Source organism: Stegodyphus dumicola, chromosome X2 (genome assembly GCF_044657685.1).
Source record: "Stegodyphus dumicola isolate Sdum_Otavi_A_Nest chromosome X2, ASM4465768v1".
Lineage (NCBI taxonomy): Eukaryota > Metazoa > Arthropoda > Arachnida > Araneae > Eresidae > Stegodyphus > Stegodyphus dumicola.
The window spans coordinates 131,684,808-131,741,257 of NC_140781.1; the positions used below are offsets into that span (position 1 = coordinate 131,684,808).

Below are 56,450 nucleotides of genomic sequence, written 5' to 3' on the forward strand. Positions count from 1 at the left end.
CATCTTGAAACCTGGAAAAGACCTTAAATATGCCAAAAATTATAGACCCATCAGCCTGGTACCGGCTCTCTGCAAAGTTTTTAAACGTGTCATCAGTACAAGACTTACCAAATTGGCATTGAAAGGAACCAATTTGGTTTCCTAAAGGGACACTGTACTACTCATCAGATACTCCACCCGGTAGAATTTATCGCCCAAGAATTTAGAAAAGAGAATGGTGTAGCAGCATGCTTTCTCGATTTTGAGAAGGCATTTGACCGAGTCTGGCATGCTTGGCTTACTCCACAAATCGTCAAATTTCCTTCTGCCTAATAGCTTCATTAAACTTACCTACTCTTATCTCTACTGTCGCACGTTTTAAGTAAAGATGTGGAGAAATTCTCTCATCAAGAAAGAGATTTTCCGAGGCGTCCCTCAAGGGTCTGTTTTAGGACCGAAATATTTTAATATTTTTATAAATGACATGCCTGTACCACTACACTCAAGTATTTATAAATATGCGGACAATACAGTTATCTTAACCGGCTCTAGAAATCCACAAAATGGTCTTGACAAACTCCAAATGCAAGCTAATCTAATCAACAAATACTGTGAAATTTGGAAAATTAAACTTAACGCAGATAAATGTTGGGTTGTTTTATATCGCAGATACAGAAAAAATTTTCCAGTTAATTCCAATATTAAAATAGATAATTCACCTGTTCCAGTAGCAAGCTCATATAAATACCTAAGAGCGTACGTCGACAAAGCTTTAAATTTCAAGGACCATATCCAGTATACCATCAATAAAGCTAATGCAGCATTTATGTCTCTTTATTCCCTGCTTGGAAGGAAATCTAAATTAAATCTGAATACTAAGAGAAATCTTTATATCACTCTCATCAGACCAATTCTACTCTATGCAGTTCCTGCAGGGGCAACTGCCGGATAAACTGAACGCTAAAAAAAAACGTCTTACCTAATAAGATTCTTCGTAGCATAACAAATGCCCCTTGGTTTGTGCGGAACGCGCAAATCCATAAGAATTTAAATATTCTCTCGATTATGATCAAATACTAACTACAGCACCCAACTTCTTTGAAAAACTGAAAAACTCACAATACCTAGCCATTAAAGAACCCACAGATAAAAGACCGCGAATTATACATCATAATGCATTATGGTGGTAGTGTACAGTGTATATCTTTTATTTCTACTTATTTTACGTATCTTATTGCTCTTTATTAATTAAGATCAGTTTACGTTATGCACAAATCTTATGGACTTTGATTGCAACTTATATTTCTTACTTATTATTTTCATTTAACCAAGAATTTATTTAGTACTGTGTAGTGTTTTAAAGCAAAGACTTTGCTTTCAGAGAAAATTTTAGTTTTCGGTCTTATGACTCCTTCACTCGCTATTGACCACCTCGCATCACGTGGTGTTTACTGTGCAACTTTAAAGAAATTAATTTTCTAACATGATTATTTAATTTTACTGTACCCAAATTGTGTTTCTGAAGAATAAGGACATTATTAAATCTTCAAATTCACCTTTTTTTTTGGAACTCTACAGGCTTATTTGGGTTACAATGAACCTCTGGTTGAGGCGATACCCCCATTTTAATGGATAATAAAGAGCGAAATAATGATATATTTCATTGGGGACTCGCATGCCATGGCTGCGGTATTATAAAGATAACAAACTTGCTAATACTTCACGGACATAATTGATGTTTTCTAAAATCAAAGTTTTTTAGGGTACTTAAAAAGAATCTTTATTTAACACGTGGGTGTGTAATCTTTATTTACCACAGTGCCACAGCAAAATCTGGTAAAATAGTCTGTCGGATCATTTTTTTTAATTCTAGTGGTTTCGTGTCTCCTTTATCCTAAAAATCAGTTCAGTACTTAATCTGAATATATTTTTATGAATATTTAATAAAAAGATAAACAGATAACAGGTTTTAAACCATAAATTTATTACATTTCAGTTCATTATAAATTAACACTAGAGTTCTATGTCTCAATAGGAAAAATTGGTAAAATTAGACAAATACTGTATTACAATACAAATAATAAAACATAATACATAACCAAAAATAAATGACTTAGTGAAAGTGTAAACATCTTAAAAAATATCGCTAGTCTTGTATTCTTTCAATAAACAACACAATCCCATTTAATTATAACTTCGTTGTTTTACTTCATAAATAATGATTACTTATTGCAGCAAAATCTATATTAAAATCAGATAATAATCTATGAAAAAAAGCTTCCAGAAGCCGAAACCAAGAATACGAACAACTTTCTGAATGTAGAAATAATTTTAACCATATAAATTGATCCATTTGTGAAGCACCGATGACTCACACAGCTTTAAACAATACAAAATTTGAGTCACACTCGATGAGCATGGCTCCGAAAAGTAAGGCCGCTTTGAATCATCGATGATGTACATGGCAGTCAATGTGTTAAAGTGCATGTAAAAACTCAATTACTAAAATAAAATAATTTTTTAGCTAATCGTGCATAGTTTAATATCTGTACAGCTTAAAAAGAACTGTGTAAACTGGTTCATTTGACTTATGAATAATTTAGTGGGCAGTTTTTTTATTACGCACATCGGTGCTACATAAACTGCCATAAAAAATCAGCTAGAATAAGCTAATGTTTGGTCTTCATGACAGCTGGACGTGCTAGTCATGAGAACAGGCAAAGGCCAAATGCGATAATTCTTTATATCATGACCTGCATTCTCAAATATAATTTTTTAAAACTGTTTTCGATAATTCGAATAATGTTATATATCAAGTTCGCAATGCCAAAAATGAAAAAAGTGGCAAGCATATTAAAAAAATGTGTTTAAATTATAGCGATTTAAAAATCTAGTTAACTGATAAATGTACGAATTATTTAAAATTTATAAAAAGTATTGTCAGTCTGTTATTGAACAGTTACATTATTTTTTATATTTGTAAGACGAAAATGCATAGTTTCTAGAGATTCTTAGATTCAATAACGGTAACTGTTAAAAGTTAGCTTTAAAAAAAAATGTGGATATTGTCTTTAAATATGATTAAAAAAATGGCATAACATTTGCATCATATTCAAATATCCCACGAAATAATTTTAAAAAAGTTTCCCTTTATTTAATTAACAGGGCATAACATGAAATCATTCACAAATATTCAAACGTGATGAAATCGTTCATCACCTTATTTGTGACGGAATAAAACAAAATGCACTAAACTCTCTAGTTGCGTCCATCTCTGAAAAGAACAAAATATGTCTAAGACTAATATCGGTACTGAAAATCACTTTCGCACGAGATCGAAATCATATGGAACCTTGAGAAGTAGAGAGGATCACCTCAAAAACAGGTAAGGTCCTGAATACTGTTAATTTTTAAAAAAGTTGAAATAACTTAATTTTTTAGAACTATCCTGAAACTGAAAGCGAAACTAACGATATATTATTTCAGTTAGGTGTTGCGTTGTTTAGAATAAAGACATAAATATAGGAGAACTTCATTAATGTTTCTTAAACTTTTTATTTACACAGGAGTTCATCTGTCAAATTTATCGTAAATCACTTAAAATTGCTGAATATGAATTATTTTAAAATTACGCTTTGAATATACATTTATAACAGAGAAAGGAATGTGACATTCCACGTCATTTTATGTCTCATGATTATCAATAAAGCTCTAAATAAACATCGGTAAAATAAATTAACATCTCTTTAAGATCTAATATGAGGTACGGTCTTTTCTACAGCCAGACAGGTCGTGTAACGTGACGGCATACTAGACAGGACGCAGATGAAGAGCCCCTATGGCAGTCGGTCTCATTCCTGCAACAAGACAGTTTTCAACTCCAGGATAGTTCTTGGAGGGGGGAAAATTGCCCTCTTAAGAGCGTCCCAGACATGCTTTATAGGGATATATTATTTCAGTTAGGTGTTGCGTTGTTTAGCCAGGTGGCAAATATCCTCACTTTCCAGGTTACTGTTGACCAGCTGAGCCCTATGTGGACGAGCTTTGTCATCCATTAACAGGAACACCGGACCAACTACGCTCCTGAAACATACGATCTAAGATTGCCTCTCTATACCTCATAGAAATCAGAAAGCCTTTGTCAAACACATGAAGGGGGTGTGGGGCCGTTCAGCATAATACCTACCCAACTATTACACCTCCACCACCGTAATGATCCTTTCCCATGATGAGGGGAGGGATGGTATCGTGTTCCAGGCTCTTTCCAGATGCAGACACAATAAGAATCAATGGCCAGGCATATCTCGGCTCGTATAAAAAGCACGCACTGAAGTCTGTGTATTGAAGTGAGCGGAACGCAAATAGCAGGTCTTTTGGCATACAGCCCTATCTCATGAAGCCTTCAGACAACTGTAAACCGTGAAACTTGGATTTCAGCGGCAGCATATAGCTCAGGTGAGAGTTGTGAATCTGTAGCAGTTCTGTGTCGCAGCGCTGAAAGAGGCAAATAGTGAGCTTCAATCGTCGTTGTGGATTTTGGTCGGCTTTGGACCTTGGTTGTGGATCTTGGTCGAACTTTTCAAAGTCCTGAAACTGTTTCCATAAATTGCTGACGACACTGGGTGTCACATTGAGCTCTTTAACTACCTCCGCTTCTGATTGATCTGGCGACAATCTACCGTTAATCGCCGAGCGTGGCTTTGAAACAGACATGCAACTAACTGGCTTTTACCCGAATCTGGGAGAACTCTTCTAGGCCATTGGCTTTATACATACACACCTTAATCGGCAGAACTCTATAGCAAACTACTGTGGCTACCACTGCATTTAACTCTTTGATTCCATCGCAGAAGTGGGCGCTAGTACGAACTGGTGATAAAAAATTTTCCAACATGTAGATAGGTGATTTACTGTAAAGTGGTGCCAACTAGTGGTTATAGAACACATGAAATGGAGGGATGAAAAAAATCCTCGAAGTCTCTGATATACACAGCAAAGGGGCAATGAAATAAGAATACAAATGAAGTGTAACATAATTTAGATATTAAAAAAGGAGATTTCAAATATACACAAATATATACAGGTGCTATCACAATGCAGAATAATATCCAGTATTGTAATGAATTGTTGAAAACCCCTCGTGCGCTGACATTCTTTTCATGATCATAGCTCCGCAGATACGCACATGTACGATTACGTATTCGACTCTGAATATTTGCATAATTCTTTGGCGGCATAATTAGTACCTTAGATTCAAAACCTTTCTTAAAAGTAAACATAATTTGCAAATTCTCTTAATTTTGCCCACGAGTGACTTAATGAAAAGTTCATTGAATTAAATTCAGTAATTTTTTTTAATTCCCTGTGCTATAGTCATTAAGTTTGTCAATTAAGGATGCAAAAATATCATTTCAAACAATTAATAGTAATCAAAGTGTGACATAATTCATGAAATTTTTCATTAAATCAGGATATTGTCAAGTCGAGCTTATTTTTACTTAATCATATTTTAGGAAAATGCTGAAACTTTAGTGTATGTTTCCAAACTGCCCAGGTCTTTTATGCATGCAAATAAAAATATTGTTTTTCTTTTTTTATTTTAATATAAGATAAATTTTCCCGATTTCATACACTTCAGATCAAATTAATAAAATAAATTGTTAATTCAAAGTCTGGAGCTTAATGAAATGACAATTCTCTTTCAGTATTGTCAGTGTATGGTGTCTAAAACACAGGACTAGTCACCTGGTGAAGTACAGGTGACATAATTTTTAGAATTCAGAAAGTTACTTGATGGCAAAATCTTGAAGATATATAGATTATATTGGGAAGCCAGCCAGAACGTTCTCTTCCTTTTTTAAACCTCTTGCTACTGAACAAGGACCAAAATTCTTATGCATATATGACATGTTCTTGTATTGCCTTCTTTATAGAACTTAATAAATTTTAAAACAAATTGCAGTTATATTCCTTTGAAGAATTCTATCTCTTAATTATTATAAAAATCAAAATTAAATAAAGATCTAAAAAAGGATGCTCATTATTTTTGAAGTTTTAATGTGAAAGATAAAATAAATATTACACTACACTGAATTATAACTTCTGAAAACTGGCAATTACAGTCAAAAGTAGTTAATTCGGACACCCATAATCCGGACCTCAAAACTAAAAACTTTCTGCGCATGCGTCGCGTTTACGCATGCGCATAGGCGTTTACGCGTGCGCTTAAGACCTTTACGGCTGCGAATATACATGTGCGCATGCGCATAATACGTTTACGCATGCGCGTTTAATGTATAAAGGACGGTAGAAGCTAAAATTATCTAATTATCTATTTCAGTTAATGTTGCAGATTGCGTTGTTCTTTAATCTTCGAATTGGATCCGGCTTATGATTTTTTGCAGACTGTTAGAGCAATTTTATAAAAGTAAGCTTAAACTTCCGATTATGAGTTAGAGCAATTTTATAAAAGTAAGCTTAAACTTTCGATTATGTCAAATAGAATTTCTGATATATATTTACTAATATGTAAAGGATCTACAAAGTAAAAGTATGTTTCGAAGTCCATTAAACAGAAAGTGGAATTGCTGCAAAAAATGGATAAAGACATATCCTTTGATTATCTAATCATTCCGAAATATGTTTATCAATTTCACGCTGCGCTGCGGGGGAAGGGAAACGACACGGCGCGCAATGAATTGGAAGTTGATTTGTCAGCACTATCCTTATCTTCAGGGCAGATGTTTTTATTTTATTTGGCTTATAATTCTTTACTAAATGTAGTATTTCATCTCGATGTACCTAGTCTTCGATGTGATTTAAATCAAGTTCCTCGTCATTATAATTCGCTTCCGATAGTGAAGAAAGTGACACAGAGGTTATTGAAAACGAAAAAATTTCGATTGACAAATTAGTCGGTATTCTCGACACAGCAATTGTAGGACTTGAACAGCGGAACTTTGTAACTAAACAAGAAATTATGTCTGTTTAATAGAATTAAAGAGAAAGTATTATCACATGAAACGAAGCAAATTAAACAACTTACATTGAAAGAAATGTTTAATAAAATAAACAAATAAATATTTAGCTTTTTCTTTTTGTAAATTTTGATACCCTTTAGATCATAATTCCTCTTTATTTCATAAATTACGGTTTCATATTTTTAATTCTATAATTTCTGCATGCCATCTTACCAGATTTAAACTGATGATCTATAATCCGGAAAAATCGATAATCCGGAATCGCCGAAGTCCCGACGAGTCCGGATTAACGATTTTTGACTGTATTATGCAGCAAGGATGATAAATACTTCAATAGAATAACAAAATGTAGCCCAATGAAGATTCAAGAAAAAGATTAAGAAATGGTCATGTTTTTTATTACATTGCTCCTTAAGCTAAAAAAAATTTAGAACTACCACGAGTGATTTGTTTTCTCATAAGCTCAAGATTTGATTATCTCTGAAAACAATCATCTTGCAGAGGTAAAATGGCAGTATCGAATAAAAATTCTAGTGAATCTAAAGTAAAATGAAATAAGTTTTGTACACACACTGCAGTTAAAAAAAAAGTTGTGGTTGGATAAAAATTCACTTGAGTTACATATGCGGCATTAAACTGACATTTCAAGTTTAATAATTAAACGCAAAAACAAATTTAGATGGAAAAATCAAAATTTTATGCATGCACACACACACAGGAGGGAGGGTAAAGATGAAACTTATTTGTTTATTTTTATTAACAACAATTTATCCTTGCACTGTAATACATAAGAATTATAACTATCTCTGCCATATTCACTAAATGGAAAAAATGAATAAAAGTTTAGATTAGGATATTTGAATACAGCAAAGAACATGAGGGCTATCTGCCTCCCCTAAGGAAAAATGGCTCACATTTACGTTACACACAGGAAAAACTATACAGCCAGTACTTTCACCTATGATCAAACTTCCAGCATTCAGCAGTCTTAACTACTCAGCTACGTGTGGGACTAAATCAATAATCAGAATTAATATTTAGATATTCTATGACTTGAACCTAAGTATAATATATAGTGTTCATTAAAATGTTTTAGGTAAATCTAATATATATATATATATAAAATAAAAAAAAAAAAAACTTAAATGTTTCATTTACTGATATTTTATGTATAAAATATATGTCTTCTAGAAAAATTTTAATTGCTTAGATAAGGAGAAGTCTTTTGAGTAAAAAAAATCAGTATGTTGGGGTTCTCCATCCACACATTAATAGTTCAAAGCACATTGAAATCATTAGAAATGGGCTAGGCGTAAAGGTGGTTTTTCTGGATCTTAAATAGAATACCAGCCATAAAGGTAATTTTTATCTTTAGATAGTTAAGTCGCTTTTTCATAATCATTAAATGCTATGTTACAGAAATTTAGGTCAGTTATCTAATTTGTGATTATATTGCTCAAATGTGTAAAACTTAGTTAAAATTTTGATGTAAGCACAATATCAAGATACCACACTATCTTGAACTTTTAATTATATCAGTCTTTGGAAGTTTTAAGGTATTTAATTTTTAAATGTGTGAGTAGTAAACTAATACATATCCATGTCATAATACATTTTAAGCTAATAATGAAATGCAAGATCATCACAAAGAAATTGGATTATTTTTATAATTTAACTCAGAAACATTAAATCATTATTTAGCATTTTAATGTACATTTTTGAATAAGAAACTTGATTATACACAGATCTAATGCTTTTTTAGAATGAATTATAAATAATTAAGGACATCAGCATCTCCTCAGCTGGAAATGTAACCAAAATTAACGAAACCACAGCACTAACAATTCTGTTATTAAATCAGCTATTAAATAACAAATATAATTACTAATTTTTCAATAATTTAAAGTGATTATAAAAATATTTCACATTATAATATAAATGTTTCTTCCTACAAAATGGTAAAAGTATTAAAATTATTGACTAGCTTTTGAACAATTAAGTACTATGTGACGTCATTAGATTATTTTGAAGCAGGAGGTGTGAAAAATATGCAATGTTCTCACAGGAACCCTGGAACTCTCGACTATGCATCGAGTCTGTTTTCAATTACACCATGAAGACATGTGGAAGGACAGGAGAAAATACTTTATAACTATCTTACAAGTAAATGATCAACAAACATTTTGAAAGGAACAGAATACATCTACAAAGACAAACTATTAGGACAAACTGGTAATATTGATCTTCATTACTAAAACAACCTTAAAATACAAGTTCTAGTAACCCAGTACAAACATTAAATCATTATTTACCATCTTAATGTACATTTTTTAAAAAGAAAATTAACTATACAGAGATCTAATGCTTCCTTAGAATGAATTATAAATAGCTAAGGATGTCAGCATTTTCTCGCCTAGCAGAGGAACCCATAAATTCAAGAAATCAGTGTTACCTACTCTGCTATTAAATCAGTTGCATGTTAAAGTTTTAATCTTTAATTTGCACAGATTTAATCAATATATATACTAATTTTTCAATAACTGGAATAAAATCTTTAAATCTGTTTATTTTTATGGAGTCAATCAACAGTTTATTTTTGTATTTCTTATATCAAGTGCCCAGAAAATATCCAGTATGATCATTATGTATTAGTTTCTATACTATATTAACTTATCAGTTGTATTTTGCTGTTTAACTTGAAGCGAAAAATTAAAATCAATGATAATTAGCTTTTAGTTGCCTTTCATTTTTTCATTAATCTCAAATCAAACATAGCTCAGTTTGCTTTATAAATGAAGCTAGCTATTCAACAGAAAATTCTTCAGCAAAGCATGTGAGTGCTATTTGTCAAAAGGGAGGAGTACTTTTGTGGAGGACTTTGTAGAGGAAACTAGTTGGTATCCAAGTTACACATTGGAAATTTGCAAAAATGCTCATGTAGCCAACCCTTTCGATTGGAATCCAACTCAGGTCAAACTATTAGTATTCAGTAACTTTACTGCTTGGCCACTGATGGGATCCAAATCAAACATATGTTTAGTTATTAAAATGAGCTATTGAACAGAAAATTCTAAAAGAAACGATAATTAGGTACTTATCCAAAACAAAAGTAACATAAATTTATCCAAACCATTTTAATTTGCTAATTAAAGGATATTTAAACAGTTTATTTATAATTTGAAACCATGCAATATGATTTCTTAATTTTTTACAAGGTTTAACTATATACAACATGATACACCATTTACTTATTATTAACTAATTGTATGAGGTGCATAGAAATTTGATGAAAATCTCAATTATAAAGTATAATTTACATATCACAATGACAAGTTTACATAAGTAGTTGAATCAAGGATATTTTGTTGTTGCATATCTGTTACAATATAAAAACAGGATCAAATTAAATTAAGATAAATTAAAATTATTAAACATTTATTTTTATACTTGTTTTGTGTTATAAAAACCTCCTGAAATCGGTGTAGAGTAATAGCTATTTTGATTATTCACAATTTACGAATTTTATTTGAGAAAAGATAACGTAAGTTCAAAATTATAAAAGAACAATCTAACTATGAGATGATAGAAAATAAAATTAGGACTAATATTTTGAAACTACATTTGTTCAAAGATTAATAAACCATGCTTCATATCGAAAGACATTTGATGATCCTGATAAAAACTTAATTCAGGAAATACTGAAAAATTATTTCAGTGATACGAATTATTGTTATAGTATTAAATGATTAAAAAATATTTCAGAGTATACTGTAAATGCTTCTCCTTATAAAATAGCGTTTAATACGTTAAAGCATTAAAATTAGTGATTAGCTTATGGAAAATTTCTGTCTGCATACGAACAACAAAGAACAAAAAATTTCAGTAAAGAACAAAGAAAATGCGCGAAGATCCCAAAATCACGACAAATTGGCGACATTTCAGTTGCTCTTCATTACTATGACAAACATAAAGTTATTCTTCTAGTAACCCGGAGACAAAACTCTTCATCTGAACGTCATGCGTGATTGACATTCATTATAACCAATGAGAGGGTGCCATTTAGTAGGAGGAGCGAGAAGAGGTCCGGTTAATAACGTGTCCCGTCAAAAGTGGGGTAGGCGTCTTGCCAGGTGAAACTAGTCGATATTTCCGTGACGTCAAAAATTTGAAAAGTGGGGTAGGGCAGGACTTAGAAGGGCTAGCTCACAGAGCTTTTCCCCCTGAAGCAGAAAGTGAGAAGTGATGACGTAGCCATGATGACACTCAGCGCGCCAATATAATTCACAGCTTGGAAATTAGCGTTTTTGAACCAGCGTTTAAAATGAGCTGTGTGTGAAAGATAGCTATAATTTGGAAGAGGCAATGTTACTGCTTTATGCATTTTAGTCTGAACCATTAAAAAATTTAATAATGCTTACTCAATTTTAAAATAATAGATAAAATGTGCTACTCTTTTAACATTAAGTTCCGTGGTTTTTTTTTTATTTTTATTTGCAAGTTTTTTTTATTTAATGCACGTTTATTTCTAATCATTTCTTTATTTGCATGCTAACTGAGAGAATTTTTTTACTGCTTCTAAGATAACTATAATAGCAGTTATTTAAATTTACTCAAAAAACAACTTTACATTGACATAGGTTTAAACATATATGACATATATGGCAACATTTCTGCTAACCTACGTTTGATTTTTTGCCTAATTGTAAATTTTACATTGTTATAATTATATTCCGATTCAATATAATAGATATTTTTTAAATAATTTTGTAATTTATACTTATATCTATATTACAATTAAATATATGTATATAAGATTGTTACCTTAATTTTCACAAAATAGCTTTATTCAGAGTACCTAAAACAGTTATTTAATTTTTCAAAAATGTGAGTAAAGGAAGCAGGTCATTTTATGCCAAATACTTTGATGTTTTATACTATTATATTTTATCTAGAATGCTAATCTAGCACAAAATCTAATCAATAATTAGTTACAAAGGATACTATAAGAATAACTTTAACAAGTACTTAATAAAATTAGTTTGTTAAGTACTTGTTATTCTCGTTGGTACTATTTTGGTACTATTCATAATACCGAAGATATTATCGATTAACTCATAGAAGTCAGATGCTTTCTGATTTCCTGTGGGGTAGAGTATACCTTTTGCGGTACTTTTTGAAAAAAAATGTTTTCTTTGGAGCGACTTTTTGTTTCTCGTTTACCTTGACCATTAAATAATTTGGTTTTAGTTTGTGACACAATTTGATTTCTTCTCAATCTCTATTTAAAACCTCTTTAATAATATCAAAATTTAAAACAGTTACATCTTCTAAAACAAATTCTCTGTCTAAAACGCGGTTTCTCAGTAATTTGAGGCAGAGCGCGAAATGAGACTTCTGATTAAAACAAGCTGCACATTTTGAAAAGAACCAACTTAGTCCAGTTTAGAGTCATAGCAGAGTTTTCAATCTATATGCATTTCATCGAAACTGAGAACGCATATTTTTTCTACAGAATACAAATATTCGCCTCTTTCCTTCTTTAGAGTAAGAACATTACTTTGAATTCTTGGACTACACTAAAATTTAGAAAACACTATAAAAAATAAAATAAACATCATTTCTTTAATTTGATAATACTAGGTAAAGATATTCCAATTTTTTTTCTTAATTTTTTTTCTTTCCAAAAATCATAGCTTTAATAAGATGACAAGAGCTCTTATGACAATGCAACGTGAAATATTTTCACTAGTCCACCCGATTTTTTTCTTTTTCAGTAATGCATTAATCTGCGTCTTTATAAAAATAGTCTTTAGACATTTTTCCAAATTCTCCGATTTGTGCTCCCCCCCCCAAATTTCGCTACTTGAGATTTTAATTTCTGATAACAATATCTGTCTAGATGTCATCCACCTTCTTTGTCGCTGAACAAACATTCTAAAATTTTTCTTTTCTCTATTTTTCAATACTTTAATACAATTTAATACAATTTTCTGAGGATATTATTTTGTTCTTCAAATTATCAATGCATTCTTGTTTATCCTTAAACATTCAGGATGATCTACATTTTCATTGAGTTTTATTTCAAAATCATTAAAATTTGATTTATTATTGTCATCATCAATTTCGATTTATTATTGTCACCATAATTTACTTTCGGCACAGCATTCCATTTCAACAGTTTCTTTTTGTGGCTATCCAAACAAGCGATTTTTCATAGATCTTCACATTAATAGAATCTTCTCTTTGACATTTGTGTATTCATTCTTTCGTTAAAAGCAAACTGTCATTTGGATCCTTTGGTCCCATGAAATAAAATATCTCATCCTTTCATACTTCTGTAAGTGCTACGGCACGTTACTGCAGCGCAAAAAGCCATATTACGTAAACGATACAAAATAGAATTTAAAATAAAAACTGACTAAAATTACATATATATAAATTATTTTAAATATATACATTATTAGAAAACATATATATATATTATTAAAATTAATTTGGGATATGTAACCTCTAGAAAATCGTCTCGCAGCTCAATGAAACTACTGTTTTAAACGCGGGAAATCAGGACAGGTGGCATCACAGTGACGTCAGATTATTGCCTGTTACGTCCCCCTATTAGGCTCGCGTCGGCGAGGAGTCGAACAAAGAAATGAGCTAGCCCTTCTATTTATCCCTGGGGGTAGGGTTTGGAAATACGCAACGGGCTGGAGGCATGGGCGTCATTACAAATGTATCTGTCATTGCCAATATATCATTGGTAACTTCCAGAAGCATAGAAGTTTAAGGCACAGAAAATCTGTTTTAAATATATATGAATACATATTTATACAGTTATATATATATATATTATTATTATATATATATATATATATATATATATATATATAATTGAAATAGAAATTGAAAAGCTAATAAGTAATGTGTTGTAAGACCTATTTAGTCTTAAAAATGTTTTGCGCAAAATGCTGCAAAAATATGAAATAATAATAGGAAGAAATATTGTAGTGAACTCGCTAAAAAGTTCACTACAGTATTTATTATTATTATATATATAACTGTATAAATATATTAACAGATGCAATCAAAGAAACTGCAGTACATATGTATTTATACCCTTTTTAAATCGATCTCACCAGCGGCCGGTAAAATCGCTGAACACTAGAAATTCGGTCCAAGGTTGGAATCTCGCAAACGGGCTGGTTGCATGGACGTTTTCGTGGGTTTCCCCATGTGTTACGTGTATACGAGCTAGTTTTCCTTAGAATGTCCTCTACGAAGGCAACTCTCACTTTAGGCACATAGCCCTCGAGGCTTTGCCGTAATTACATAAAACCAAAACCAAGCACTTTTTTGATCTGAATAAATATACATAAAACTGATGTACTATCTAAAGGTAGACCACATTAAAAAACCTGATAACTAATTATAAATCTTGCATTATAATATTGACAAGAATTTAACCGAAAATTATAGAGGAATTTAACTTGTTCTATACAGGAGGTTCTAGAAACTATTGGAAATTGACATTGATATCGGTACAGTTAAAACTACTTAAATAATTTTTTTAATTCAAAGCAATTTAATGTAAATGTTGAATTTAGGATGTGCATAGTTTGAATTATATACTGCATATTATTTAATGCATGTCTAATGTATTACATTTTTATACACTACAAATTCAAATAAAAGTAGAGGGAAATACATTATAATTTAAAAGATAAAATTTCAAAATTTATAAATTACTCATCAAAACATGAAATTAAGTACATTGATATATACATTAGTTTAAAAATTACAATTTTAAATTAAAAGTATGCACCCCTTCTTTATATGTGAAATAAGAAAACACCAAATATATTATTTTCACTAAAATTTAATTAAGGCATTTGTAATGTAGAATAAATAAATAATGTAGAATCGTCAGCATCAATTGCGTTATTTCTATAGCGAAATACTCGAGTTTTTCACAAATCTTAAGAAATTAAAATATCTATTACGTACACTTTCAAAAACAATCCGTGACCTCCGCCGTCCTCAGTTTAGCTCTAAAACGACAGTCAGAAACTTAAACGGTAGCTGTCCAGCTGACGGAAAAATTTCCGACGCGTCGATCTCTGTAATGATCGAGCATAGACCTTATAAGAATTAGACTAACCCAATTGCGTCTTCTCCCTTGTCTGGCACGTTCCCGGCTGTCACCTTGATCACATCCGGAGGAGTAGGGACCACGTCCAGAAATTAGCAATGGTTGGCTATTGCAGCGCTTACAATTGTCACGAAAAAGCTGGTGGTAGTGCCTCATTTCACAAGTAAGAATTTTTAAATATTTTTATTTTTGACACTGAGATTGCTTTTTAAATACTTAGCATGTTTTTTAAGCATAATTAACGTTCTAAATAATTATAAAGCTGTTGCATGCTTTCAGGCTTGTATATATTTTTAGCTTTTCCTATGATGTAAGCGAATTTGTAACTTCTTCTTTTAGAAAATAATATTTTAAATCTGAACTAACAGAAAAATTCAACCAAGTAATTTTCTCTTACAATTACTAAAACTATAACTAATACTAAACTATAGCTAAATACTAAAATGCCTAAAAATGAATTTTTGAAAGTTTTTCTTTAAAATTTATAATTTTTTGCAAAAATCTGCAAAAATGCAGAAATAATTTTTAGGCAGACTGAAAAGGAGTTTAAATTGAATAAAAAAAAATATTATAAATTTCATGACTCTAAAAGTGTTAAAAAGCGTAGAAACACATACACAAGATCCAAGATTTAAACGTTATTTTGGTGTATCGTAATTGGTAAAACACATCATTTCAGGATTATTTTTATAAAATTTTCAGCTATGAGGAATCCCTTTTCTCTGTAGTAATTTCCCTGCTTCCTCCTCATTTTTTTTTTTTTTTTTTTTTTTTTTTTTTTTTTTTTTTGTAAATCCCAGGCAACTTAGCTATTGAACAAGAATTTCTATCTATAGAATTAAAGAGAAAGTGTTTCCACAAAAAATTCAACAAATTACATTGAAATAAATGCTTAATAAAGCAAACAAATAAATATTGAGCTTTTCTTTTTCGTACATTTTGATTCCTTTTAGATCATGCACACTTTGTTATTTCATAAATCACCATTTCATATTTTTAATTTTATAATTAACATCTTACTGGATATAAACTTAAGATCTAATATGCAGCAAAATCCCAAATCTGAAATTGCCAATGTCATGAATATTCTAGATCTTTGACTTTGTACTATATCTCTAAGAGCAGTCAGTATAAAGCCATGCTATACAGGATATAAAAAATTGCAGTGACAGTTTCTTTTTCAAGGATGTTCATGGTCTGAACAACATTTTGTTGTTTAGGAAATGCTGCTTAGCACAGCCAAAAACAAGTCCAGCAGAAATTAAATTAAATCGATGGAACATCGTGCATAATTTTTTTAATTTCTGTGGCATATGCTCAGAATGAGAATGTCAAACAGGGTTCGATAAATAGGTTCTGCATGCTTTCATAGAGGACTGGGAAATAAAATACAGTAAGACCCCGCTTAACGCTGTTTCGTTTAGCGCTGTTTCGGTTTAGCGCTCTTTTATTTCAACCCGGGGATTCCACGAAATTGCTCGCAGCATACGGGGATTCCACGAAATATTATGCAGCGATAGGTTTCAAATACATATCCGAAAGAGTGTACTTGTATTTCTTGTTTGGTGCGGTATTGTACAGACATATTTTGAAGGGGTAAATGTGGAAGATGTCGAAGAAATAATTCAAGAAGCAGCGGCTAGTCTTTCTAATGATGAGCTCAAGGAATTAACTGAACAAGAAGAAAACAAAAATGGTGACAGCAGTGATTCAGAAGAAGAGCAAAAAGAACTTTCGATGGCGTTTGTAAAAAGGAGTTTGTCTACCATAACTGAAATAATGGATCAATTCATTGAAAATGATCCGAATTTTGACAGGAGCTCAAAAGTAAGGCGTGGTGTTAGAGATGCTGTATCCGTTTATGAAGAACTTTTAAGAGAACAAACGCAAAAGAAAAAGGCAAACAACATTAGATGCTTTTGTCACAAAAAGGCAGAACACTGAAAACGCGGAAGGCTAACTAAATATGATTGACTTAGAATTTTATTTGTTTTTTTTTAAGAATATTCGTTTTGTTATTTATATTTTGTTTTTATTTTTGCAAGAAATAATAATGTGGTATTAATTTGGGCTTTAAGAAATAAATGTTTGGCTTTATTTTTATTAAAAAAACATACTTTTTAAATTTAATACCTAACCAATTTCCTAGCCATCTTCCCCTAACCCCAATATTTACATGTAAAGATAGCCTCGTTTAGCGCAGTTTCGCATTACGCTCTACTTTGATGGAACGTATCTCCCGCGTTAAGCGGGGTCTTACTGTACATCTGTTTTGAAATGACATCAAAAGGAACAATTTCTAGATTTCATTACAGATGCTTTATATATTGCAGGCCAATGCACAAAGACTATGGTTAGTATTGGAAAAATGCACAACCCATGCTGTACAGCATGTAATTTATATTTATTTAATGAGAATAAGAAAGTGTAATAAACAAATAAATAACACATGAATATTTGGCTCAGTTCACTCATAAAACGAAGATGACTTAGCTGATCACATTGTTGCTATCTTCAGCAAGTTATCACATATTTTAACACTGTTTTTTGCAGTGCCCATATAACAGAAAAAGTACCTACATTTCTAATAACAGTTTTTAAATGAAACACTATCGTTATGAGTTATAAAATATACTTTTTATGTCTTATTAGGCAAAGTTATTAAATTATAAATTATAGAATTTTTTAAAGTTTGAAAACTAACAGTCTCTTAATGAAGAAAAAGTTACAGAAATGATAAGTACTTATGTCAAAGTAAAAAAAAGATATATTTATAATTTATTTAAATCTTTTATTAAAGGGATAGTAATAATCAATTACTCAAGTATATGTTAAAATCTAAAATATTCCTAACACTTATAAATGTAATACAGTCAAAAGTCGTTAATCCGGACTCGTCGGGACTTCGGCGATTCCGGATTATCGATTTTTCCGGATTATAGATCATCAGTTTAAATCTGGTAAGATGGCATGCAGAAATTACAAAATTAAAATATGAAACCGTAATTTATGAAATAAAGAACAATTATGATCTAAAGGGTATCAAAATTTACAAAAAGAAAAAGCTTAATATTTATTTGTTTACTTTATTAAACATTTCTTTCAATGTAAGTTGTTTAAATTGCTTCGTTTCATGTGTTAATACTTTCTCTTTAATTCTATTAAACAGACCTAATTTTTTGTTTAGTTACAAAGTTCCGCTGTTCAAGTCCTATAATTGCTGTGTCGAGAATACCGACTAATTTGTCAATCGAAATTTTTTCGTTTTCAATAACCTCTGTGTCACTTTCTTCACTATCGGAAGCGAATTATAATGACGAGGAACTTGATTTAAATCACATCAAAGACTAGGTACATCGAGATGAAATACTACATTTAGTAAGGAATTATAAGCCAAATAAAATAAAAACTTCTGCCCTTAAGATAAGGGTAGTGCTGACAGATCAACTTCCAATTCATTGTGCGCCGCGGCGTCCCCCCCCCGCCGCAGAGCAGCGTAAAATTGATAAATCGATTTCGGATTTTGAAACATACTTTCGGTTTGTAGATCCTTTACATATTAGTAAATACATATCGGAAAATCTATTTGACATAATCGAAAGTTTAAGCTTACTTTTATAAAATTGCTCTAACAGTCCGCAAAAAATAATAAGCCGGATCCAATTCGAAGATTAAGGAACAACGCAATCTGCAACATTAACTGAATTAGATAATTTTAGCTTAGCTTATACCTTCCGTTATACATTAAACGCGTATGCGTAAACGTATTATGCGCATGCGCACACGCATATTCACAGCCGTAAAGGTCTTACGCACACGCGTCAACGCGACGCATGCGCAGAAAGTTTGTAGCTTTGAGGTCCGGATTATAGATCATTCTGGATTATGGGTGTCCGAATTAACGACTTTTGACTGTAATTACTTAACATGATCTTTCAAAATATATTACCTAACTATGTTAATTCTGATTAACATTACTTACATGATAAAATATTTCTCAGATTGAATTTTTCTTTAAAACTTAAATACATATTTTGAATATAATGCCACTCATGATATGTCCCCATATACAGTGGCTCCCAAAAGTGTTCGTACACTTGCGGTTTGCATTGAAATAAGGCTCTATCAATTAATTAAAAGTAAACTTTCTGAATGAGATTTTAATAATAAGATCTATAATCTATTCGTAACAAAATTACATGAAACATTTTAAAAATACAGCGAAACTTTATTTTTAAGTAATTAATATTCAAAAAATGACAAACATATTATTTCACAAAAATCTTCGTACACTTCAAAAAAATCTTAACATAATAGTAAATATTTTCATTTTTTATTAAATTAATATTTAGTAGGATATCCTTTAGCATCCACAACAGCTTTTAAACGTCTGGGAATAGATTTTACTAGTTTTTTTGTAACTTCTGTATCAATGTTCATTTATTCTTCCATCATGACTGTTTTGAAACGCTACCTCCAGTTCTTTCCAAATTTGTTCTATGGGGTTTAAATCTGGGAACTGAGTTGGTGTTTTCAAAACCCATGGACAATTATAGAGACACCACAGGCGAACGTTGAGCTTAGGATCGTTATCATGATTAAAAATAAAGTTGTTTCGAATACCCAAATTTTGGGCTGATAATTTTAAATTGTCTCTTAAAATATTTAAATAAAGAGAATGATTCATTATGCCATCAAGAAATACCAAATTAGATAGTCCTGATGCTGCCATGCACCCCCACACAAGAACACCTCCACGGCCATGCTTAAATGTTCCATAAGTTATTAGAATGAAGTTCCTCATTTTCTTCTCCATACAGTTATTCGACCATCAGAACCAAAAATATTAAATTTCCTTTCGTCAGCAAATAGGGCATTATTCCAGTACGTTTCGGGTGTATTTATCATTGATTTTTCGAATGAAAGCCTAAGCTTCCTGTTTTTCTTACTAGCAAAAAACTTTTTATGGACAGAACGTCCATGTAATCCAGCTTCTCTGAGAACTCGTCGAACAGTTTCAGGTGAAATTGAAGTAGCAAACTTTGCATTAAATTCTGCAGAAACTTTTACAGCACTCAAACGTGGGTTTTTTACAAATTTTCTAATAATAAATCTCTCATCACGTTTAGTTAATTTTCTCGGTCGACATTTTCTTATAAATTAACTAATTTAGCGATATTTCGAATTGATTTACCATTACTATGAAAAATTATCAATTTTCAAATGCTTTTTGTTATTTCTTTACGACTGCGACCCATTTTTCAATAATAAATAGAATATTATGAAGTAAACAATAAAAAATTAAAGCAAATGATTTTTTAAATGCCACCACAATGCAAAAATTTAAAAAAAGCGGCGAACGATAATTCTAATTTTGATTTTATCTAAAAATATTTCAGTGTACGAAGACTTTTGTGAGATAAAATGTTTGTCATTTTTTGATTATTAATTTCTTAAAAATAAAGTTTCGCTATATTTAAAAAATATTTCATGTAATTTTATTACGAATAGATTATAGATCTTATTATTAAAATCTCATTCAGAAAGTTTTCTTTTAATTAATGGGTAGAGCCCTATTTCAATAAAAATCATAAGTGTACGAACACTTTTCGGAGCCACTGTATATATATATAAAGAAAAATATATCTCATTTAGGAAAGGTTTGTATATGTTACAAACTAGACAACAGAAGCAAAGGAAGATGAAATGAGTTAAATAAAAACTGTCAAAATGAATAAATTATTACCTTTTATACATCCACATGATGTTCTATAAGAAACAATACATATCTTAACAGACAGACAGACAAAGTAGACAGATGTCTTGTTTTGCACCCGCTAAGTCTTTCTGCACCGATGGGCGAAAAATCAAGCATAGGTGCGAAGGAAAGGTATATAGAAAGAGGGGCAATTTCGTATTTGAGGAGAGTAAAAAGGAACTTCGTACATCTTGTACGAGTTCAAAAGGCCAGAAAGAAAAGATGGGACAAAATAAAATTTAAAATAAATGGCCCAAAAATAATAGAGGGGAAAAAAAAGGGCCTTTAGAAAGAAAAGGAAAAGAAGTAGAAAATATCCTAAAATACGATTGTGTCCATGAGTGTAGTTAAAAGTGTAGTTAAAACTGTCTTCATTTACAATAAATAGTGTCTCACAGGTGTGTGTGTGTGTAGTGAGTGTGTTTGGTAATGGTGAATAGATGTGTTACTGGGGAAAAAACAAATATTGACGGTGTTAAAATGCTTCGTATTAAGGTATTTAGCATGGAATATAAAGTAATATGTATGCTTGCATCCTGAGATATCAACAAAGGTCATCAAACAAAAGTATATATTAATTTAATCAAAGTAACTTATGCTACTTTCATTCTCAACATTTTCATACATTTTTCAAAAAAACAGCAGCATACTAACAACATAGAACCATATACAATGCAAGACCACAACCGCACACACCAAAAAAAAAAAAAAAAAAAAAAAAAAATATATATATATATATATATATATGTATATATGTGTGTGTGTGTGTAAATTACTTAGTATATGTATTAAAAACACAAATTAAACAGTATTTATTAATTTAACTATCATAATTTATTACAAGATTAATAATTATTTTACTATCATAATTTATTACTAGTTAATTAATGTTAGTATAACACAATGAGGCACACTGTTATTTATATAAGCTCATAGTTCTAAGAATTCATTTAAGGCGGTGAAGAATAAACCATCCCTTACATATGGACATTTAACAGATAGCAAAGAACAGTATGAGAAAAAATCGGTGAGGTATAATATTATTTAAAGGCGAAACTATATTCAAGCGATCTAAAAAGAAAAGAGAATCCAGAAGATCCGAGAGGGAAATAGCGCGATGCCCAAATTTTCCCTCTCATCCCCAAATTTTCCCTCTCTCGAGATTCCTTAAGGGCTTTGTAAGTGTTGACAGACGTGAACTGATAACGTTGGCGTCTGTTTGGAGTTGACACACAAAGGAAGCCACAAGCAACGGCAATTTCAAGCACTTTTCAACGCCTCAAACTGATGAAAAACCAAGATCTACTGACCCAAAGGCACCCACCTATAGAAACTTGATCCAGTCCAGATGAAAGAAAAGTACTTATCCCAAAATTCCAGGCCCCTGGAGCACATCCCCACACTGTCCGCTGCCCCACTCTCGTCAACATCGGAGTCGAAACCCACTGGAACGATACAGGCGTTGTAGAAAAAAAAACCATTTCTCAAGGAAATTCAATCGACAACCACCAAGAGGAAAGGAAACACCTTTGCACCCCTCCACGGAGCGCACCGATCGTGCTGCCGCTTGCCTCGGTGATCTCAGACCCTCTATCTTAACAGAATTATTTAATAGGTAAATATATACGTTATAGTTACAGAGTTATTAATACTGAACTATATAGGGTAAACTAAGAATAGTCATTATTAAATTAGGAAAAAATTATTATTATTTTATTGTTCATTTTCAACCAAATATAATCATTATTAAATATCCTGGTTTACTAAATCCCAAAAATGTTCAGGAAAGATGGTGGTGAGAGATAACACAGGTGCTGAGACATGAGCATTCCATAAGCCGAAAAAAAAGCACTTCTACATACATTGCTATCATATCATATAAGCTCATGCTCAGCTGAAGGAGATTTTTTTCCCGTATATACTTAATATATATCTTTATTATAATGCGACCACGCTAACCATATGCAGTGCTAGTAACACCATAGCCATAAAAAAGTAAATAGTCAAGCCATAAAAAAAAGCACCATAAGTACACCCTGTTGAAAAATGAACCGCCATTTTTCTGTATTTAATACCCCCACTAATACCATATGAAGTTTGCTGCTTCAGTAATTATGTGTGACAGATGCACAATTACAGATAAGCCGCCATTACGAAATATCGGCGATCGCTAGTAAATAAGACATATCATCACGATCGTTCGTCCATGTCTGCGCATGCGCTAGCCACACAATTTCGCCAAGACCTGATAAATCGCCAAATTTAGTCGCGAGTTGCGTTTTCTGTGGAGGAAGTAAAAATACTCCCCACAACACAGAAAATATCGTAACTCTTCCTATTTCTTCCCCACTGTTCTTCACCTTTTCCCTTCGTGAAGATCTTTCTGCGAACAACGAATTTTGTACTTTTACTGTGGGGTCGTGGTGATGAGTTTGTTATTCTTCTCATAAGTAAATACAGTGAAAAATTTGTAAGTTTCTCATTTTAATCATAAATTTTAATAAATTGAAATTACAATATTACTATTGATAAACTGTGAGTTCTATTTAATTCAGTAATTAAAAATAACACTGATCAATTTGTGTAACTGAATTCCTTTTATGATTACAGTTCATGTTGAATTATTTTTAAAAACTTAGTTATTTACTCCTAATTTTCCGTTTGTATTTTTAATGTATTATTTCTGTTATAAAAAAATGTATTAGGATTGTATTTCAATTTAGCTGCGTTTTTTTGAATGAGTGTTTTCCTGGTTAACAAATTTGATTCCTGGCGAAGTGCGCTGGATACACTATTCTGTTATTTATGTTTAGTTAAAAATTATTTCCTCTTATACTGATGTGTATAATGGGAAAGGAGATATTTTGCTCCTAGAAAGTCTTTCATGGAAAGCAGTGCGGCATATAGTAGCCACTCTAAGCTTCGCTGCAAGCCGTTATGGGTATAGAAGCTTATAAAAATTAATGTACGCTTGTGTTTATGTGAAATTGATGTAAACCAGGCCCGATTCGATCATTTTCTATACCATAGTCGATCAGATCATTTGTCGCTTGTGAGAAGAATTTAAGATTATGACACCCTTGGAAAATCAGTGTCATAGGCCGCTGTATCAGGGTGTGCTTGGACCAAGTTGTGAGAGAACACCGATGGTAATTGCCATTCCATAAGCTTAGTACCTTTAATATAAAAGGAAAATTAAAGAAAACATCAATAATGGTGAGCCCACTAGGGGTTGAAGCTGTGAAATACTGGTAGTTTGCCTTGGTTTCTGTTCCTAATGATTGAATTGGTTATCTGCATTAAGCTTTCATGTTTTTTACCATTGTAATGCAAGTGATGGCCAGTTTCATTTAGGAAGTTGTCCTCAAAGACATGTCTTGAAGCAGATAGCTTTGGCGTGCTTACCCAAAATCATGTAATCTAGTCCAATTCAGTGTTATGGACAATTTAATGCACTAATCGTGTCAGAAAGTAAAGTAATTTAATACTTTAAATTTTATTACCAGTAATGATTAAAAATCATCACAGTAGGTTAATTATAGTTTTAGTGTTGTACTACATTTTGTATCTCAGTATTGTAATAAAATTATTACAGCTTCAGTAGTAATTAAAAGCGAGTAAGTTTGTTTTTGTTGGTAACTGTTTATGTGAAGTCTTACTGCTTCAACTGAAAACCAGGATTTTATTACAGTATATTTTTAACATATACTAAAGTAAATATAATACTGCTGTTCCACTCATCTAAATTGAATATGCTTGCACAAGTTTAAGAAGTTTGTAGTTGTTACAAGAAAACTGAATTTTTTTCTGACAGTCATTCAGCCACTGATGCTTTGTTAACGAAACCTCTTCATCAGCATGGGGCTTTATTTCATACAGAAGTATACCCAGAGATTATGTGCTCAAAAATGTTTCACTACCAGCAAACAAATTTTAATGTTCAAATATTTAATCTTTATTGTGAAAGAAACAAAAATATGTAAAAACTGCAAAATAATGAAAAGTTTTTATGGGAAGTTTGATGCTGTTTGTCATTAACTAGAATTTGAGACCTGCAGAAAAAGATGACAACTTCATTCTTAAACATGGCTTGACATCTAATGAGTTTCTGTATTTATTTTTTAGAAGAAAAAATGTCAAGAAGGCTTCATCTTATTAGTTTAATCAGACACTTGTACAAGATTTAACACTGTCCACTTACCATTACCTTTTTTGGAAGCATGTCAGGAAAGATATTCCCATTTTAGGAAAGAAAGGAATGTTTTTTAAGATTTATTTCCTTTTAAATTATTTACTGGAAGCAGTTTTGGCCCTTTTATGCAACCCAAAAGTACAAAGCTGTTGTAAAAGTTGTTTGTGTGCCATGCATACTTACAAATTGAGAAATTACAACATTTTTTTATCTAAGCATGAAATAAACTGATGCAGGTCAGTAAAACTGACTGCCTTTCCCCTCCGAATGAATTGAGTTTTCCAGGGGCATAGCTAGAGGGGGCAAGGGGGGCATCTGTCCCCGGGCGCAAAATCTAAGGGGCACCAAACTGATGTTACAACATTTTAGAATTAAATGTTTTCAATCCTTGGCAAGCAGTAGGGGGCACAAAATCTTCAGTTGTCCCTGGGCACTGAAAGCCCTAGCTACGACTCTGGAGTTTTCTTATCTATGTGTTAAAGCATAGCAGGAGTCAGTTTAACAGAGGTAGACAGTACACCTTATCATAGTGAATTCTCATCTGATAGTAGACCTGCATAGGCTTCTTTGCATAAGTCTAGTATTTGGTTGCTCTTGTTTGGTACATGGTATCACGTTTTTTGCAGGGATACCACTGTCATGTGAACTGCTTCCCACATTTCTGTGCATACAGCAGACATGGTAACATCATCCTCTGGCAGCACAGGGTGACTGTTTGTGAATATCCAAAATATTGGTTGTACCCATAAATTTTAATACAGCTTTTTATGCTTTGTTATGCATAGTCTAATATTTAACTCTTTTGCATTGGTAGAGGCCAAAATCTGTTTCTCTCAAGCATCTAAAATGCTTGCATATATGAATTTTTTTTGGAATGGATTTTCTTTCCCCATGTCAAGTAGAATGCTACAGTGTTAACAGTGACCTATTTAAGTGAAGCAATTACTTCTCTGTTGGAGATCTTTCTGTGGTTTCACCCACTATGTGCAGTTTCCCTGTAGGACGGGACTGCAAATCTGAGTTTCAGTAGCTAAACATTGATGCTAAACAAAGGAGAGGAAAGGCTCATGCAAATAAGATAGCTACTTTTAGTTGCTTCAAAAGAATGAGTGAGTTGTGATTCAACGACTCCAGGAACCAAAGAGCCGTGTACTAAAGTGATGGGGTGACAGCAGCAGGTAGAAAATGGATGCGGGCATTCAGGTGACCTCTGATGTCTGAATGCATAGGCATTTTGAGCGACTTTGCTGTGAAAGAGGTAAGTTTGCTAAATTTCAGGCAGATTTCAGAATTTAAGGCCCAGCAGTGAGTGATAGAATAGAGCAATTACAGCTGCTAATTTGACCCTAATTAATTCCTTGTAAACTGAATGTGGTGATTGTGTATTGCTTTTGTTCTCTTTCACATACATAAGATGAATATAAGTAATTTATTCCTAGAAATTCCTTCATGTATTGAAACTCGAATACTTGTAAATTTATATGTGTACTTGTATAATGTGTGATACTTGTACAATGTACTGAAAACTAATGCATTAGGAGACCAGGCATGACAAATTTATTTGTCATCTGTAATAGCACTTTTTGTGTTTATGTGTATAGTATTTTTGTCCTTAGAATGAATGGAGCCTTTGCATTTGAAATTAGTGCGAGAATTAAGTTTATTGTGCTAATAACTAAGCTGATATCTGCATATTATTCTCATAGATCCCTGATTTTCCTTTTTTGTTAATTCATTTAAGTTACTTATGTTGATCAGATCAATAAATATATAGTCATCTTAGTTTGTTAAATCTTAGATCTTACTTTCTTTACAGAAGTTTGTTTGTATGTATACAGAGATAAAGTAGGTTTAAATAGAAAATTATATAATAACTGTCACATTGCAACATTTCTTAATAAAATTTTACAAAAGCATTTACATATATTTAAATATACTTATTACATCAATTCAACATTAACATACCAATAAGATTTAATCAACATACTAACCTATCTACACTCATGTCCATAAATTAAGGATAATGCAAAGTCAGGCAAAGGAAGAGTTAGAAGCAAAACAAATTTGACTTATTTGTAAAGCTTATTTATTAAACAAAAGGTAAAAAGCAGAAAAAGATGCTATACGTTTGATATTATTAAAAAAATTAGCGATTTTTTTCTCCCTGGAGCAAATTACAAAAACAAACCTATTTACAAAAAACCAATAGGTTGATCTTTACATTATGGTAACTTGGCGTTTTTTTGTCGAAAATTTTGCGACCAACTCTCCTACAGCAACCCTCTATTTTTTTTTCCCGCCGCCATTTTGTCTTCACGAAGTAAAGACATGTTTCTTTTCTTTTTATCTACTGAACACTTCTTCCAACAATCTACTAGCCGAATTACACTTATGCTAGAAATTTTATCTAACAAAACTTCTTAATCATGACAAATATTCACTGCAAAATTGGGAAAAAGTGCACAATACCATACTCCTTACGCGTTTTTCAAAATAACACATACACATAAACCATGTACACGGCGACTTATTTTTACTTAAAAAAACATCCCAGAATTGCACAAAAATGGCATTGCGCACACTCTTCACTATATCCATGTACACTGCTTTTTTCTCATAAATTAGAAAAATTTCACGAAAATACATGACAATTTTCTCAATCTTTAAACCCGGTAAAAAGAACATATATAAAATTACCTGATCGCGAAAAAGTATTTACCCTTTTCAAATATGAACATTTCCACATATAAAATAAATAAAATATCCAAAAACTTTTACCTCTAAATCATCTATTACATTATACACGTCACCAACGAATTCATACCGCAACCATTACAAATACTTAGTGTCAGATATTTAAATTATTTCCATGCACGTTTACTTCAACTAAAACGTATACCAAATTCCTACAAACATAAAATTCACAAAATAACTATCATTTAATTAAAATATAATTAAATTCAAAAACACTACTTAAAATATAAATGAGCACATACATTAAATTAATACATACATAAATACCCATTTCGAATTCACTTTAGTTACGGCCATGGGATCCAAAAATTCATGAACACTGTTTCACACAACACAGAATAAAGCCAAATACAAAATTTCCAGATTTTTTCCCGATTTCCCCCCTTTTCCGATTAAAGAACCGTAATTCGTCCATTAATATCACATGACATATCCCATGATCTCTCATTTCCCTCACACAAAATAATGCGTAATCGGAACTGAGTACTGCTCACATTATTACCAAAGTGCCAGGTAGTAACCTTTATCGCCTCCAAAATGTCGCCAAACTACCAGTTACCATATTGTAAAGATCAACCAACCAATATTACATGGTTGGTATGATTGTTAATACATTGTACGTCTCACAGACGATTCAATACAGTCTGTACAACGACTAGGCGTGCTGAGTATCAAATTATCGATCTGATCTTGGGAATATTACACCACTCAAAAAGCAATGCTCCCCTAAGTGCCGGTAGGCATGTAGGAGGAGGTTGACGGATTGCAACTCGTCGGCCAAGCATGTCCCACACGTGCTCTACTGGATTCAAGTCCGGTGAGAATGCTGGCCAATCCATACGAGTGATATCTTCCGATTGAAGGCATTTGCTTACAATGTTTGCACGGTGAGGACGAGTGTTATCATCCATAAACACAAATTGTGTGCCCATGGCGCCCCAAAACAAACATACATGTTGTTCCAAAATGACGTCCCGATAGATTTGGCTTGTCATGGTTCCAATTTAAAAATGCAGGTCAGTTTTAGAACCCAGAATAATTCCACCCCAAACGAGCACTCCTGCACCACCGTAACGGTGTCGTTCAATGATGTTTTCTTGGTGGTAACAGGTACCTGGAACTCTCCATATGAAAGTCCGGTGAGAATCAGACTGCAAGCTAAACCTGGACTCGTCGGAAAACATCACACAAGCCCACTGTTGCGGTGTCCACAATGCATGCTCTCTACTCTAGGCTAACCGCAGGCGACAGTGAGTTGCAGTAGGTGGAACGCATCTGACAGGTCTACGAGCGTATAGACCAATCTGCCCTAAGCGTCTGTACACGGTCTGCCTTGAAATTGTCGTACCAGTGGCTGAAGAGAGCTGACGAGACAGGTCTGAGGCTGTGCTCCGCCTGTTTCTTTTGGCAGTAACTGCCAAATAGCAGTCCTCATTCAGCATTGTAATTCTGGAGCGACCTATGCTGTAATGTTTACTCACATTACCATCATCTTGGAATCATTGCCAAAGCCTGGAGATAACACTCTGGGCAATTCCAAGTTCGTCTGATACTTCCAGTTGGGTACGCCCACATTCCAGACGGCCGATAATTCTACCACGTAAAAAATCATCCAAATCCGTCCTTTGTGTCATAACTATTTGGTTATTGCACTGAAATGCTTATAAAGCGCCTGCAAACAATTTTACTTCTTTGCCTGTATTCCTTATGTATCACTCTCTTACACTCTCGTCATTGTGACGTACCATCAGTGTCATCTGGTTACTTCCTGAAATTTGCATGTGATTCTTGAAGATGTGTGTAGTGATTTTACAGGTGATATATTTATTTTAGAGTTCGATTTCCGCGTGACTCTGAATTATCCTTAATTTATGGACATGAGTGTATTTTAACTCAAGAAAAGTAACACAGAAGAATGTTATAGTCATGAACTAAATAGTTTACTTCACACTAAGACACTTTATTAACTTAGAAGGTTTAGATAGTACTACAAGTTACACATAAAACATTTTCTCTATTTTAAAACACATCTCATCAATATGGGTAAATACAATATAGAAAACCAATTCTAAAACTGATAACAATGGATATTGATATGCAACATCCTCTCACATTTTGTCTTACATCTAGATATTACAGGACAAAATGGGTGTATTCCTTAAAAACTAATCTAACAGACATTTTAGTCAAGGTTCATAAAGGTAGAGTACACATAAATTCAGTCTTCTGGATTGTTTTATTTGGCATCCACTTCGAGTGCATATTATTTCAGGACTTGAAGTAATTATATCACTATAATGTTGACTGAAGGATGCAGTTTTGAATCATCACGACTGAGTAATGAATCTCCTCCTTTCTTTTGAGGGCATAATCTGGGCCCTGAGCTTCCAGCTAACACCCTGAAGGGGTAACTGTGATAAATCCATCTTAAATCGTATTCCAGTGTATTGTTTGAAGAGCTTTTAATGTCTTTCAGGTGGAAGTGGGGATGCTTGTGTAACTTGCTTCAGTCCAATGTCTTCTACATGGAATCGCACCAGATACAACCATGCTGCACCCACAAAGATGTCCAAAACCTTTCCTTCAGCTGTGATAAGATTGTTTGGTACTTTTCTGTTTTGCTGGCATAAACGATAAAGTCACCAATAATGGTACAACTGATGCCAAACAGAATATCTTTGCTGGTAACCTTTTCATGCCTCATTTTCAAAACAAGTCGCAGCCATTTCTTACCAGATTGATTGTTTCTTTCAATACTGACATAATAGTTACAAAGATAATTAAATTGTATGCCCTATGACCATTTGCGGTAATTAAGTCAATTAGAATGCAATTACACCGCTCGCTCGAAGGCGAAGTTTTACATAATTTCTGGCTAAGCTATTTGTACAAATTGAAATAATTCTTGCATTTAAACTTGTATTCCAAATTAAGATTTAACTTGAAATTAATGTAGATAATTACTGAGAGAATTATATTTTTGTAGCGTAGTTTACGTGAGATGAGATCACCTGGGGTCATGTGATACGAACCGGCGAATCAGGATGTTGAACCATGATAGCATAGTAAATTCTTAAATTAATGTCTTTTTACAAATTTATTGTCTTTATTTATTGGCTTTTTACAAAAATATAAAGCATATTAAAATGTTTATGTGCCTTCAAAATAAAAAATTCTTAAAAGTAACATTTGTTAACATTTTTTATGTGTATACTGTATGTTGTCGCCAACAAAGTCTGCTTGGCGAGATTTGCGCCGGCGAAATGGAAAAGTACCGATTGTTTTTAGTCCAACATTACTTGATGGCCTGTGCATATATTCAAATAAACATCGAGTAATTGGATAAAGAGGTAGAACTACAGGACACTTAAAATCATCAGTGCCGTCTCCAGATGAGCCAGGTTTGCATCCGTAACTGTCCTTCATATTCATAGAATGTTATTGAATCTTTGTATTTCTTCTACTAACTATTTCCTCTGAATCAGCTTGATAAGTAAAGTTTCGTCCCTTTCTATTTCATCACTGATTATAGGTATAGAAACATTTGGCTCATCTTTTCTTAGGTAGTCACAAAATCTAATTAACCAAACAATCATGCTTAATAGTTTCAGGTTTCTAAATTTTTCAGGTCCTTAAATACTTGAGACAGTCAATACAATTTTAGATGTCTCCAGCAGCTGACGTCAGTCAGTTCTTGAATTTCTTCCTGTTAAGTATCCATGGCAATACTACCGTAGAATCTGCCCAAAGATATGTTTTTAAAGGTAAATTTATATCTTTCAAAATTGACTTTGCTAACTGTACGCAACTGCTTCTAGGAGAAGTTCTATTCTTGGTACAGTAGATCTCTTCAGGGTTAAACAAAACTTTGCAAGTACTAAATAGAGTAATACTACAGCTTCCTCCTCACAAGAATGCACAACAAGCGTAGGTATTTGCAGATGCATCAGAAAAGTTATGCAGTGTTGCAGCTTCACTTCGTCCTGACAATATTTGCTGGGGAATAGATGTTTAACAAGTGATAGGTGACTTAACCAACTAAGTTTTCCCATCCCAGGCTTGTAAGAATAGCTTTGGGAACAATACTGCTGGACATGTAAAACTATGGGATTGTACATGCTGTTGATTGCAGAAAGAAAATTTCTTTTCATAATTCAGTCTTGTAATTTCACTCTAGTAAGGGAAAGCACAGCTCAGTTCATCAGAGGTAGTATTCCAATTAAGGCCAAGTACATTTTGATTCCCATCTTGAATTCCTGTTTGAAACCAGAAACATAAATTAAAATATTGCTTTTTCATTATATTTGTAGGTTCAACTTCTGCTCATCATCTACTTGTAACTAAGTTGTTAACCTGAAAACTTGCTTTTAGCTTCTCTGTGGTAAATTTTAACTCTTCTTCTGTTTGATATTTTCTAAATTGAAATGATGCAAAATAGTTCCAAGAAAAGGGTTGTTGTTATATATTCTTTTAATTTTACAATAGCCACCATAAAAATCGAAGTACATCTCGATCACCTGGTTGTACAGTAAGCTGTAGGAAAGCTTGTTTGATAACTGCTGGTACTCCTACAGTATGCAATCGGAATCTGTTCAGTAGTTGAGGAGCCAGCTATTTAAGACTATGCCTTATACTGAAACATTTAAGCAAGCACAGCCAGCAACTTTACGGAGGCATCAAACACAGAGTGGATCTTTGTGGTTGTCCTTAATAACTTGATTACTAGTGTATGAGGTAAATAATGAACAGTACATCCAGATGGTTCTACTACTTCTATTATGGCTTCTTTCTCCCACTGTAAAAAAATTTCATGATATTTGTCAAAGATATCTTCTCTTCTTAACTGTTATGTAACAGATCGCAGTTTTGTTTCAGCTATGTCATAGTTAGCATGGAGAGGAGGATATCCCAATATCTAAGTATATTGATCATGATGATGAATGTCTCTGTTAACACTTTCCTTGAAATGTATTAAAATTCTAGCCCCATGTTGCTTTTCTGTTCCATATCATGAAGGCTCGAAGTTTCCAACTCCCATGTCTTTCAATTTTTTAGGCAGAATGTGATGCTGTTAACTACTCTTCTTTTCTTTCTGAGACCTAGAATAATCCCTGGATTTGGCCAGTTAAAATATTCCCTAAAATATCAGTGCCAATGTGAACTGGTATTAGTGGTGTATTAACTCAAACATCTGTGTTTTTTCACGAGTTCTGAAATCAGAAGACTGGTATGAATTCTAGGTAATGTGGTGCAAATTTTGGGTTGATCATACCTTTCAACTTTTACAAATTTTTCGTAATTTTTACGAAAATGCGTTTGTTTTTACAATTTTACTATCGTAATCCATTTCTTACGATTTTTTTCCGTTTTCAAGTGTTTTTAGTGATTTTTGTCAAAATTTTAGAATTTTTCGCCAATTGCATCGCGTTTTACCGCCAATTACCGACTACTTCGAATCCAGTAACCTGCAGTTTCTCCCAACTCGCCGCTTAACCAGCCAATCCAATGCGCTGAACTTCTTTCTCCCACTCTTTTCTTTGTGGGCGGCAGATTATTTTTTTAGCGTGGATTGTTGCATTCTGTTTTTTTTTGTTTGCACGTGCTACGAATTTTCTTAATACGTCATTACGAAATGAGTTAAAAAAAACTGTATTCTCAATATTTTCGGCCTGCCTACAAAGCCGAATTTCCAACAATTAAAGAATCCTTTAAAGGAAATAACTATGCATTTTGCAACGTGTGCGTGTGTGACTTCATAATAAGTCACGATGGAAGAAGCGACATTGTGAAGCATGTTAAGTCTAAAAAGCATGAAGTTAATGCTTCGGCTTCGACAATGTCAAAGAAAGTGGATGATTTTTTTACAAATTCGGAAGCCGATGTCATTTTGGCAGAGTGTTTCTTTACTGCATTCCTCATCGAACACAACGTGCAGCTAAGAGCTGCCGATCACGCCGGTCAACTTTTCAGACAGATGTTTCCCGACTCTAAGATTGCCCAGAAATATGCTTGTGCTCGCACGAAAACATCTTCTATTGTGAACGAAATTGCTTCCGATGCACAAAGTAAAACGATAGCTGCACTCCAGAATTCAGCATTTTCGGTGTCAATCGATGGCAGCAATGACAGCGATTGGAAGCATTACCCTATCGTTGTCACATATTTCTGTGATGTTTCTAATGAAATGAAAACTCATCTTTTGCATCTTCCATTGTTAAATGGAGACGCTACGGGGGAAAATATTGCCTCCTTGGTAATTAATGAGTTGAAACAACTTAACATCCCAATATCAAACTGCATTTCATTTGGTGCAGATAATGCTCATGTCATGGTGGGTGACAAAAAGGGTGTAGCCTCTTTCCTCAAAAAAGAACAAAATGAATTAATTGTTATTAGATGCCCATGCCACTTAATTAATTTGGCAGCAGAAAAAGCTGCAGCTGCTTTACCATTAAATATTGACCAGCTTCTGATTGATGTGTTTTTCTATCTGGAAAAAAGTGTAAAAAGGAAAGAAAACCTAAAGAATTTCCAAGACCTGTGCTCTGGTGAAATGAGAAAAATTCTGAAACATGTATGCACGAGATGGTTATCCTTAGGCAGAGCGCTAAGAAGGTTTATTGAACAGTGGGATGCATTGCTAAAATATTTCCACGAAGAGACCAAAACGAAACTACAGATCCCATCAAACTTGTCGGCATATAAGATTCCGAAAACCAACTTTGCTTCTAATCAAAATGCTTTAAAAGGGAAAAGCCAACACACAGAATCAAACCCTTTAAAAAGAAAATGCTTGGAAGTCTCCTCAAAGGTCAACATTGTTAAAGAAGTTGAAGGGAAGAAGAAACAGTCTTCTATTAGCCGGGAGGAAAGGATTTTCTATCTTCTTTCTTTGGATTTGAACAAAGCATATTGTAGTTATGTGTTAAGGACCATTAAGATTTTTGAAAGTGTAAATACCCTTCTACAATCAGCTTCGCCAAAATCTCCCTTGCTTATCCAAATTCTTAATGATCTTTTGAAAGATCTTTATACTAAGTTTGTAAAACTGTCCGTTGTAAAAAACAGTGTGTTGATTCGTGTTGCCTATAATAGTTTGGCAAATCAAAAGGATGACAATGATCTTATAATTGGAAATCAAACCAAGGAACTTGTAAATTCTTTGAAAGATCATCAGAAAAAAGAGTTTTTTCAATGTGTTAGAAAGTACTTTTCCTCAGCCTGTGATTACATTGTAAGGAAGTTTCCTTTGCAAAATGAAGTTCTTTTAAATGCTGAAGTGGCAAATTTGAAACAAATTGAAAAATTCATCTTTTGAAAAGATTCTTTTTTTTATTGATAAATTTCCATTTTTGTAAACAATTAAAGAAAATGAATGCCATAATGATGCTTTAGATGAACTACAGAACCAATTTTCTGCTGCACAGTTTGCCAGTTCTGGAGAAGATAGACTTGATGTCCTCGTTGGTACCTTAAAAAGAATAAAAAGAGCTGATGGAACATTAAAATATGATAGACTAGCAAGAGTTTTATGTGCTATTCTCGTAATTCCACACAGTAATGCTGAGTGTGAGAGAGTCTTCAGTGTTGTGAAGAAAAACAAAACTATGTTTTGTTCTTCAATTTTGCCAAAAACTCTAGAAAACATTTTAATTGCTAAATGTTATGAGGAAACTAATTGTTATGACAGGAAATTTTCCAAAGAATTTTTGGCTAAAGCTAAAAAATGCACTCTAAATTCATTGCAATAATTTTTTTGTGTAACATTAAGTTCTTGTTTTATGTTTCCTAATAAATTTTTTAGTTACTACTTAATTGAGATTTACTAATGTAAGTACAATTTTCTTTTTTCTATTTGTATAAATTGTTATTTTTTTAATATCAAAGCATGATATTAATTCTTCGTGTTCTTCTGAATTTTGGAGAACTCTTCTGAATTTGGGGGAGAAATCTTCTGAAATTTTATCTTTAGAGGTTGGCAGGTATGGTTGATCCAAAAAGGGAATTTTCATGGAAAACTTTCATCTGCACTTTTTACTGTAACATCTTACCTTTTGTTTTTGAAGCTAGGAATAGTTCTATTACCAAATAAGTGACAGCACTTCTGTATTCAGATTCAAGATTTACTGCCTGCTATGACCTTGTTGCTGCAAATACTGTCATGGTAAGGAGCAGTTATCCCTTCTTTCCTCCACCTCCTTACCGCAGTCCTCACGGATCTTCACACTGTCATGATTCAAGTAAAGCCAAGCACCGTAAAAAGGCAGTACTTCAGCTAAGCTGGTGTGCTTATTGCAATAAATCAGCAATAATTCAATATTGCTATTGGTACTTCTGTACCCATAAGAGAAAGTTTCAGTTCCTTTATTAAATCCTGTTTGATGTATGATTGATTTAAGCCATCATCCATCAAAGCTCGTACTGCAACTTGGCTTCCTTTATGTCAAACTTAAATCAAGACTATCTTTAGATAGATTTCCCATAAAGAGAATTCTCCTGTAAACAATGCAGTCTGCTTGCTTTGTGTAGAACTTGATTGAAAAGTGGATTCATTAGACCCTTTCTTCTAATTCGGATAAAGCAGATCATAATGTCATCGTCCTCATGCTATTCACCTTCTACATGCTTTTGCAATGTGTTCTAGCTTAAGACAAACTAAGCAACATCTAGAGTCATCATGAAAGCTTTAAAATGTAGATGATCATGAAAAATACTTTTAGCCTTTTCATGCATGGGCGAAATAAGAGCTAAAGCAGAAGGGATATTATTTCTTGAAGAATCGACCTTGTGTTCCGAAAGCTGATAGAGCCAAATTTATCATTTCCTCGCCATTAACTTCCTGCCTTAAAAATTTCATGAGCTTCTTAGGGGTTATTGACTGTTTTCATCAATCTTGTTACCATTAGGAATGTTGGACACTCTGCATCTTTTCAAAGATCTCTAAAACCTCTTCAGGAAGATAAGATTTGACAAGAGGAGGAAAAAATCTGCGAACCTTTCTTTAGATTCTCTTAACATACCTATAGCTCTTAAATTTGATTCGAGTTGATGGTATAAAGTAATCAAACTTGTACATTTCCTACCGCTTGGGGCATTTTCCATTACCATTGTAATTCATGAACATCCACGTGTACTAACAAATCTTCTTTGCCAAGTCTTTCTTTCAGTAATGCAATTCCCTTGGGGTAATTGTGATGAGCTGTAAGAGGGAACTCTCTATTAAACTAGAAGCTCGAGACCCAGGTGTAATTGTTTGAATCAAACATTAAAACTTATTTTCAGCCAGCATCTCTTCATCTTCATCTTCATGAATTCTGGAAAACTGACTCCAAAATCCCAAAAGGGATTAAATATCTCCATTAAATCTCAGAATTTCGAATTTTGGAAACTGATGCGTTTGGTTACATGGCAACTGAATTTATGCATCATCAAAATTTTTTTCAAAATTTTCAATTTAAAAGAAAAGTACAGTTTTCTAATTTTCAGCTTCACAGAAATCCTTAACATACTCCTTTTCTTGTTTTTCAATTCTTTCATCTAGTGATAATCCAGAAATTGCATGTTTGAGTACTTTCTAAGTGCTGGAACTTGCTATGTAATTTTAAAATCAGTTTGCAAAATCTGGAAACATTCATTTTCACAATTTCTTCAGCTGTAGCCTTTGCCATATTTGTACATGCTGCATGTAAAGTTTCAAGTTGTAACTTTAAAGCATCCATAATAAAATATCAAAGCTTTTGAGAAACTAAAAGCATAAATATTTATTATTTAAATTCAAATTGTACCGCACTTATTTTTTAGGTCCTCCAATTTCTATTGTGGACACCAATTAATTTATTGTAACCCCTTAAGAGAAGTAACACAGATTATTCTTATAGTTCATAAACTAAATATTTTATTTCATTCTAAGGCATTTTTAAATACCCCCCCCAAAAAAAAACACAATTCTAAAACCGGTAACAATGAATATCGATATGCAACACTCTTAAGTGACTACTTCAAGGAACATTTGTTTTCATGTGAACATTACTTTTACTGTATTAAATTCAGTTTTGTTAATTTTTTTTTACTCTAACTAAACAATCCAGTCTAATCCATATTAGATAATTTTGTTAATTATTCCAGAGAAACCATGCCTGTACCAACTCCTGGCTCTTACACTCAAGGTCCCAGTTGTTTTGATCGAATTAAAGTAGGCTTTGGAATTGGCTTCTGTGTGGGCTTAGCTTCTGGTGCTTTGTTTGGAGGATTTTCTGCTCTAAGGTATGGCATTTAATCTTATTACTTCATTGTTTGATCCTTGTATCTTCCTTTGCAGTGATTTGAAAGAACCATAGCGATTGCAAAATGTTTTAATTTTCATAGTTATAAAAAAAGTCTCATTCTTTCCACTCTCATTTTAATTTTCACCCTCTTCATCTGAAGCTTAAAGCCACTCTAACATTGAAAATTGCAATGTTTTACAGTTAATTATCATCCCTTTGGCCTCAAGCCAATATTTATTTGAATGAATACAGGACTATTCATAGTTTTATGAAAGGATTTGTAAACTTTTAATAAATAAACGTACTGTAAACTTCTCAAGGGAACTAACACAGAAGATTCTTATAGTCATAAACTAAATATTTTATTTTATAATAAAACACTTTTACTAACTTAGAAGGCGTACACATTCTTATTATCACAAGTTACTTGCAAAATTTTTTCTCTATATTAAGATATGTCTCACTAGTATGGTTGCCTACAAAATAAAACCCAATTCTAAAACGAATAATAATGGATGGAACATCTTCCCACTTTTTCCTTGTAGATATTACAAGCCAAAAGTGATGTATTCCTTAACTGTAACATGGACATCTCAGTCAATTATTGTAAATGTAGAGTACTTATTAATTAATTTCAGTCAATGTTTGTAAAGGTTAAAGACTTATAAATTCAGTCTTTTGGTTTGTTGTACATGTTGTCCATTTTGAGTAGGTATTATTTCAAAACTTGAGGTAATTCTCTCATTGTGTAATATCCAGTCTGAAGAATGGGGTTTGGAATCATCATGGCTGAGTAACGAATCTCCTCTTTTCCTTTGAGGGAGTAATTTGGGCCCACAGCATCCAACTTTGGCCTGGTGCCATTCGAATATCAATCAGCAGAATTCATTGCTAAAGCTGTGGTTTATACTTACTATGTTATCAGAGACAGCCCCTTTTTTATAGCAGAAATTTTATGTGCAGTCTGACTAATATTTTTTTCTTTTTTTAAATAAAATTTTTAAACAGGGTTCGTAGCGGTCCTTATAAGTGCTTATAAGTCCTTATATTTGAAAATAAAATATAAAGGCCCTTATAGGTGCTTACTTTTTCTTTAAAGCCCTTATTTTTTTGTTTGTAGTGCTTATTTTTTGCTTTTAGTGCTTTTTCTTAAATGAACGCGCAATTTTTCCCTGTACCAAAGCCAAAACTAAATAAACAACTTTTCTTCCTAATATGGAATGTCAGATTGTGAATCATACTCCCGGAAATAGCTTTTCCCCCTTTCTCTGCATTAACATAACCTCTGGTGTGCGCAGAGAGTACAGACAGGTGCCCGTCGTTCTGTTGGTCAAAGAATTGCGAAAGCACTAGAAAATTCCGGTACATTTGGCATTCTTTTCCTCCTACCCAAATACTACACACGTTTGAATTTCTATCAAGATCTTAATAATTTGCATTCTCGTTCCGCTTGGTCAGTTCATATTCGATTTTATTATGATATTATGATCGTTATGCTTATATTATGAGCATATGTATGAATGTTTATAATAACATAGTTGCAGTAACTGCTGAAGTATAGTAAACTTCCCAAAATGGTTGTGTTTTAACACAGATTTAGCTTTCTAATTAATAATATTCGGAATACATAAATAAAGGGAAAGTAATCGAATAGTCAAAATAATTTCATTTTTTTGGCCAATACATTATACAGTACGAAGGTTGGGAGGTTCTCCCCTTTCTCCGCAAAATCACGAATATTGAAACTGTTGCAGTTCGTTGCAAAACAAGCAACGGACTTTTTTTTTTTTTTTTTTTTTTTTTGTCTGTCACTTTCCAATTTGGATTAAATAAGACTAAAAGTTTTGCGGTCTACCAACCCAAGCGAAGAATGATTCTATTCCGGAAATTTAACGTAGTCTGTTGAAAATTAGAATGAAAAACACCAAGTCTCTTTCTTTTCCTTGATTTAGTTCTTTATTCTCCCAATATCCGATTGCGTAATATCATGTAGGGAAGAATTACGGCGTACATATTGCGCAATAACGTTTGCGATATTTTGCAGAGATAATTAATTTTGATGTTCGGTCCGAGATTTGTTTATGAACACTTAAAAGAGTTTTACTGTGCTTGCTAAGCAGAATATTTTTCTGTTCCGTTGGTTTGTTTTTATATGATACATATTGAAATGTCAAAAGCATTTATTTAACGGAAAAATCTAAAGAACGGTTACAATCTATTCCCCCCCCCCTCCGCTCCTCTTTTTCAAGTTACGCTCGACTGTCCGAATATTCTCCAATTTTCAAGTATGCGGGTAGTTAAGCTTTTACTGTTAAAGGATGACTGCATGAAGCAAATTTCTGATTTCAGAAATGTTCCTCTTTTTTTTTACTTAAATTACTTTGCTTGCAATATCTGTTAAGGGAAAACTGATATACGATGAAAATTTAGAAAATGTTCAGAATTTAGATTTAAATTAGTTAAATATCAATATGAGTGGAAAAATAAATTGCATTTATTATTAAGTTCCAAGCGAATAGAATAAATATGCCTTATTATTATTTATTTCCTCTATTTTGAACTGAAATTTCATCATTAAATCTTGTAAATATAGTTTAGTTGTGCATAGTTTTTTTTTCTCTTATTGTAAAGTAGTTCTGTAAATTGAACTATTATTTAAAATTAAAAAAAAGTAATTATTTTCCATGGTTGAGGTTCCCCCTTTCTCTGCCCATGCTTATTCTCTTGTCCCCCCATGCTTATTCTCTCTTAATAAATACTGCATTTCTCATATTTTAAATTACGAGTCTAATTTTTGAAGTTATGCAGTTGTGTATAATGTAATTAGATAGGTGCTTATTTTTTTTTCTTAAAATGTGCTTGAAAAGTGCTTATAGGTGCTTATTTTTTTAACTAAAATGTGGCTATGAACCCTGTTAAAATAAAAATTAATGGCCTTCATTTGCTAAATTAGTATAATTTGCAGTAAAGCATAGTCAAATTTTTGTTATGAGCATTTTGTGTTGAAATATCTGACACTTAGCCAAGAAACATGGAAGATAGTGCAGATCCTGCCAAACTTGTGCCTATCATTCTAGTAGAAGTTTGAGTTAACACGTTCTCTGCCGCATAGGGCGTATACACCCCACTCTAAAATTTCCATTCAAGCCATTTGTTATTATCATTGTAAAATGAAGAATTTTTTAAAAATTCATTATGCAGTCAATTATGGGCATCTTAATACTACTGCAGATGCCCTCATTTAATCGTGGGGCGTATACACCCCACATGGCGTGATGGGCAATTTGTTTTCTCCCTAACTTGTTTCAACTGCATTCCTCGTATTTCGATCAGTCATTTATTCACGTGTCGTTGATACACTACTTACTGCTTCACTGAAGCTGGGATTGATTTATAGTTCAGTGTGTTTCTTCAGTGTGTTAGATGAAGGAAATACGGTATGTACATATTATTTCAGTGTTATAAATTCGGATATTTTGCATTTAAAAATGGTTGCAATTTTTCCCGCCTTTTCTTCTTCAGACCTTTTTCAAATTTTACAATAATTACTCCTTATAAGCAGATATGGCATCACACAGCAACAGTTTTTCTAGTGATGATTCTGACGACGAGGAAGGCCAGTTTAATTTGATAAGAAGGCCCTGTAAAATTTGTTACGAAAGAAATGTTAAAAATTTGGGTTCCCAATTGGCAAGAAACTGTACTGTAAAAGTTGCGACATTCTGCGATAGTTCTGTGAAACCACACTTATGTTTGCCATGGTTTAATAAAGTTCATCGTAACATCCCTTTGTAATTGCATACAAACTTGAATGTAACTAAAATGTTATATTTAAAACTGATATACGTACGATAAAAAAAATTATATGTGAGAATGCAACTTGCTTGGCATAGTAATGTTCAGCCAGGTATTTGTTAAACTAATTCCTAGAAAAATAAATTTATTGGTTTGTTGTGTTATGCATGTTAAACTATACAACCTTTCCTTGATAATTATGATATTTGTGCTATTTTAATTATTGTAAGGCGTACGCCAGAAACAAAATAATACAAATGTAAAGCTTGGGGCGCATACGCCCCACGCAGCCTGAACGGGAAGTCTTCAAAAAACAGTCTGGCAGGGAACGTGTTAATGATTGCTTTTTATTTAGTTAGACATTAAACAAATACAAGTTATGGATATAGCACATGAAAAAATAAATAAATATCAACTTGTACAAAAATTTGGAAGAAATAGGTTGCTTTGTATTTAGCCAACAGATACAAGATGTGGATATAGAGTGTGAAAAAACAGACAAAAATCATTAAAACTTTTGATAATTATTTCAATAGCCCAAGCCCCTAATAGTATTTAAAATTAACAACAAAATAGTCATATTTTATGTGAAGTCAGCTCCCTATAAATTCCCTTAATTTTTTAAATTTAAGCAGTCGTGTGATTTTGTGGTATTTTTTCACATTTTGTTTTACTCTGCAATCTTTCAGTGTATTGGTATGATGGACTGTGCATTTTATGATGCCATTACTGGCATTAAATTGTGCTCTGTGGTGACAGTTTTATTTTATCAGAAAGGGTCATTAGTAAAGTATATAAGTGCCAAATATTTTTTCATGTAACGTAATTGAGTACTTATTGAATTAGCAATAGCCACTGCTGGCACGTAGAAATAAAATTTGCAACTATTGTCATATTTTTTTGTAAAATTAGAAATTCTGAATATATAACATTACAGCATATAATAAGCAAATAAACAGAAGCAGGACCTGTAATTCATTGCCATATTAATGAAAAAAATTTTAAGAGTTTCAAACAGAAAGCATGACTGAATACACTGATTGGAAATTAAACAATTATGAACACTTTTTCCCCTCCTTTTTTAATTTTGCACAGTTGATACATTCTTGCAGGAACTACACTCATGTCCAAAATTATCTTTACATACCCAAAAATGATGATATTCAATGAAATATCGAATCAATGTGATCCGTATTTGCAGGGAATGTGTGAAAACCAAGCCTAATTAGCATTATCCAATCAAAAGTAATCAAACGGTTTGTGATATGCAAATCTAGGCGTTACGTCATCCAAAGGTGAATCAAGCACTTTGCGCAAACTGAATATTTGAGTGAATTTCTGCAACATAGCGTTTGATTTCAGTGTGTAGGGACTCAAAGCGGTTTGTTATGGCTTTGAAGTACCATTTGGAAGAATCTGTAAAGTGGCGAATTATCGGCCGTTTAGAAGCAGGGCAGTCAATCATGGAAACAGCCACGTCTGAATATTTCAAGACAGACAGTCTCTAAGCTATGGAAACAGTTTCAAAATGATGGAAGTGTTCTAAGGATGCCTGGACAAGGTCGGAAACGAATGACAACTGCTTCTGAAGATCGGTATCTGGCATTAACTGCCCGTCATAACAGAAAGGCTACTGCTCGCCAGTTAAGCTCAGAGCTTGCAGCCGCCACTGGAACTGTTGCATCACGGCAAACAATATACAGAACGCTTAATGAAAAAGGCCTTTATGCCAGAAAGCCAAGGGTATGTGTTTTACTGTCTTCACAGAACAAGAGGGATCGCTTTAATTGGTGTAAAGAACATCAAAACTGGACTGAACATTAATGGTCCCATGTTCTCTTTACTGATGAGTCGCGGTTTAGTTTAACTGGTGATTCTAAACGTGTTTACATCTGGAGGAAGTCAGGAACACGAAATGATCCCTCGAACATTGTGGAACGTGACCGTTTCGGTAGTGGAGGTGTGATGGTATGGGGTGGAATAATGATCGATGGACGTACGCCCCTACACGTGTTCAGCAGCGGATCTGTGACAGGCCAGATATATCGGGATGAGGTCTTAGATCCTTATGTAAGACTTTTCAGGGGTGCATATGGACCTGACTTTTTATTTATGGATGATAATGCCCGTCCACATCGAGCAAACCTCGTTGATGAATTCCTTGAAAGTGAAGACATTAAGCGAATACCTTGGCCACCAAACTCTCCTGACCTTAACCCGATAGAGAACTTATGGGACTACCTTGGAAGAGCAATTGCACGTATACATTCTCCTCCTAGAGATGTAAATGCTCTGAAGACGGCATTGCTGGAAGAGTGGAGATTAATTCCCAAACTGTGGTTAACAACGTTATTTCCAGCCTTAAAACACGTTGTGATATGTGTGTACAAGTCAGGGGAGATCATATTCCATATTAAATTCGTAAGACTTAATTCTGTTTCTGAATCATTCCTTTTTTTTTTCTTAACTCTCTTTGTCACACTTTATTACCATTTTTATTGTTTCATGCTACAATTTTATATTATATGAGGTGATCTTCAATTTTTTCTTTTGCATTTATGTGTCATCATGTTATGTATGATTCCACGAAAATTCATTAAATTATAAGTCATAGTCTCTGAGAAATCCGTGAATTTATGCATGTAAACATAATTTTGGACATGAGTGTATTTTGCTATCGTTTTCGTTATGGATTTTTCTTCCTAGTTTAATAAGTTTCTTGGCCTAGAAATTTGGTCTTAATACTGTCCATTAACCAGTGAGAACTAATTACTGTCTTACTAAATAGTTATTTGCATTTTTATAAGCTCATACGGCATTTGTAAAATAAGTTTTAAAACTTTTTACTTATGTTTTTAGTCAGAATAACTCATATTGTATTTATTTGATGATGAAAGTAAATTTTCAAAAGTTTAGAATTACAAAAAAGATTGAAGTAATTCTATTTATCTGTGCCTTTGTTCATTTGTGCTCTGAATGATGATGATAATAGTGTCTATCAAGTAAAGATAATGCATTAGAAATTTGTGTTTTTCTACAAATATAATTATTATTGCTTCCTTGCTATTATTAATAATCTAATAAATTCTTTAGGTATGGAATTAGAGGACGTGAACTCATCCAGAGTGTAGGGAAAATGATGGTTCAAGGAGGTGGGACATTTGGAACATTCATGGCTATAGGAACAGGAATTCGTTGTTAGTTAACCATATACAAAAGCAGTTTTTTACATTAATTTTAAGGCTGCATTGCAGTGATGCATCTTTAGTTTCCAGTTTTTTTTCGATGAAGAAAGCATTTTGTTACGCATTTGGAAGAAGTATGGTATTTTGTGTCATTCACCTGAAATGTGCCATTATAGCTGCATTATGGAAAGTGAGATGAGTTATTAATGTATGCTGAAACTAAAACTATTCAAGCATGAAGTTAAACGTAATTAATAATTATGCAAAATTACTCATTTATGATGAAAAATTTAAAAAAAAAATATGTATTGCCACAGGAGTAACGAGTATGAATTAGTGAACAATATCCTATTATATAACAACACTAAAATATCCTTGGAATAAGGTTGTAAGTTTCACTTTCGATGTCACTAAAGTTGATAAGTCGTTTTCAGAGATGTGTATTCTTTTTTATATGAAAGTACTGTGTACAGACAATGATTGATTTTATAAATTAAAAAAAAAAAATTAAATTTTTTTGTAGAAAATATATTTGTATTAAAAGTGCATTAAACTGTCAAACAACATAAAGTTTTCTCTCCATGGTATTAAATTCTCATTAACATTTCTAGAAATGTATATGTTTAAATTGAATAATTTTTTCTTAACATTGTTTTTATTTTACATTGAATGAAAGGATTCTTTCCCCTTGACTTTAGCTGTAAAATAGTTAAATAAATTATAAATTTATTCTTTATTTGTATTTGTATAAATATTCTTTTATATATTGTTTGGTTGGTTTATGTGATTATGGCAAAGCTTCAAGGGCTAATATGCCTAAGGGAAAGGATCCCTTCATGGAAGACATTCTAAGGGAAACTGGCTTATACACACATTACACATCGGGAAAACCACGAAACGCTCAAGCAGCCAATCCATTTGTGGAATTTTATCCTTGGACTGAACTACCAGTGTTCAGCGACTTTACCGCTTGACTACTGGTGGGCCTGTGTTATATATGAATTGCAGAAACTTTGTTTTTTATACAAGGATCATTCAAATATAAATAGAAGTGGTCGAACATGAATCTAAAATGAAATAATCCAGAGAACAAATTTCTGTAAAACAAAAGAAATAAAAGGTAGTCAGCAGCACCCTGTAGCCCACAGTAAAACCAAACTGAGCTTTTCTGTAACACTAGTGTTTGTGTCTAATTATGGACTGTATAAGGCAGTAATGTCTTTTCTTAGTTTTATTAAAACACAACAATAATATATGTGATACATTAGAACCGAAGTTCTCGACAATTGATACCAATGGCGACTTGGTGCCTGCAGACGAACGAACTCGCATTTTCCCGCCTAATTGGTGGTGCTCAATTTGAATTGAAGTGCAAGATCGCCAAGTTTGGCGCAATTACAGTTAAAGGCAGTAACATTCTGCCCCCCCCATTGAATGATTTCATTCAACAAATAATATACGAGAAAATACCAATTCAGTTATTACAACAAGTACTTATTTTAGAAATACATCATGTTCCGCATTGGTTGAAAAATATAGCAGTAAACATTGATGACAACATTACCATCAACTAAATATACTAAATAATACAAAATTATCAAGTGTGTGTGTGTGTATGTATTGAGAATACGGCAAAGCACACTAGGGCTATCTGCCTAAAGGGAGGGATGCCTTTCGTGGAGGACTTTCTAAGGGAAACTGGCTCGTATACACGTTACACATGGGGAAAACCACGAAAACGCCCATGCAGCCAGCCCGTTCGCGGGATTCGAACCTCGGACCGAACTACCAGTGTTCAGCGACTTTACCGCTCGGCCACTGGTGGGCCAAAATTATCAAGCTATTACACTATTTCTATTTACAAAGAATTCAACTGTTTATATCAAAATAGATAATTTTGTTACTGGTCGTTTCAATAGACCATTTGAAGTTCGAGTAGTGACTACTCTTATATTGCCAACCATTCCAGGAAAAATCTCTACAATACGACCAAGGACCATTTATTAGCGGGCAAATGATCCTCCTTTATCAAAACTACAGAATTAATTTTAATATTTTTTTTTAAACTGTCACTTGTTTCTTTGTTGTAGGTGATTTAGGCAGTCATTACTCCATTCTTTCCAAAAACCCTGGACAATTTTGGTGATTTTTTGCCAGAAGCTTAAACTGTTCTCAAGAAGTTCTAGATCGCTGTAATAGGTCTAAAAATTATGCCGGTCATGGAGCGATGGGCCTAGAATATACCTTCTGTTTGAAGAGTCACTGTCAGAAATTCCTCATACGTAAGTTTTGTTTCCCTTATGACGTGTTTAAGGTGATACTTAAATGATCTGACTCCTGCCTCCTAAAGTCCTCCACAATTGGGAGCTCTTGGAGGTAAAATATTCTATTTGACTTCTTCAGAAGTCAAGTAATTTCCTAAAGATTCATCTGGGTTCTTAACAAGATTATGTAATTTAGTAAATTCTCTACTAGCACCAACAAAATTTGTTGCATTGTCAGAAAATATGATTTTTTTAGTCTCAAAACGCTTATACACTGCTAAATTTTTAAATTCATCACACATATAAATTTGATGCATCAATTTACATAATTTATAATTATTGGTCGAAGTTCGTTTTGAATTAACTAAAAATCTCTTTGCCTTGATATTGAGTGAAAGACTTGGAATTTTAACTGGTAATTTTACTTGTGTTTTTGAGAACCTGACATCTTTTTTTCAAGAAATGCGATAAAGTCTGTCCAGTTAGGAGACTCGATAGTATTCAAACTCATTTCGAATAATTTAAGAGTTTCATTATCTGATTTAGGGAGGATTAAATTTATCAGTATGAGATCCAAAAATGTATGCCTGTCAATGCTCCAATGCTTAAGAGCTCTAATATTTCGAGAAATATTATCCACAAACTTTCTGAGCTTGACCACCCATTCATGATTTATTTTTTCAATGATTATAATATGTCTGTCAAAAATTAAGTGCTTATTTTCAAAGCGATTTTCTAATGCTTTATAGAATGATTAAAAGAATTCGTCTTCTGTTTCAGTCTGTTTTGCTGCACCTCGTAGCGACAATTTCAAATAATAAAGCTTTTCAACTTCTGATAAGTGAGAATTGTTAGAAATTTTGCTATTAAATTGAATTTGAAAATTGTTCCAATCCTCATATTGGCCAGAAAATGTTGGCAAAGGTATATCCGGTAATTTAATTCTACTGCAATAATTCTGACTTTCGATTACTGGTTGCTGTCTTACAGAAGTTCTTAAGTCTTATGCACTCGCGTTTCCCAAAGAATTATTCTTTCTTTATACTATTCTATTAATTTCATCTTCCAAATCATCAACCGCAATAATTTTTCTATTTCGCTGTCTACTAAATATAAGGCTTGCTCTTTAACCACAAACTGAGCAAGTAATTCTTCAATAACCTCACTGGATCTGAATTTTCAGTTTCAATTTGGAGTTTATCTAATAGCTTCGTAGTAATAGTTGGCAAAGATGCTCTTTTTTTCTTTATTTTTTTTCAATTTCCATACTGAATAGTCAAATAAAACAATTTTTCAGACAATTCGAAATTTAAAGCAATATATAAACCAAACAAATGCTATGATTCGAATGCTTAAATTATACAGTTCTTAACTGAAAATTGATTCTAAATTATCCATTTTTCTCAGGGTAATGACGAACTGATAACTATATAGCGATATCCAGAGGCAAAGAATCCTCAACAAAGCAAAAGTTCATCCATATGCAACGAGACAGAAAATTCATAACAAAGCAAAAGTTGACCCATATCCAACAAGACATAGAATTCTTAACAAAACGAAAGTTCTGCGCAGAATCTTCACGTGCCAATTCCAAGCTGCGGCTCGACTTACCAAAAAATGTTTGTGTCTAATTGTGGACTGTATAAGGCAATAATGTCTGTTTTTAGTTTTATTAAAAACAACAATTATATATGTGATACATCAGAACCAAAATTCTTGACAATTGGCAACAATGCGATCTTGGTGCCTGCAGACGAACCATCTCACATTTTCCTGCCTAGTTGGCGGCGGTCAATTTGAATTGAAGTCTAAGATTGCCAAGTTGGACACAATTACAGTTAAAGGCAGTGACAAATAGCATTACAGTCATATCAGCATAACTGTTTGTAAGACCAAGTAAGCAGCTTGGTGGTCAAACAAGGTCTCGTGCCTTGGAATTAGCTGCAGAGAGAAATAAAAGCAGTGCTCCTAAGCAGCACTGAACTATCAGGTGCATATCCTATGCTGCTCTACACCATCACTCCCACCCTCCAGCACTGAATTCTTGACATCCTGGCAAGAGAATCAGTTTGCTTGCAGAGCACTGGAACAAGGCTTGGGCAGTTTTAATTTAGATATATGAATGAATATATCCTGTCGTGGATATACCTCTACTATTCTTAAAATGGCCGTGTACCTGGAGAAGTGTCACCTTTTAGTAGAATGATATCGCCAACTTGCATATTTGGCTGATCCCCTGTCCATTTTCATCTAGACTGCAAAGTACATAGTTATTCATTGTGCCATCTCTTCCCAAATTCCTGCATTATTTGTTAAACCTGGAATGAAGATCTTGAAGGCTGGTATTCACAAATACCTGTAATAACTTTTCCTATGAAGAAATGAGAAGGAGTTTGTACATCAAAGTTTGATACATCTGAAATAATGGATATTTGAGACCTAGAATCTTTGCAAGTAAAGTAACCAGCTCTTAAAATATAAGTGTTGTGTCTTCTATAACTCTACTGAGTTAAAACTTTACAGATGTAATTTCGCTTTCCCACGTACCATCGAAGTGTGGAGAGGCAATAGGAAAGTTACGTCACTAAATGAAAAAATAGGATAAAAAAACACGAAATTTAACTTAATTACCCAAAAGCTATTTCCGTTTCGCACAATTTTCTCTTTGATCCAATAAAATTAGTTGCAGTATTACTGAAAAGTTGGGGTACATTTCAACACAGTAAGCTTTTTCAATGCAGCAATAAAGGAATGTATTTTTAAATCTGAAACATTTTCTAGATGAATAGTTTTTGTTGCCATGTAAACAAAAAAATACAACATAACCGTTAGTAGACTTTCAACACGCCCTTCATTAAATTTCAGATTTGTTGTCCTGTACGGTCTATAACACAGTTGAAAAATGGCCTTTCCAATTGTGTTCAAGATTTCGGCAAGTTACCCATTATTTCAGGTGAAGTATTCACTTTATATCCAATAGAAATTAGGTATTTTGCTGTAAAATTTTTAATGTACTTTAGATACCGTAAGTAATACAATATGGCTTCAATCAATAGTTAACTCAATCTGGTATATGATGAAATAATTTATTTATGCTTAATATCATTTAATCCACTTGATGGCGTGCATTCGATTCTGTTTACGTTCCGAAAACTACAGTAATAAAGAACCATGTGTGCAAAAATTTTTCCCTTAGCTGAAACTAAAATGGTTCTAAAACCGGCTATTGTAAGAGTTCCTTCCCCCTCTTTATATGGCAATAAACAAGTCATTTCACCTAACTATTGGCTTTCCTAGTGTTAAACTGTTGTTCACTGATTAGTGCCTAGAGGCAGTAAAATGTGTTCTGTATATAAAAACGTCTCGTTATGAATGCATAGAAAATAAACGCAATTCTAAAACCGAAAACAATGTATATCAGTATGCAGGATCCCCAAACCTTTTTCTTGTACATCTAGATATTATAAAACGAAACTGATATGTTCATTAAAAACTGTAATCTAATCTTAATTTTGTTTCAATTTTCTATTCTCTTTATTTTGTGTTGTGTTTCATACTTACTTCTGTAAGTTCCATGTGATGCTATGAGGTGCATGTGGAACGTCTTGTGTTTCTTATAATAAAAAAATATGTACACATTTTAATCAGTTTTGTAAAGATAGAATACGTATAAATGCAGTCTTTTGCATTGCATTAACTTTCATCCACATCGAGTACATTTTATTTCAGAGCTTGAAGTAATTCTATTACTGCATAATGTCAAGTCTGAAGGATGGTGTTTTGAATCTTCATATCTAGGTAAAGAATCTGCTTCTGGAGCTTTTAATGGAAGAGGTTCAAACTTTGTCCTGAAGGGTTAAATCTGACGATGCAGTCTTTAAGGAATATAATCGCTGAAGTGGATGGGTGATTTCTACATTTGCTAATCTCAGTCATGCTGCTTGCTGTTTCACATCATGTCCTGTAAATATTTCCATCACTTTAGCTAAAGGCCAATTAAGTGCGCTGTCTTCCTGAATGTAATTTCAATCTATTGTTTGAGAGCCTTTGATATACTCACGAAGGCCATTCCGTTATCTGGGTGTACGACCGAAATTTTGCCTTAAATCTTCAGCCATGAATCCTTGCAGAGACACTGTAAAAGCTGCTGTGGTCAATACAGTTATTAACTTTCTGCTCTTTGAATACATGTCAGAAGTTCCCACAAGCGTTTTTGGTGTGTACTCGATTATACCGTCGAGATAGCAAAGAAAATATTATACTTGAGGTCTCTTAGTATCGTTTCCATGTGGCTGGAGCACTGCGTAGTCCGAACGGCATGACTTTAAAGCCATAGAGATAATCTGGTGTCCCGAATGCTGTCTTTATCATCGACCTCTACTTGATAATAACCTGACTTTTGATCCATCATATAGAAAACTTCTGCAGCAGCCAGGCAGTCCAAAGCATCGTCGATGCAAGGTAACGGATAGGCTTCTTTTTTGCTTACCTTGTTAAATTTTCTATAATCGACACAAAAACGCCATCCACCATTTTTCTTTTTCACAAGCACGATCATCGGCTGTCTGAGGGTGGTATCACTTCTTTTACCATTCGTTGCATTTTCTCTGCAATCATACGTCTCTCAATAGCTAGTACACGGTATGGCCTTTGCTTAATTGGCGCGCTGTCACCTGTATGGATCTTGTGCTTCATCGTACTGCATCGAAATTTCCTCGCAATACTATTAAAGTCGAAAATATCACTAAATTCTTTTAGTAGACCCAACAGTTCATGTTCCTCAGCATTGTTCAGATCAGTATCTAAAATTTCTTTTACTGCTTCTCGATTTAACATTTTCTGCATTTATGTCCATTGGAACCTTCTCAAACCTGATCATTCAGAGAGCAAATAGCATCATTGCTAAGGACCATCAACAGTCTTAGTTCATCTTTTGCGGTATCAACTGCGTTCGCCGAGAACAATTTGTTACTTATATTTTACCTCAACTATCCTTCCTGTTATGGATAGCTCTCGCACATCATAAATCTATTCCCAACAATTATAGCTCCATCTGCTTCCCGTACTTCTGGATTGAAGGCACATATTTCACTTGTCGTGTTTGCTTTGATTAAATAATCTGTTGCGGCAAACAAGGAGCACTCTTTATTTAAACCTTCATTGTCTAGAAGTTTTCTGAAATCTGAAGTTCTTGATTTTCACAATCAATAACGGCGTCGGTGGAATGGAAAATGTTCCATCCAAGTAATCTGATGGCTATACTGCGGAAACACTGAAAATTCGAACGGTCTGTTAGTCTCATTCAACTCAAATTTTACTACTGAGCGTCCCGAGGCGGTTGCAGGTATACCACAGGCAACTTTCAGTATAGGTCTATTCTCAGTAAATATAGGACCATTCAAGTGTCCGCGTAATTCTTCGGACATGAAAGAATAATCGGCACCCGAATCTACAACAGCTTTTACACGTCCGTTCTCGGTGATAAAGGTAATATTCTGTTTTAATTCAGTTTTAAATCAGTTGTTATGTACGTCGGAGGATGTTCTTTAACTGCTGCTTCGTCTCCTGCAGAGGTCGCTTGAGTTAGTGTTCCTCACTGGGTCCGGGTGGGGAACGGCGGGAGCAACGTAGTGGTGACTGTCAGCGATTGAGAAAACGTCGCGGATTAGGTGAACTGTTTCTTATTCAGGAAGACGTAGGCTGTGCATACTCGTCTTAGAAGCTGTATAAAGAGCCAGTGCCCATATCCCATCTAGGGTTGGATGTCATTGCTTTTGAATTTTTAAAAATTGGTCGTCTCTCCCTACAGTACCGCAGAACGTATCCTGGGCGTCCGCAGCGGTAACAGAGGGGTATATTATCGTCAGTCTTCACACAAGTCTGTCCTGTGTTGTGGAGCGGTTCTCTTGTTGACTTCACGTCTTGGCTGCAGCCTAACTGGAATAGAACTTAAAGGAGTGTTTTTGCTTCTGTCTGTTCCTGTGAGTGCCTCCCCACGGACCACGTTGACCATCCTTTACGTCATTCGGTGGCTCGGGTTCCTCGTCTACATTTCGCTGAACTTGTGGCAGTACCTTCTGAAGCTTTACCCTGATGATGGCATTCACCGTAGATCTTAAGTAATCGACATCTGCATCGGCCGACACCACGGAGCCATTAGGTAGCCTCTAGAATCGTGGTCGGGTGATATGTCTTCGGGGGCTGGATGCATGGGTGTTTTCGTGGTTTTCCGCATGTGTAACGTGTATACGAGCCAGTTTCCCTTAGAAAATCCTCCACGAAGGCATCTCTTCCCTTAGGCAGATAGCCCTAGTGTGCTTTGCCATAATTAAATACACCAACACCAATATGTCTTCGTCGAAGGCTCTCTATATGACGACAGCGTTCACGAAAGCATCGACGTTGTCATAGTCCGAGACGACAGAACTTGGTACAAGTCCCCGGCAGTGCTCTTCATGAGATGAGCCACGTTTTCGTCTTAAAGCATTGGAGTGGTTTGCTTTTCGGCGCAGAGCAAGTGCATCTTGAGTAAGCTTCAGACATCTCATCGATTTGCTGCGCACGCGTCAGTAGCAGTCTCTCAGCTTGGCGCTTTACATCAGCTACACGGCAAATGCGTTTGAGAGCATTTCTGGAAACAGTCCCATTAGAAAATGCGTCTTCCTTATTATCGAACCACTGTCGATCGGTTCCGGCGAGATAAAAAGTGATGTTCCCCAGGCAGATTTGATCATCCCAGTGGTTATAGGTGGCAATTCAATCAGTCGTTCAGCCACCTATTTGTATCTTGTTAGTGGCGGGCAACGCCCGTACTTAACTGAGGACAAAATTCCGGAACCGACCGCTGGCGGTAGGAGACCCGGGGTTTGAAGGAAGGTGGTTCGCCACGTCTCCCTCAGTTCAGATTCGGCCTCCTCGTGGCGCCCGCTGGAAACTATGCCGGTAAAGGCTAGATATATGCTGGCTGGCATAGGCTAACGATGCAAACCCCTCTGCAAGCAACCAGTAGGTGAACTCAGGAAAATCTTACAGGAGAAAGTTCCACTATCTAAGATTCCAGCTACAGTAGAACGTATTTCGCCCACACCACAGGGAGGCCTAGAGGTTTTCTGCTAAACCTCAAAAGACGTCGAGGAACTACAAGTCCATATCCAAAAAGCACAGATAGATGTCGATGTTCGGCAACGCCAAAGACGCCGCCCCAGATGCGCTGTCCACAACGTCCCAGATAACGTGGCACCAGAACTCATCACCGAGATTAGCTCGACTGCAGGAGTATCCGCCAAAGAATTTAAGGTCCTATTTAGACTACGAGAAAGGAGACCAACCGGGTCAAATGAATTTTTTAATGCACTTCCGAGGGATTCGCTGCTGCCATTCAAATCAGAAGAGTGTTCACTGCCTGGCAGTCGCACAGCATCACGGAGTTCTTGGGCATCAGAAGATGCTATAAGTGCTAGCAGTTTGGCCATGCACAAGACTCCTGCCACTCCAAGAAGACCTTTTGTGCTTACTGCTCCGGACACCACTCCACCAAGAAGTGCACAGCAGAAAACCCCTCATGCATTAACTGTGGGGATTCCAACTGTCACTTTCGAACGAAACTCAATTTCCAGCACCCCGCCTTTGCAACAGAGTGCTTAATTTATCAACGAACGGTTGCAAACGTCAGAGGGAACATCGATTACTAGAGCAGCGTGCACGCATACCACCCAAGTCCAACAGGTCACCATTGCGTCTGCACAAGAGGTAGACAGCGCAGGAACGGTAATGATAACAATGTCAAGCAGCAGACAGAAACACGGCAGACGTACAACAGCTGTATAGCGGCCCTGAAATAAATAATGAGTTACTTCGAAACGAGGCCCCTATCAAATTCCTCCAAATAAATCTACAGCGCGCCCGCGCAGCAGTCGCACAGTCCATTCAGTATGCGTTAGACAACAGTATTGACCTCATAATTGGTCAAGAACCTTACACCAGGAATGGGACAACAGTCGGATTCCCGATTCTTGGACAGTGTTTCAGAAACCAAGTCAGGATCATCCGCCTAAGGCGATAGTAGTCTGCTGCAATCCCGAATGGTCACCAACGGTAGTTAACATCGGAACAGAATAACGTAGCGATTCTACTAGAGGTCCACTGTATGTCCATCCTTTTAACTTCAAATTACTCGCCACCCACGGCAGATTTAGCTACGAAAACATGTTTCTTAAATAGGATTATCTACCAGCTCAGGCTACCAGATATGATAATTGCAGGGGATTTCAACGCCCACAATACGACATGGGGATATCGAGCAGCCGATAACAAAGGACAAGCAATGGAGGACTTTATCTCCTCGAACAACCTCGTTCTCCAAAACACAACAGAAGCACCTGCTTCTCTTGACAGAATATTCGCACAGGGGTGGCCAGACCTCACTCTGACTACCCCACACACTGCCCCCTTCTTACAGGACTGGAAGGTAGCAGAAGATGAAAGCCTAAGTGATCATAAGTACATCACCTTCTCACTAGCAAAGCACACCATCGTTTCAGAAATCTGTCTATATAACCTTCCAGGACGGAAGATTAAGTCATTCTCCAAGAAAATTAAAGAGCAGCTAACGTTTTTGGAGCCAATGCTACAGCATCTGACTACAGCGGATGAGCTCGAGGAATTCACGACCCAACTTCAAAAGTCAATACAAAATATCTGCAACCAATGCCTCCCTGTTAGAAAGCCCAAAAAGCTACAGGGAATAAACTGGCTCTCTAAGAACTCAGCGGTCCAAATGCAGAGCACTCCGGAGGAGATTAAAAAGCCAGCGAAGACTGGGAATACAGTCTGACACCCTAACTATCTACCAAAAGGAACGAGCGGCATATAAATGAATGATAATCCAAGCCAAAATTGCCTCATGGCGCGAGTTCTGTACGCATACCAAGGAGATTAATGGCATCCACCACAAAATCGCTACAGCCAAAATCTCCAAACCGACGCAGCTACAAATACCTTCTACTCAGACCACTGCACAAAGCCACACAGCAGAAACCATAAGGGCCATTCTTAACTAGGCATTTAGTCAGGATGATGCTCAACTCGACGCAGAGCAGCAAGCCAATCTACGTACAGTTTCAGATTTACTGG

The 56,450-nt window shown here is 34.0% G+C and overlaps 1 protein-coding gene across 5 annotated transcripts; it reads left to right on the plus strand.

Moving 5' to 3' along the window:
* Positions 1 to 23,174: 23,174 nt before the first annotated feature.
* Positions 23,175 to 45,790, plus strand: LOC118203132 (reactive oxygen species modulator 1). 5 transcript variants are annotated; one of them, XM_035375383.2, is made up of 4 exons: positions 23,191 to 23,333; positions 30,286 to 30,493; positions 37,935 to 38,072; positions 44,963 to 45,790. In XM_035375383.2, exons 3-4 carry the CDS (start codon positions 37,942 to 37,944, stop codon positions 45,069 to 45,071), a joined length of 240 nt encoding a protein of 79 aa, XP_035231274.1. In that variant the 5' UTR covers positions 23,191 to 23,333; positions 30,286 to 30,493; positions 37,935 to 37,941; the 3' UTR covers positions 45,072 to 45,790. The 5 variants fall into 5 exon arrangements, with proteins under 5 accessions (XP_035231273.1, XP_035231274.1, XP_085664966.1 ...); XM_035375382.2 differs by lacking the exon at positions 30,286 to 30,493 and having other exon boundaries at positions 23,175 to 23,333; XM_085808840.1 differs by lacking the exon at positions 30,286 to 30,493 and having other exon boundaries at positions 23,200 to 23,333; positions 37,913 to 38,072.
* The last annotated feature ends 10,660 nt before the right edge of the window (positions 45,791 to 56,450 follow it).

Excerpts from the sequence above, each read along its gene's own strand:
- LOC118203132 (XM_035375382.2), top strand. The coding sequence starts at position 37,942 with ATGCCTGTACCAACTCCTGGCTCTTACACTCAAGGTCCCAGTTGTTTT. Across the intron at positions 38,073-44,962 it reads GGAGGATTTTCTGCTCTAAG|GTATGGAATTAGAGGACGTG; the intron begins GTATGGCATTTA and ends TAAATTCTTTAG.